Source organism: Gorilla gorilla, chromosome 3, assembly GCF_029281585.2.
Source record: "Gorilla gorilla gorilla isolate KB3781 chromosome 3, NHGRI_mGorGor1-v2.1_pri, whole genome shotgun sequence".
Lineage (NCBI taxonomy): Eukaryota > Metazoa > Chordata > Mammalia > Primates > Hominidae > Gorilla > Gorilla gorilla.
The window spans coordinates 150579918-150652006 of NC_073227.2; the positions used below are offsets into that span (position 1 = coordinate 150579918).

At 34.2% G+C, this 72089-nt stretch overlaps 1 long non-coding RNA gene across 1 annotated transcript; it reads left to right on the forward strand.

Annotated features, from left to right (window-relative positions):
- The first annotated feature begins 28778 nt into the window (after positions 1 to 28778).
- On the forward strand, positions 28779 to 40477 carry LOC134758265 (uncharacterized). Its single transcript, XR_010133255.1, has 3 exons — positions 28779 to 28977; positions 38478 to 38748; positions 40371 to 40477. It is a non-coding gene; the product is annotated as an uncharacterized lncRNA (long non-coding RNA).
- The last annotated feature ends 31612 nt before the right edge of the window (positions 40478 to 72089 follow it).

Consider the following 72089-nt stretch of genomic DNA (forward strand, 5'->3'; position numbering starts at 1 on the left):
CTATTTTTAAGAGGGTGGTGGTTTCTGAGGAAGTAGTGATTCTACTGAATCCTGAAATGTTATCAATACCAAAAAAACAGTGTATATTTAGGTATGTATTGCCTTCCTTATTTTGTTCCCAAAAAACTGTAAAAGAAATAGGTTTCACTGTCTTCTTCTCTTCATAGAATTTCTCCAGAAACAATGGAAGCATAATAATAATAATAACAATTGTTCCTATTAAGACTTAGCAGAAAGCAGTGGAAACGAGTTGTAAACAATTTGTTAGGCAATGCTTTAGAAATTAACATTTACTAAAAATCAATGTTTTTATTCTCTTTCAAATCTCTGTTTTTTTTTGTTAGCACATAAAACCCATAATTTATTCATTTAGTCATTTTGTACATATTTATGGTATATGCATTATGATCCTGACAGTGTTGATTATCAAACAAAAATGGCAATATTACAGTAGTATTATGCACTTAATATGTTTTATTTCAATTTACTAAATACCTAGATGATCTATATAAAACATGAACCTTAAATTTAATTTCAATGAAAATAGATGTAATGAAGGATTGGTCTACTCCTAAAATCTTTTAAGCTTTTATAGATTTTCCTTAAACATGAAAGGTATGTTTCTTATTACTGTACAAAAACAGTTTAACTGCTTACAACCTTTTATAATTTTTTAAGTTAGATTTCTGGTCATTTCTAAGTATAACTAGGCAAAATAAATCATGAAAAACTACACAAGTTGAACCCATGGAGACTTATAGCTGTGTTAGAATGGTGTTGCATATTAAGACATTAATCTGACTTCCAAATTGACATCTGTTTTCAATTTAACTTTTTAAATGATTTTTTAACTTTGAAAAAAATTATATAAGAACATTTTGAAAAAAAATCTGTGAAAGAGAAATCCATCAATAATGTCTAACGGTTACAGGATCTTAGGGGTGTCACTTTTCCGGCTGGAAACATCTGTGGCTGGTGTTGCCTTTTCCTGAGTTTTTCTCCAGCCCACCAGGCTAGTTCTCCCCACTTGGCTTGACAGGCTGTGCTAAACTTGCGCTACCAGCCTGGATCCCATGTCTCCAATGATAAGCCAAGCGCATGAACAAGTGAGTGTGGGGTCTGGCCACTGTGCACAGCCAGGCACACTGGCTGTGGCAGGGTGGGTAGCTCCAGGCACCAACACAGGCACTACCTCCCTGCAAGGCTACAGCTGGACTAGGTGTATGTCAAGCAGCTTCCACAGCTGGCACTGGGGAATGCGGCAGCACCTGGAAGCTTGGAAATGCCAGGAACCAGAGAGCCCCAAAGAGGGTGTCACAGTACTGGCTCAGGGAGCTCCTAGGTATGGACTTCCCAAAGGGTCGAAGCTCTTCTCTCCCTCTCTCTTCAATCTTTCTCATTGCCCAGTAACCTGGTGAGCAAGGGGCATGGTCCAGCCTGTTTGTGTTATAGCTTTTTCAGACCTGCCATTCAGTGCATCCCAAGGCCTTGTCCCGTGTCCAGGAAGAATGAGGTATGTGGACAAGTGGAGGGTGAGCAATGCAAAGAGGTGCTTTATTGAGCCACAGTATGGCTCAGATGATACCCACACTGGGTAGCTCCTCTCCTCAGGCAAGGTGTCCTGATGAGTGTTCAGCTGTCAGCAGAAAGGAGACCCATAGTAGGTAGTTCCTCTTTGCAGGCAGGGTGTCCCATCATCTCCCGGATTCTGGCTGAGTCCAGAGTTTTTATCGGCTTCAGATGGGAGGAAGTGTGAGCTGATTGGTCCATGGCTGGCCATGGGTGGCCATGGGTGGCCTCAGAAAAAGCACCATAAATTCTTACTCCAGGCCATGGAACTGGCAACCCAGCCCCCAGGCTATTTTTGGCCTCAAGATGGTGTTTCACTGGGAACCCACCCCTTTCTTTCCAGCAGCCTGTCTGTCCCCTGCCATCTGCTGCCTATGGTACCCACAGTACACAGGCTGTTCATGCCCAGGGGCACCTGCAGGCTTGCACTGAGCTGCCCTAAGCCACTCCCCGGCCTACCCTCCACTGCTCATCAGTGCCCAAAGTCCAGAAAAGGCCAAGGCAACATGGGGCTGGTGTGTCAGTGCTGCCCCAAGTGTGGGCACACCCATCCAGTTTGCAACAGTGCCTAGGCTCGGTCTCAACTTTGCTCAGAAATTGGAGGGGGCACCAGGAGCGGGGAGAGGCCAGGCAGTAGGAGCAAGCACTTCTGAGCCTGTGCTTCTCTAGGGCAGAGAGGCTTCCTGGCTCCCGAGAGTGTAGAGATCCCTGGGTCTACACAGGGATGTCCAGTTCCACAGCCATGGCTGGGAGGCTGTGGCTTTGCCTGTGGAGCCTGAGGCTCCCGCCGTATAAACTCAGAAGGGGCGGGGCTCCTGCTGGCTCCGTGGAGTGCACAGCCCTGTCTGCGTCTCCAGACTGCAGCCAGCATCTTTGCAGTGGCCGGCAAGACTGGCCACCACTGCCATCTTAACTACATATTATACGACTCTCTCCCATCTGCAGTTTTATTAATAAAGGATCTAGTTTGGGATCTTTTTCTTTCCTTCCTTCCTTCCTTCCTTCCTTCCTTCCTTCCTTCCTTCCTTCTTCCTTCCTTCCCTCCCTCCCTCCTTCCTTTTTCCTTCCTCCCTTGCTTTCTTCCCTCCTATCTTCCTTCTTTTTCTCTTTTCTTTCTTTTTGACACTGCCTTGAGTTTATCAGGCCATTTGAACCTAAGGACTAGTGTCTTTCTTTATGAACATCCTCTGTCCTCTTTCCTCTGTTTTCTCCTTCTGACACTCAGAATAAACATATGCTAGACATTCTCTATTCTTCCATGTCTTTTAAGTTCCGTTTCATATTACCCATTTTTTCCTTTTGTATGTTCATGTTGGCCAGGCTATGCCTATCAAAGTCACTTTTAGAAAACATGAGCTCATCAAAGAAAAAAAAAAAGAAAGAAAAAAAGTGAGGTCATGGTGAAAACACCAGCATCAGTAATTATCTTCCCTATTACTTTTCCTGTGAGAGAACGGGATTCTTCTGGCCACTGGGTCTGCTTCTTACTAAATCTGAAACAAAAACGTATCAAGTTACATCAAAATCCTGGTCAATCTAGAGTTTGTTAATGAATTCGTTCCATCCAAGAAATGGGGTCTTCAAAATGCCAAAGGAGAGTTTCCAGGGAAGTCACAGCATGTAACAGGTATTGGCATTCTGGATTTAAATTGTAGGGGCAGTTGGATGACTGGCAGGACTCTAGTCCAACCCCTACTTTTCTCCGTGAGAACCTGCTGGTTGGAGATGAGATACAGGAACTGGAAACATACCGTTATCTAATGTCTGGCCTCTCAATTATTTCATATCCCCATGTGGTTTTTCTCTCTGTTTCCTCTCTCATAGGAAAAGTAAGACAATTTAAGTTTGTGCAGTAAGCCTTTACTGGAAACTCTGTTGCACTGTCTCAATTCAGGAGTGTCTACTTCTTCAAAGTGCTCTTCGTAACCCTCTTAGATTGTTACCTGGAAAAATTCTCTTCTAGATGGACAATTTCTTACAAATGGTTATCAGTCTATCATATGAACCCTCTGTTAGTCAGAGTAACTAACATAAGTAGGCACAGTAAACAAGTCATGAAACCTCTTCAGCTTAATGCATTTATACATTCAAAAAGTCAGATGTGGTCCTTCATCAGGTGCATCAGCTGGAATACCCGGCTTCTGAATTTCTGTGGAACTGTAAGAATGAGATGGAGTTTGCCCACCAGCTCTTAATTTCTTTTGGCCGGGAATAAAATACATGACTTATGTTTTGGGCAGCCAGAACCCATCTCACATGAGTCCTACATAACTGCAAAGGCAACTAGGAAAGTAAGGCGTCACAGGCCAGATTTGTTGAACTCTAAATATCCCTGCCCCAAATCTTATCATCCTACACCCTGCCACATGTTTGTTGTTGCAGTTGTTATTTTGTACATCAATCAAGTTTTCTATAAAAACAACACCAGAAGACACTTCTTATACTTTGGGATCAATGGGTAATTCTCAGTGACAGATACTGTAGAGTCTTTTAAACAATCACATGCCTCAGACTCTGTGGACTTCCAACTTTATAACTTTTTTTTCTTTTTTTTTTTGAGACAGTGTCTCCCTCTGTTACTCAGGCTAGGGGTGCAGTGGCACAATCTCAGCTCACTACAACCTCCACCTCCTGGGTTCCAGCAATTCTCCTGCCTCAGCCTCCCAAGTAGCTGTGAGTACAGGTGTATACAAACACACCCGGCTAATTTTTTTGTATCTTTCATAGAGACAGGTTTTCACCATGTTGGCCAGTCTGGTCTCAAACTCCTGACCTCAGGTGATCTGCCTGTCTCAGCCTTCCAAAGTGCTGGGATTACAGGCATGAGCCATCGCGCCTGGCCCAACATTTTTATAGCTCAATTTTTCTGTGGTCTTCCCTATTTTCAGAAAAGAAACGTCTTCATAGTTTCAAATATTTCTTCACAATGTATTGAACAATAGAAATACAGTATCTTAGAGACCTAGTTTGAATTTTTGGATCAAAGAAGAAGCTCAGAAATTCAAACATACACATCATCAAACTTCTTTAACTTCTAAACAAGACTATAGATTCATCCCAGAATATCATTTCCTGAAATTATAGTTTTCTAGAGTTTCTTAATTTAGTGAACTCACATAATTAAAAGCTTAAATTCCTGTTTGACATCTACTTCTATACTATACTTTTCTCACCTGTTAAAATTTTGATTTGAATGCCCCTTTGATTTTAATGTGGTATTATTTGAACTCTGATGAATAATGCTTTGAAATTCATGGTGATTAGAAAAAATGTCTAGCTAGGTAACTTTGTCACAGTATAGTCGGATATTGTCACTGGAATCACTGTCATAGCCTGGTGTTTGCTCATCACTGGAGTGGCCACTGTGCACATCCACAGTTTTACTAATGGGGATAAAGAGAAAAGGGTTGCCCATTTTTCCTGTCTATAATATTGCTACATAATAGCCGTATGTCCATGAGTGCTTTCTAAAGCTGGTTGCTCATCAGTTTCCTCATCTGTAAAATGAGGGGGACAGTAGTCTCTACATTATAGGGCTATTTAAAAGATTAAGTGAGTTAAAATATGTTGAGCTATTTAGTACTATCGGGTGGTGTTTGATGGGGAGACTCAGCTTGATCTTTATGTTTAATCATTATTGTATATTGAAGGGTTTGGAGAGGATTGACTAAGGAAGCATTTTACTCATTTACGAAAAAAGAAAAAAAACTTAGTTGTGCTCACCTAGCCTGCTAGAAGATTATGCAGTGTCTTAATAGCATGTGGTATATTATGTAGTGCTTAATTAATGAAATAAAAGTAAAGGTTTTAAAAATCTAGATATTCATCACAAATGTGGAGAAAAAATGTTTAAAACCAACATCTCTTTCATTTCAAATGCTAGGGAAATAAGACTTCCACATATCTGTTTAATGATTATTCATGTTCTTGATTATTAATATAAAATGTTATAAATTAGTAATTAAAAACAAACATAAAAAGCAAAAATAGGCCAGGTGTGGTGGCTCATGCCTATAATATAGAGTTTTGGGAGGCCAAGGCAGGAGGATCACTTGAGGCCAGGAGTTTGAGACCAGCCTGGGCAACATAGCAAGTCCCCATCTCTACAAAAATTAAAAAAATTAGGCAAGCATAGTGACACGTATCTGTAGTTCTAGCTATTTGGGAGACTGAGTTGGGAAGAGAGCAAGAACTTGGGTCTCCTTAAAAATAAAAACAACAGCAACAACAAAAATCCCCATACAAAAAGGTTTCAATGCCATATTCTGCATTCAGAATGCCTGGGATGTTAACTATCTTTGAACAACAATGCATTATATACTTCAAAATAAATAGAAGAGAGAACTTGAAAGGTTCCTAACGCATAGCAATGATAAATACTCAAGGTGACGCATACCCTAAATACTCTGACATAATCATTACACATTCTATTCATGTAAAAGAATATCACATGCATCTCATATATACGTAGGAAAATTACGTTATCAGTAAAAATTTTTTAGAAGAATGCCTGGGATGTAAACCTTGGTGCTGCTCTTAATAGCCATATGTCCCTGAGTAGTGCTTTCTTTAAGTTTTTGTTCCTCAGTTTTCTCATCTGTAAAATGAAAGTGGTAATAATATCTACCTTATAGGGTTGTTTAAAAGATTAATTGAGTCAAAATATGTTAAGATATTTAGTACTATGTCTGGCATATTATAAGTAAAAGTATCTATTTATTATAATTCAGACAAAATCTGAAGTATCAATTTTTATTAAGCATTTATTTTCCCAATTAAGTTTTTTAAAATTACTTTTACCGTACATTAATTATTGTTAATAAAATAATAACCATAAAACATCTGTAATTCTAATTTTTACCAAGTCACTTCTTTGCTTAACAGTGAGATTGTTTTTGATGGTACTGTACTGTTAGTCAACCCAGATTATTGTGTTTCTGCATGTATTATATGTGAAGGTAAAATTTTACTCAAAATTTCCTGTTTTTCACAAATTACTTAGGCTCTGCTATATATTTGATTATTCAGTGATAACAATGAGTAAGACTCTTTACTAACCCGTAATACACACATTTCTTATTAAGAAAAAATAAGTGTAGTTTATGAGGAAATCTATCTCTGCATTCACAAAGTAAGGGGAAAGTTTATCTCCACAAAATTAGATGAGGCTATGCATATTTACAAGAATAAGTTTATGTGTCTCTTAGGTTGATGCCTATAGACTATATTCTTAATCATCATTAGATATAAAAAATTTATTATTAGACACTGACCTCAAAATATGTATTACTTGAAAAATGAATGAGCATTGCATCTAAAAAGAATTTTTTAATTTGAAAAAAGTAATGACTTCATACAACAAGGGTAGGCAAACTACCACGTACTAACCTACAAACCTGCCCTGCAGCTTATTTTTGTAAATAATTTTACTGAAACAAAAGTAAGTTCATTCATTTGCAACTTAGTCTTGCTACTTTTATGCTACACTATCAGAATTAAGTAGTTTCAGCAGTGACTACGTAGCACATTCCGCGGAAAATACTTATTCTCTTAGCTTTTACAGAAAATATTTGCTGTACTATATTATGGAAAACATATACACCTTACAAGATGAGATTTAGGCACCTATCTTTAGTACATTTTCAAATGTTTAATGTAAATGCTCATTTGAAATAATAAATAATGTATTATTACTGCCAAAGTGTTGTTCAAGAATAAGAATAATGATTTTTCAAGAATAAGAGTTGTTGCTATTTCAAATAAGACACTGACAGAAAAATTTGCTTTGTATGGATATATGGGTGGTATGCTATGAAATTGTACAAAAACATGTAAATCAAAAGTTAAAAACAGTATTTTTGGACACCCTGATTAATATTAATATAAGGCTTTTTATCTAAATATCAAAGTTTAAGATATGCATATATGCCTGAAATTATAGGTATATGTAGGTATATTACACTCTTCAGGTTTCTTTTGTGTGTATATATGTGTGTGTGTGTGTGTGTGTATATTAGCACCACTTCCTTCTCTATGTGCCATTACACTAATATGAATCAGGTTTCCTTGATTCTTCTTATAAACCATTTTTTATTAAAAAATTATGTAATATTAACAAAAGCAATGAGGAGATATTTTGGGTAGGTTGTTTGTGACAATCTAGTTGTCTTCTTAACATCCCTTTCACCATATTCATCAGCAATATTTGTGGATTCTCACTTTAACCTCAATGAGAGAAACCCCATCCCCTCCCTGTACCCCCTCCCTCTTGCCACAGTGATAAGCTCAGGTAACCTATGCCAACTGCAGCCAACACATGACATATTCCTGGAGAAAATAATACGTTCAAAAATGGGCATTTGAGTCTGTTTGAATCAATAAAACATGATGACAGGTTTTCTGGAAAAGATGGGAAACAAAATGTCTTCCCAAAATGTGGTATGCAACTAATGATGTTACCAAGAGGAAAGCTTGGGCGAAATAGAGTCTTTGCAAAAATAAGTAGATTCCTGCATCAAGCAAAAATTGACCATTTTTCTGCCTCATCTTAAAGTTGTGAGCCAAAAATGATGTGCTTTTGACAGTTTGATTTGTTACTTCTATATCAAAACTCTTAAAATATATAGATTATATTTCAATTCTCCAGCATAACTCAGGATTCATTAGCTCATTCATTGATTTATTTAAAGAGTTATTCATGAACTGTATATCATAGACACAAGCAAATAGATTATTAAAGTTTCAAACATAATTTTTAAACTCTTGTTTTACATTCAGATGTCACAAAATAGTACCAGTTACATGTACAAAGTTGCCATATTATGATGAATAGGAAATATTTTCCAAAACCGTATCATAGTTTCAGTTCATAAATTCTCCAAACTTTGATAATAAACTTAAAATAAATATAGTCCTCAACAGGTACATTGACTGAAATACAATTCTATGAAATGGAAACAAACTGTAAATATACTCATATATAAAGAAGCATTTAGCATTTCTTAATCCTGTATTTTTAGTAAATCAATACATCACTGAATAATTTTTTTTTGAAAATGAAATAAGATTTTATTCATCTATGGACACTACACCAGAACAATTGGTCTGTAGCATGTCTGAGGAGGAGGCCTGTCATTTCTGTCTCAGAGTGTCAGGGAGTTAAATCTGATTGATTTGATTTTACTCCTTCCTGAACCTTGTGGAAATGAGAGAAAAAATCTTCACCTCCATGTAATAAATAAAAGATAGACAAAAGATACATAATTAAATACATCAAATATACAACATATTTAAGCTGTAGAGAAGCAACGTTGAAGATTCCAGGTAGTTGCCCTGGCCTTCTCCTGTTTGTCTTTTCTTCTTCAACAGCTATCAGTGACTTCTGGTTACAGGTCACTGCGCCCTCCTGCTTCTTAAAGTGTTAAAATACTTTTGAGTAAAGGGCTTTCCAATCTTAGACTATTTGCATTTTAATAAGAAACTATTGAAGATTGAAAAACCTTTAGGACTTAAAGGAAAACACTTCTAATATTGCAAGGCAAGGCACTTGCAAGTTAATTCACAGTAAAAACAAAACTCATGATGTGTTTGGATGCGTAATTGAACCTTGTGCAGTGCCATTCCTGTTTGACTAAAAGGAAAATGAGGGACTTGATAATACTTCAAAGTTGCTTTTATTTCATTCTTCTTATAAATGGCCTAGATCAAGTATCGGAAAAATTTTCTTCCTCAAACCAGTTTATTAAAATTTTACTCCAGTCAACTTCTCTGTAATAAATTATATATTTGTAAACACAGGAACTAACAATCATGTATCTACACAGAGCAAATCATGCTCTCATTTTCTCTCTGATGTCTGAGTGCATAGACTGTTTGTTGCCCTGTCAGTAATCTGTCCAAACATCACAGTAAGTAAACTGGCAATATGCACCTTGGTGCAGACTTGACTTTCAAGTAGAGATTACTAATTGTCTGGAAGAAGCAATACCTGCTATTATCTTCCCTGAAAAATATTTCAAGCACTAAATGGTTCAAATATAAATGCCTTGAGTATGTCTTGTCTAGTCTTCAAAAATGATATGCTTTTATAAATTCCATTAAGGTACAGAGAAATGAAACAGATGACATGTAGTAAGGAGGAACTAAAAACATCATAGGAGGAGAAATAGAATTTAATTGTAAATTAGAGAATTAGACTTTTAGAAGACTGAAGATGAATGCCAATAATAAAAGGGATTTAAGCAGATAAAGCAAATTACGTAATGTTTTATAAAGACTAAATGCATAAAAACTAAACAGGAAAATATTTAATAATAGAATGGAACAATTATATTTGTTTAAGATGTAATTTAATCTCATTCTTTAAACAATTAAAAATAACTCTGAATGTGCTTAAATTAGACAGATCCAACTATTTTTTAGGCAGTGGATTTCATGAAGATAATATCCAGGTAAGATCCCAATCTGAGAGTAATTCCTTTGGAAAAACCACTTGATATTTATATGCTCTAAATCCAGGATTGTTGAATACTATAAACAGTATAAGGCTCTGCTTCTTAGAGATACTTAAATGAACAAATTGTTTACATGTAAAGAAAGGCAAATTTTTTCTTAGTAACTAACCAGGACTAACCAGAAAAACACAGTGGAGGAGCTCTGGTAAGATTGGCCTGATCCAAGGTACAAAGATATAAGGTGGCTTCACAAAATATTAGATACTTTACTTTCTATTACCTTATAATGAACTAGGATGAGACATTTTTCATTTTTATTGAAACCTATATAAATTATTGTTGATTTGTCATTTTTACTTAAGACAATAAATAAAACATCATAACATAACTGTACATAATTCTAAGAATTATTATGTAGAGCTAGAAGAGCATAAAACTAAGATCTCTGGTCATTTTCCAAACTTAACCCATGTTACTAATGAATTTGCAGACACTTATTTTCTTTACTACATTGTTTAATTTTATGTCCATCACTTAGATCTAATGTTTTTAAATATGGTTTAGTATTTCTTAGCAATTCTAACAGTGAAAATAAGTTATTTCAATTAACATTAGTGTCAATCAATGTTCTATGAAAAACTGAAAAATATTGTTGTTGTTTTTTTAAGACAAAGTCTCGCGAGTCTTGCTCTGTCGCCCAGGCTGGAGTGCAGTGGTGCAATCTCGGCTCACTGCAACCTCTGCCTCCCAGGTTCAAGTGATTCTCCTGCCTCAGCCTCTCCAGTAGCTGGGACTACAGATTCCCACCACCATGCTTGGCTAATTTTTGTATTTTTAGTAGAGATGGGGTTTCACCATATTCACTAGGATGGTCTTGAACTCCTGACCTTGCGATCCACCCTCCTTAGCCTCCCAAAGTTCTGGGATTACAGGTGTAAGCCACCGCGCCCAGTCTGGAAATATTTTTATTATGTAAAGGAGCTTACAGTCTGATTTGTTTTACTTTAAAATTTGAAGAAAAATTATGAGAAACAGTAAGAAGCCACAATTTTTACTCTGGACATTTACATAAGCAAACTTTTTTTAATCTCTACCTTTAAAATTTTTCTTTTCTTATTAAAGGAATCTGATACCATTTTTTATCTATATTCATTCTAGGTATTTATTTTTTATGAATCTTATATCCAATAACATTTGCCAGCTCTACTAGGGGAATAGTATTGTGTTTTATATGAAATCTATTACCTAAGTGAACTGTGAAAAAAAACTTTACAATATATTTGAATTTAAAATCTTCAGTCAGTTCAATCATATAACTGACTCAATGACAGTGTCCTGAGCGAATCCATTATTTAATTAAGATTCTCTGCTCTCCAGAGCTTCTCTCAGTGTCTTCAGTACCTTTAGGTTCTTGAAAATCAACCAGATTTAGAAAGAAAACTTTTCATTACTTTTAACTATGTTACTAATCCAACTAGATTTTAATTGTTTGTTTTTTTCCCTAAAATTTTTAAAATAAAACTTCTGGTAGGCACTCAATGATTTCATCTTGTTCTCCATTAGATCCATTATATTTCGTATTATTGGACACACAGTAGTTTTCCAGTAAATGCTGGTTAAATAAATGTACCAATTCCACCACCCCCACCTCCCAACACAGTAAAAGATAAAGGAGAAAGGTAATCTTTCTGTGACAACACAGCAGGCATTTTCAACCACATATGTGCTAGATAGGGCAAGGGAAACAGGGAACTGAGGAAATGCTAAGGCAGCAGCAAGTCACAAAACATGACATGAATGGTCACTCTAATGGTATCAGTAAAAATACAAACAAAAAACCAACAAACCAAAAATCTCCACATTTTCGGAGTTAGAACTTAAACATATTCAGTATTGGAGAGGTGCATTTAGGCAGCTTCGACATTGTTGATATTGTTTAATTCTTAATTTGGATGACAGGTTCATGCTTAGTTTCATATATGCTATTTTATTTTTTATGTGCCATATAGTACAGATGATAAACTTTTTAAAGAAAGAAGCCAAAATATTCTAATATTTTGTACTTTAAAGGCGTATAAGTAATATATACCCCAATTTAGGCCTGAAATTTTTCTCATTAAGGAGAAAGTCACTGTCAGAAGGTGGCAGTGTAGTACTTTCCTTCCCAAATGAACGAAAATAGTTTAAAAATTCCCAAAATGTAGCCTTTTCCAGATACAGGCCTCAGGGCCACATTCAGTCCTGCAACTCTCTCCTCATTGCCGGGGATGTCTCATTAGGAGATTAACTGTTTAAAATGCAATTCTAATGTGAAAGTTTTAATTGGGAAATTCTGTGCATGTTAAATTAATCTTTCTTAGGTACTTTTATCTAGAATTCGTGTTTCTTTTCTACAATGTTTAGCCTTTCTGAATGCTGCACATTATTTCTCTGTGGAAAATAAATTGTATACAGAATAATAATGTCCTTTAATATTTTAGATATATATTAAAATGCTGTTCAAGTTTCTTCTGTAATCACTTAATGCATAGCTTTAGCATAAACAAAATCTACATTCTTATCCACTTATTATGAACTAACAATCTTTGAAAAATATAAAAAAGGAGTTGATTACGGGAATATGGAAGAGAATGAAGAAGTCAAATTTGGATATCTGTTAGACAGGGAATGAGAGATACCTGGTTGTAACATTTATTAGAAAAAAAAAGACGTATGCCTTTATCTTAAGAATTAACATCATATTGATATTAATATGAAATAATCAGAAAAAAACATGGTTTTGTAATGAGTGATGTCATAATTATTTAAATGATTAGCTTTGTTGAAAATATATATGGGCACAAATACATGAATAGGATTGTATTTTCTAATTTCTAGTTAAAACGTAATCTTCATAATGTATTTAATTGTCATATATATATATATACACACACATTTGAATAACTCATGATGACTCTTCAACCAACAGACAACTAAGTTTTAAAACTATAAAAGCACATTTTGTTTTAAGATGGTTTTAGCTACTCTGATCTCAAGAATATACAATTTATAATTACATAACTGTAATTTATTGGCATTAAGAATATAAAACATTGCAGGAGATTGAGACCATCGTGTCTAACATGGTGAAACCCCGTCTCTACTAAAAATACAAAAAATTAGCCAGGCATGATGCTGGGCATCTGTAGTCCCAGCTACTCTGAGACTGAGGCAGGAGAGTCCCAGAGACTGAGGCAGGAGAATGACGTGAACCTGGGAAGCGGAACTTGCAGTGAGCCAAGATCACACCACTGCACTCCAACCTGGGCGACATAGTGAGACTCCGTCTCAAAAAACAAACAAACAAATAAATAAAAGAATATAAAACATTGCATGAAATAATTAATCATTCATGTTTGTGTTTGTTAAGAATTGCAGTCACAGGGATTTTTATTTAAATTTTTCTTAAGGTGAATAACAAACATTTTTTAAAATACAAATTTCATAGAGCCTAAAACTTATTCTGCAAATTATTCATACTGGTCAGATTCTGCAAATTCTTGTCTAATAGTTTTATAATAGATGGGAATAAAGGAATACTATTTTTATTTTGTTTTGTGCTATTTTATTTCTTATTATAGTTCTACGAATGGACCATTTTTATGGATGTAGTCAAAGATAACATTGTTTATGCCTTCTGAGAGTGAAGTCATAAGTAAACAGAATAAAACAAGTAATTATGCACTAGTCTTCATGCTACCTATAGGACATATTAGGAGGAATAGGAACAATAGAAAAATAAATCAGAAGAAGCATATATGTGAAGTATGAATCTTCAGTTTCAGCATTAGTAAGGTCCCTCTTACTAATGTAAAATAAATCTCTTATGTAGCTGCAAGCTTCCTTTATACCATTCTGCATTTGATTAGTTTCTTGAACATGCATTAATAGTTTGGTTTGTAGTTATTCCTCTGAAGTCTGAGACCGATAAGAGTAAAGTTAATTCCTAGAGATGATGATAGCACTTGAACTAAAGGAGATCAGCACCTCTGCTTTCAGCTCTGCTCTGCCAATGTCTCTTGTCAACGTAGGGCTCTTCATTTTTTCTATCCTAGCAGGACACATTGCATCAACCACGGCAACATTGACATGCAAGGTATAGCCTAGCATCTAGTGATACACGCCATACAAGACAGCAAAGTTTATCTTCTAAGAGATTTTCTAAATTGGCCCATGAGATTTGCAAGTCTGAGATAGACTTGTCTACTCTAAACCAGAAAGCATGCAAAAAACTTCTAACTTCTCTGTTACACACGCCACCTGCCACCTGCCAGTAATCATTCAAGGGTTTCAAAAGTTATGTTTTTCCACTCATAGAGATTTGTAAAATCATTTTTTCAGAAACACGTGTAACTACATCACAGAATAATTGATAGTTTAAAGGGATATGCAATGTTCATTTTCAGTAGTGATGTGATGTTTCGTTTTTTTTTCTTGAAATTTTGAATATTAGTCTAGAGAAAATGGAGGAGGGAATGTTCTTTTAGAAACGTGAGCAATGCCAGATAAGTATTTTATTCTTTAGCAATAAAAACATTACATTCATGGCTAATGCCATCTGTTCATGGGCTTATTGGCTCAGAACAATCCAAAGGCGATCATATATCTACAAAATGTCCTTGAATGCTAGATTTTGTCAACTGTTTTAGTTGCCAGATTTGAGGAAGCACAGTGTTCTGCACTGCCTCTCTGGTAGCACAGCTGCAGCCACTGAGGAACATGAATTAGTCTAGTTAAGGTCAATATTACCTTATGCTTATTTCAAGCAATAAGTATTATGCCTGAAATATAGTCTACAGCTATACCTTAAGAATTATATTTATAATAAATGTTATGGACTTAATATTTGTGTCCTGCCCATTCCAGATTTATATGTTGATATGTTAACCTCCAATGTGATCATATTAAGAGATGGAGCGTTTGGAAGGTAGTTAGCTCATGAGGATGGAGTGCTCATGAATGGGATTAATGACCTGAAAAAAGAGATCCCAAAGAGGCCTCTTATTTTCTTTCTGCCAAGTGTGGGTACAATGAGAAGTTGGCAGTCACCAACTAGAAGAGAGCCATCACCAGAACCTGACTGTGCTGGCACCCTCACCTTGGACTTCCAGCCTCAAGAATGGTGACAAATACATTTATTTTGTTTAGAAGTCAGCCAGTCTCTGGTACTTTATTATGGCATCCCATCCTAAAACAATAATGTTTCCTCAGATTTTGAGTTTTCCTTTCAATATTATGCATATATATATTGCTGAGAAATCATAATAATTTTTTTAAGAGACAAGGTCTCTTTTTATTTAAGAGACACAGTGAGCTATGCCACCTGGGCTGGAGTGCAGTGGTGTGATCATAGCTCACTGCAACTTCAAACTCCTGAGCTCCAGTGATCCTCCCATATCAGCCCTATATCCCAAAAAGCTGGGACTATAGGTGTGCACCACCACACCTAACTAAGTTTTATTTTTTAAATTTTTTTCTGGAGACGGGGTCTCACTATGTTGATCAGGCTGGTTTCGAACTCCTGGCCTCAAGCAACCTTCCCACTTCAGCCTTCCGAAGTGCTGGGATTATAGGCATGAGTTACCGTGCCTAGCCAGAAAACTTCCTAATAAAATGTTTGTGTTGTAATGTAGTTCACTCTTATGGGATCAGTTATCCTTTTTTTCTTTTCTTCAATGATTTTGAATTGTAAGTAGAGAATTAGGTCACCGTGAACTTTTAAGGGGCATTGTTATACTTTTATTTTGGACATAGGTTTTGGTTTATAATAGCTAGCATAATGATGCTTTTCACTAATTGTGTTATTAGAATGGTTCATGTAAAAAAGCCACGATTTCAAGAGACTATTTATTAATAGTTGTTAAATAAACTCTTTTTGAAAAGAGCACAGTTGACCCTTGAGCAACATGGGTTTGAATTGCGTGGGTCTACTTATATGCGGATTTTTTTCAATAAATATATTAGAATTTTTTTTTAGAAATTTGCAACAATTTGAAAAATCTTACAGATAAACCGTGTAGCATAGAAATATAAAAACATAAAGAAAAATGTATGTCATTAATGCATCCAATACATGTAGATGCTAGTCTTTTTATGTGTTAATCAACTGTTAATGTTATTGGTAAGGTTTCCAGTCAGTAGTAAGCTATTAGTAGTTACGTTTTTGGGGAGTAAAGATGTATACACTGATTTTTCACTGCCGAGGTCAGTGAAACTTTCAGTGCTCTAATCCCTGTATTGTTCAAGGGTCAACCATACATTTTCTTATTATTTACTTCACAGTCATCTGAAGATAAAATTGAATCTTACATAATAAGTAAACTACTATCATGAATAGATACATCTTTACCATTTCTCAAATACTAAGTTTTTTTTATGATTATACATATTCTACCTTCTGGCTTTAAGAGATTAAAAAATGAGTGAGATCTATATCCCTTTTCCACATATTTTAGGTATGTAATGATGTTTGTTTAAATACTATTTAATTCCTATGATTTCAAAAAATTGATTTAATATTAGAAAATGACATCTTTGCACTCTTTGGAAATACATTTAAATTTTCTGAGGATTTCTAAATGCTTAGTTTGATTAAATTATTGCTGAAATCATTTACAATCACAGAGTATTTTAAATGAAGTTTTAAATTTTGGAATGATTTTGGTTTTAGCTGTATTTGCATCAAGTTTCCATCTTTTACAATATCAAGAATATCAAGGAAGGTGAAATTTTTCTGAACTCAAGCAGAGTCATGAGTCCAAACTAAGGCTTAATGATCCCTGTGGGAGGCTGAATAATGGCCTTGCAAAGATGTCCAAGTCCTAACTTTCAGAGTCTGTAATTATGTTGTTTGACATGGCAAAAGGGACTTTACCAATGTGGTTAAATTAAAAACCATGAGAAAGGGAGATTATCTTGGACTATTCAGTTACCCTCAATTTAATTATGAGGTCCCTTGTAAGAAAAGGTAAGACAGTCAGAGTCAGAAAAGGAGATGTGACGAAGGAAACAGTTTCACAGTGATGCTACTAGAAACCAAGGAATGGAGGTGGTCTCTGGAAGTTGGAAATGAATTATTTCCTAGAGCCTCCAGAAGGAACACAGCCTTGCTGATACCTAGATTTTAGCCAGTGAGACTCATCACAGAGTTTAGACCTCTAGAACCAAAAGATAATACCTTTTTCTTGCTTTAAACCATTATTACATTGTGGATTGTTACAGCAGCACTAGGAAACTAATACAATATCTTCAAATTCAACTTACAAGCAATTCATGGATAACATCTAGCCACATATTTCCCTTCCTCTTTTAGGCATATTTTATTCTAGTACCAAGCCCTGAGAATAAATTGTTCTGCAACTGATATGGCTGACAGAGTCCTACATATGGAACCCTTCTAGCAGGCTGCTTGTCCATCAGCAACAAAGTGATCGGGAAATGAAAATGTCAATAGTCACTAACAACCATGTGATTTTACCATTACATTTGCAGATGAATTTCCCTTAGTTGCCCATGTCATATTAAAGATATTGCATGTTAGCAGAGAAGGGGATGTGGCTAAGTATGTTTTTAATCTGTGGAATACACTGAGTCTTCCAAAAGATACTAAAGACATAGACAGCTCACCTAGTACTCTTATATTAATTGTGTCTCTAAAAGGAGAGAAGAAGTTGAAAACTTCTTCAAACATACAAAGTCAAATATTAATCCTATCCAGATACTATTTCTCCATCTTGACTTCCCCTCATCAACTGACTGTTTCTATTGTTTCCTCTCAACAGCAAGGTCCCTTCCTCTTTCTACATGATTACTGCAGAGGTTCAAGAATGTTCCTTTCATAAAGGCAGCGCACCAAAGTAAAATATAAATTATGTAAAATCATAAATGTAATTATATAATTTAAATGGAAAGAACATATAATAACAGAAGATACGCAAGTGAATTGGTAATATTGAGAAGGAGGTAATATCTTTGAAGTAAACAATTTATATGAGTGTCACTTTCAAAGGGATTTCTTACTGTTTTGTGGTTTATTTTGTATGTTTTATTTTTGTTTTTTCTCCCATTTCTAATACAGACACAAACAATGTTTTAGGGACATCACAAGGTAAAATTAATCTAGTTCAGATATTGCCTGTTTTTTGCCCTTTTGGCTATTCCTAGTCTGAACTTTCATACTTATAAATTTGAAACAATATTTTCGGGACTACAGCCTCAGTTATTTTAACAACTTATTCTGGAGCTCTGTCGTCTCTGGGAAATGCCCCCCGACCCCTAGAACAACAAAAGCAAAAAAAACCTAAACTATGTAAGTAAAAAGACAAATCTACTTTTCACCTTTTGTGGTATATTTAAGCTCCAGAATTTATGCATGCTATGTGGACAAATTCCAAATCTATATATACGCCCATAATGTTCTACCTACAGTCTTCCATTCTCACTTGCCTTTGGGATGACAACCTTGTCTCTTTACTTGTGCCCTAGGTAATTCTATTAAGTCCCATAGCTTAAGGTAAATTATTATCCTGATGATACTTACAGTTTATTTCAAGACCTTACTGTTCTGATGAATTCATGTATTCAACTACCTACTTGCCACCTCCATTTGGATTTTTAATAAATATCTCAAAGTAAATATGATAAAACAGAGCATTTGATTTTCCTCTCAGACCTGCGTCCCCCTCAGTCCTCATCTCAGTAAATGTCACCACTATTCACCTGATTACTCAGGCCCAAATCCTAAAATTTATTATTGATTCACCCTTTTACTATAGTTTGCATCCTATATATCACCAAGTTTTCTTCACTGAACCTAGTGATGTGATTATGTTTCATCACCTCCCCACTGTCCCTCTGGTTAAAGCCACTATAGTCTCTCCCCTAGACTATAATAATAACCTCCCCTCCTGTATTCCCTCTTTCACCTTGCTTTCTTAGAATGATTAGTCAATACAACAGTCAGAGCTATACTGTAAAATTTCAATTATGTCATACTACATCACTGTTTGCAACTCTTCAATACATTCCAGTAATTAAAAATCAAATTCAAAATGCCAAACATGTCCTAATGGGCCTATAAGATTTTGTTCCAATGTACTTCTCCAACATCACTCTCTAGCTCACTCATTTTCACTTCCTTCACTTATCTCTGTCTCTTTCTATTCCTCATCTTCTCCTCTGATTCTGCTACTAGGAATCCTCTTCCTCATGATATTTACGTGACATTCCCTCATACTTCTAGCTTGTTGAATAATGGACATCTCATCATTTATCTCAACAGAGAATTTTTTCTCTACAACCCAATCCTATTTATATGGACACACAGACACACACATAAATATGTATATATAAAATGTGTTTATATATTTAATTAAATCATTAAATTGCCAGATTTGTGTGATAATCCTAATATTGAACTATAGTTTAATTTTATTCTAAGTTTCTTTCTGATTCAGAAATGTGTTCTTTGAGTAGAATTATACAATAGAAGTGAATGTCATGAAGAAAACGACTCATTTATTATGATGGAAATATGTCCCATTTTAAATAAATGCATTGATATAAGAATTAATATCTTGAGAACATGAACATTCATAGGTTAACTAATAACATTGAGGGTCTAGAATTGCAAAGTTGATTATTAGACCTAAATTCTCTATTAAAGGGCCAGCCTGAATAGTAAATTGTTTTTCCAACACTAGACATGTGAACTGAGAGAAAATAATGCAGTTGCACAAATGGATGCTATGTATTTCACTTTTCAAAATCGGTAAATCTATATGTCATCATAAGCTTAATGACTATCTTAAATAGCCACAACAAGCTAGTAAGTGTCTGATCATAGAAAAATACCCATTTTTAATCATCAATATCAAAAGATCTAGCAGCTCTGTCTGTAATAGAAAAATTAAAAATTACTTTGAGAAAACAGTTGGCTTAGTTGCACTAAAGCTTGCATTTTTTTGAATCTTTTTTTGGCTTAGTTCTAATTCAATTGAACTTCAAATTATCAACTATTATATTGATATTTTCAGTTACTTAATTAAAATAACAAGTGCAGAAAATTGCAATTAATGTCTCAAATCAATGAATGTTAAATGCCCCCAAAGTAAAAATATTCATAAATTCAAAACCAAGACTTATGAATAATAAATCAACTCTACACAAAGAAGTTGGGCATTAAAGTTTTCATGATCCTTAAAAATACTCTTGGTATATGTATGTTATGAATATCTAAAATTATTATTTATTTCTTAGCCACATTACTATGGCAGGTTAGCAAGATTTAAGGTTTAATCAGACAAACACGTTTTACCATAAATGACGTGTAGGTTATTAGAGCAATTTCCCATTTAGTTTATCCTTTTTGACAGGAATCAGCCTGCAGTTCAGTCCAGAATAGATATCCATTAGATTGCCATGATTTTATTTCATACTACTCATTCTACTGTCTGTCATTCAGGCATATTCTCTTCCTGAAAAATATCCAGTTTCAGAGTCATTTAATGATTTAAAGCAGCTGACCCTTTATGTGATAAGATACATTTTACTGGGCATCAGGATAAAGCACTTGGGGAGTGATGAAGAGGCAAAACAAGATACTCTGTATAAAGAGAGAGAATGGGAGCTGAGAATCTTCAAAATTTGTCACAAATAGATATAGAAACATAACTGATCACAGCACTTGCTTTTAAATAAACCAACATCTTTACCTCTTGCTGCACTCTATGAAAGGCGGTATGTTATATCAACAAAAAGCCCAGGTTGTAAAGCCAGAACACTCAGAGTTCAAATCCTAACTCTACCAAATAATATCGCGGCCTAATGGATCCTTTGTGTTTCAGTTTTCTCATCAATAAAATAAAGAGAATAACCATACCTATCTTGCAAAGTTATTATTTTAATTAAATAAGTTAGCACATAAATTTGCTAGAAAAATGCCTGGTATGTAACATGTATGTGCTTTAAAGTTTTCTGTAAACTGTATACATTTCTTCCAATATATTAGAAAAAACATTTTACCTTAAAAATCATTGTAAAGTTTGATATTAGTATACTTTTTCTTGTCTATATTTTCTCTTTTTATATTCCCAATAATTATCCTGAAACTAGAGCTGCAAGAAAAAAATAACTGATTGTACTGAAATTGTATTGAAAGATCTTGGTTGCTTTCACAAGGAAGGGAACCTAATACCACACATATTTACCACTTAGTAAATACTACAGTATTTACCTGGTAAATTTACTTGGTGATTGAATATGTGACTGCATAAGGTTCTCTCCAAAGACATCCATTTCCCAAAGCCTAAGTGTGTAAAATTCAAGAAACATATATGTAGGCCTGGATCAACATATTGGTTGAAGGAAAATCTAGAGAAGAAGACCCCAATTATATATATAATTATATGCATATATTATATATGTTTAGGTGTGTTTGTGTATGTGTGTGTGTGTGTAATTTTTTTTCAGCAACACGAAGGAAAGTACAATATAGGACTTGGTTAAATTCAGTTAAGTGTAAAATACATAGTCTAAAGATTACAGTCAAAAATCAAGTAGTATATGCTTTAACCCCCTTTGAAAATTTTATATTCTAAGTACAAGTTAGCTTTCTTAACAGTTACTTCTCAAGTTTCAGATTAATTCTTTGTATTAGGTTTTGGATCATTCATTTTTTCCCATTATTTCTTGAATGCATATTTTCTGAAACGTGACTATGTGCTCTGCATTACATCAGAGCTTGGCCTATATCTCAAGGTGGAAATTTAGATGTCCTTTTATATTTTCTCTTTATTTATGTCATCATATTAATGTATAAGCTCTTCTAGTAGTTTTAAATGACTCTGCATTGCTGCATTGTTATTTTGTATTGAGTCAAATTAATCACACTTGAACAACTTTTAAAAACTTTGCCTCAAGAGGTGTCAAACTATTAAATATTTTCTATTATAAGGACTGAGAATTGTTCACTGAAGAGAATAAAGTACCACTTTTGCATATATTACACAAACATTTTATGCTTCATGAAACCACAATAAATTTTCTTGCTGATTACTCATGTAATCTAAGAATCTCCTGCTGTTTTATAGAGAGTCTTATTAATTTCATTCAAGTAGTAAAATTAGCACCTGTAGAGAACTCCTTATGATTTCTTAACTTTTATCGTATTAGTAATAACCTACTTCATTTATCATGGAACCTCTGCTTTTATTTGTCTCCTTATCTATTTAGCTTTGGTGTTCTTTGAAGCTAAAATGTTTTTGAAAAATAAAACAGTATTGGATACAGAAAAATACAGCAAGAAACCTTAGCCTTCAACTCAATCAGATTTAAGTAAATCGAGCTCTGATATTAGCTATGTATTTTAGCCATAAAAGAAGGAATTTTACCTTCACTTTAATGGATAGAAGACTCGGATGCAACTTAATGAAATTATAGAATGATTTACCAAAGTGTATACTATCGGCCTGAACAAATTAATGAAGGCTCTTTTAGCTACGATGTGAAAGAAACCAAGGCAATAAAACACATTATTTAGTGTCTCCTTTAGAAGCATTGCACTTTCAATAAATTTATATTTGTTCAGCTGTGTACATTTTGAAATGAGTCAAAATATTCTTTGAGGCATCTTTTTTTCCTCCTTATTTTGTGCTGCCTTCTAACCAAGGATCAGCAGCAGAGGCAGCAGGATGAATTCAGTGCTGTAACCATGGGTCTATGGGGGGCATTGAAGAAAGGTTCTGGCATCATTGAATTTGAGTAAAGATGGTTTCCAGGGTAGAGAAAAAAACATACTCCTAGTAAATTTCTAATGCAAGACCTTATGCTGGGAAATTTCTGTAAAATTTTTCATTCATCTTTATCCTGAGTATCAGGCAGTTTAGGGAAACATTCCTTTGTTTAGTGTGTCTTTTTCAAAGGCTGGATTTAAACCCAAGTTAGCCTACAGCTTAAGCTCATATTGTTTCTCATACAACAGCATATTGTTTCTAGAGGAGGAAATTTGCCTCAGAGAAACCTAATAGGAAATTTCGTTTTATATAGTCTCCCAAATAAACATTTGGCTTCTTTTCTTTCTTTCATCTTCGCTTCCACCCGTCTATCCCTTCTTGTTATTTTTATTTTTTAAATTTTTATTTGATTTCAGTCAAACTGCCTCATTTCTTTATCCTGGAATGGTAAATGGTATGTAGACAGAATATGTCCAAAAGTTTTGTCAAAAAGAAAAAATATTATTCTGACCCTTGTTAAAATGTTGAGGAAGACTTTATTCAAGACTATTGTGGTAGATGTCAACTATACTATAATAGGGGAGAGAGACCGAGATCAACTCCAAATATAACAAGGATGAGTGGTGATTTACAACCAAGGAGCAGTGTGTGTGTGTGTGTGTGTGTGTGAGAGAGAGAGAGAGAGAGAGAGAGAGAGAGAGAGAGAGAGAGAGGTGAGGTTGGAGGGGTTGGTGAATGGAAAACTATTAAGAAGAGACTTCTGCCTGGCATGGTGGCTCGTGCCTGTGATCCCAGCACTTTGGGAGGCTGAGGCGGGCAGATTACTTGAGGCCAGGAGTTTGAGACCGGCCTGGCCAACATGGCGAAACCCCGTCTCTACTAAAAATACAAAAAATTAGCCGGGCATGATGGCGCATGCTTGTAATCCCAGCTACTCGGAGGCTGAGGAAGGAGAATTGCTTGAACTGGAGAGGTGGAGGTTGCAGTGAACTGAGATCATGCCACTGCACTCTAGCCTGGGTGACAGAGAGAGACTTCGCTAACAACAACAAAGGCCGGGCGTGGTGGCTCACGCCTGTAATCCCAGCGCTTTGGGAGGCTGAGGCGGGTGGATCACCAGGTCAGGAGATTGAGACCATCCTGGCTAACGCAGTGAAACCTCGTCTCTACTAAAAATACAAAAAATTAGCCAGGCGTGGCGGCAGGCACCTGTAGTCCCAGCTACTCGGGAGGCTGAGGCAGAAGAATGGCGTGAACCCTGGAAGCAGAGCTTGCAGTGAGCCGAGACCACGCCACTGCACTCCAGCCTGGGCGACAGAGTGAGACTCCGTCTAAAACAAACAAACAAACAAAAAACAAAACACACACACACATACAAAAACCAGAAGACTTCACGGTTGAGAGGATTTTTGCTAAACCTACTTAACAGGATTCTTGCTGAAGACAGGCCAGAATGAATAGATATCACAAGTGGAAAACAGGAAATTTAATCAGATTTGAAGAGTGATCGGGTATCAAGGGTGAGGAACTCTGTCTAAACTGACTTAACAGGATTCTTGCTCCAATTTGCTAAGAGGTATAGCAACGACAGGAGCCAAATTCAAGACCTAGTTGAAAAGAGGGCTCAGAGGAGCCTGACTAAAGTTTGGTCAAGGAGATAGTCTTCGTCAGTTGCTCCTCTTGTTCAAGAAAAGAAGAGACATTCGTTTGTTTATTTAATTGCCTTTTGTTCATTAAAGACCAGGGGAGCTATCGAATGAGCCTAGATAGAAGGGCAGCCATTTGGGAAGAATTATAGATGTTGGTCTTGAAGAGTCATGAGTCGCCCACACAACAGTAGCTCCAGACAAAAGTTTGCCTGTTACTCAGCTTCAGCTTGCAGGGCTTCTTTAGATCCGCTGGGGAAAGTCAGCTATAGATAACTAGCATTCCAATAAGTATCTGGGCATTCAGGTTTTAGTTCTTGGCCACACCAAGACAGGAAAGTAGGGGAAAATTGGAAATGTTAATTTGGAGAGTTTTAGTGAGATATTGGAGAAAGCTAGAAGAGTTTCAGATTTTGTAAGAAATAATAAAACATGTAAGATATCAGGATCCAGTCCAATTTACAGGTAGATAACAAAACCTCGGAAACAACAAATAGCACTGGAATCTAATAACCAAGATTATGCTATAGTTTTCCATTGAAACATAAATTTTCTCCCTCCAGTCACCCCCCTTATTGATAATATATTTTAAAACATAAGTATGATCTTATTAGAGTTGGCCTGATTATTTACATAAGTGATGCAAAAATGGTAATCGACCACATAAGCCATTGTAAATTTGCTTTGCTTGAATCTTTCGTAACGAATCTTAGCTTGTGCTTGTAAAAGCCTCTTGAGACTAGAAAACCAAGCCAAGATCTTGCCATCAGACTTCACCTGTAATGCTTGCAGATTTGAGTGAATTCTTCTCTTCTTGAGTGCCTCAAAATAGCCTAATTTTCCCGGGCTTGATGGGAAGTAACCATTCTTATTCACATGTAAGGCTAGTAAGTTTGTATGCCAAGTAACAGGCCAGTTTTTCCAAGAGGGCTTTGTAAGCATTGTCTCCATAAAGTTCACCTTAGTTTCACAAAACAGTCTGATTATATCTGATTCTATGCACATCAGTCTCAAATATGACATTCCAATCTAAGCCTTGGTTATATAACTAATGTTTCCAAATATGTACTGTTACTAGCTAGGAAGATTCTTACTAAATTTAGGCAAATAATTATGTTGCCATAAAATAGGAATACTTAATAAGAGTTTCTAAATTTGGGGAGGATCAAATGGGGATAAAAGATAAATCATTTATGTTCACAAAAGTATAATAAATCTTTATAAATTATAGATAACTTAAAAGTAGAAAGAAGCTCCTTAAACATAGAACACAGAACATTAAAGGATCAGCAATACTCCAAACAGAAGTCTTAAAAAATAATCGCTTTTCATAAGTTTATTCACTTCTATGTAATAAATTATTGTGCTGCTTGATTTGGGGTTAGCAGCTTTATGAACCTGTCATCTTCTCCACTATAGTGGAGTATAGTTTCAAAGTTACTTAAGCAATTCCGTCAAAATTCTGTGCCCCAGATACTTGTCATAGTACTTTTCATGGATCTCTGAGACAGTTCCTCATACTGAAGATGAAGCACTCTGGCCTACAGTTAATTGAAAGTGCTTTCAGAGAAAAATTAGAGTAAAACAAAAATTATCTGTGAATGGCAAAAACTTAAAATGGCTGTGGTTAAAGATATGATGAAAGTCATTTGCCAAGAAAATGTAACGTATGTGGTATACAACATTTTATAACTAGAATTGTGACTGATAGCATTAAACCAGGAGATGGTAACACTAAACCATGGACAGCAAGAATATTGTCAAATTTCAAAGTAGTTTATAAAAATTTACACAACACTTATATGAGCAATATTTAACCATATGCATATAAATTATGAAAGATTACAGCATCTCTTATTTGACACTTTCATGCAATTGAACATAACAAACCAACCTAATTACTTTTTAGCATTTCTCTTTTAAAAAAAGTAAAAAAAAAAAAAATCCTTGAAAATTTCCATGTGTGCTATAGAAAGTCTCAAGGTGAGTTCAATATCAATATTTCATTTATCCTTCAATTTTAGGAAGACAAAACTGTCAAAATTGTCAAAAGGTTTGAATATTTAACTAAAGAGGATCCTGAGTTACTGTGAAACAATACTTTGTAACTTTGTACTTACTTAGCCAAAGTGGCAATAAAAAGATTCAAAAGTAGCTATATGAAGTATCATAAATATAAAAAAAAATTAGCTCTTTTGAAAAGTAAAAAGATTCATTTTGCTTGAATAACCAAATTCATAAAGGTTAAGATAAAACATAGGAAATTATTCTGATAAGACACATAACCTTTGTTTGTTTTTAGGCAGGTTACTTAAAAGGTAAAGGAAGCCTTTTACAAGCTCTTAAGAGCAAACCAATAATGCAAGAAAAATTTGTAATTGTAACCAAGAGAAAACCAAACTCTAGTTTTATGTGTGTATTTTTATATTAAAGTTGATTTAATAAATATAAATATATTCATTCAATGCAGGCCATCTTTGGACACACAAGATAAGATACCTTTTCAAAGATACCTTTTTCACAAACCTTTAAAAACTTTTATTTATTTATTTTTCCTTTATTTTCCTCTTTCTTTTCTGGAGAAATCAGTCATTTTACTTTAGGACAAAATTACTCACTTTTTCTTAACAAAACCAAATCCTTATACTTTACATGCAAAATGGTTTACCTTATATCCTTATTACTTTTAGTAGTTTCATTTACATATATTAATGACAATTTTTAATCATTAGTAAACTTTCTTCTATAGAGAAAACTAAGAAGGAGGCAATTGTGAATTGTCTGTTATATATTAGAATTCTACAGCAGGCTAGCTAGGAAATTTAATGAATATAACATCTAACAATTTTGATAGTTACATGTGTTTTCATAGTGCCACTTTTCACTATGGCAAAAAGAACCTATTAATTAATATACTCAAATATATTCAGCCTCTCTGTACTACTTAAAAATACGAACTCAAAAGTATACAAAGTAAAACATATTCTTTGTAATCAGTAGTTCATCTTAGAAATTATTTAAATATTTAATGAATATCTATTATTTAATTTAAGTTAGGATAACTATAAAGTTGTAAGTTACCAAAAATATTTTGGAGACTATTTTCTGACTGATGCATTATAACATTTAACAAAACTAGCCATCATCCCAAGTTATTTCCTGTTAACTATTTTTACAGCACTTTCATGTTCAGCAAGTGTTACAAAAGCAAAACAAACCTAAAAAAGTTGAATTCATGGGTTTTCTGTCATATCACTGAACTTAATTTGTGTAAAGTAATTCATTTTAACTGCATCTTAATTTGCAAATTTGTTCTTAAGTTGACTTTACAATTTTTATAATCTTAAACATCTCATAGATATTTACCCAATTCACATGAACTTAGAAAGCATTTGGGTTAGTTTCCATATTTCTGGAAATTTTCTCAATATTTAATTTATATAAAGACATACTTATCACTAAAGCAATTTGAATAGTGCTTCTGTATAGGATTTTACAAGTTAATTTGGTAATACTATACGGAAGTAGAAAAATTCACCTGTGTATACATAAATATACAAATAGATGAAAACAAGGACCTTATAGCTTCCATTCTAAACTCTTAGCCATGAATCAGGTAAACAAAATAATACAAACGTACTGGTTTATATAAAACAGTTGTCTCTTATCTTTGCTACATTTTATATTTTTATATGAAAAGGGTTTCTGACATGGAACAAGTTTAGGTTACTTGTTCAGTATGAGGACTAATGCTTTTTGCCAATATTTGTGGAGGAGCCTTTTAAGGTTTTCTTTTACCCTGATCTGTAGTTGTTTTTAGAGCCCCTGAGTCCTTTGAGAGTTCCCAGTGGGAGATCAGGGGTCCTAAACTTTCAGTAACTATATGGAGTTGAAAGGTGGGATTGAAAGGGAAAAGTCTGGCAGGGGTGAACAGAGGGATTGAAGACATAGGAGTTTGAAGATCGACTTATCAAAGGATACAAGGAAACCGAAGGGAAAATTGAAGGTGGTAAATGAGGAAGGAGGAGTGAGAGCTATGAGAAGAGAGAAGTTTTAGAAGAGCCTGGGAGCCACTGAAGTTTGAAGTTACTATAGCCTGAATGTATTTGTTCCACTCAAATTTGTACACGGATATTCTAATCACCAGGGTGACGACATTAAGAGACAGAACTTGGGGGAGGTCAATAGATCATGAGTGTGATGCCCCTGAATGGGACAGGTGCTTATAAAAGAGGCATGAGGTAGCTTTTTTGCCACTTCTTTCATATGAGAATACAGCTCAAAAGTACTATCTGTGAGGAATGGTCCCTCGCCAGGCATTGAATCTTCCAGTAACTTGATTTTGGACTTTCCAATCTCCAGAACTGTGAGAAATACATTTCCTTGGTTTACAATATAATCAATGTTTAGTATTTTGTTAAAACAGACTGAACAGGCTAGGATATATTATCCTTAATATAATCATTCCAACAAGAGAAGAAGCCAGCAGAATCGGTAGAGCGTATAGGCAGCGGGGGTTCAGCAACCATATGAATCAAAGTAAGTATACCCTTACTATACTTCAATGGATTATCATTTGGAGCACTGGCTCAGGAGTCAGATCACCAATAAATCCCTTATCAGTCAGTCAGGAGTGAAGACAAAGATTTCGCCAGTGAACATTTGGGATCCAGGCCAAGAGATCCAGAGGTCCAATGATTAATCTGATCCTATTCAAATCATCACTTCATAACTGTTAAAGAAAATTTATTCTGATACTTATTAAAGGAATAAGGAAGACTTCATTATTATTGCTTAACTTTAAAAAACATTCATCATTATATTTCATATTTTGAAAGTTAAACATGCTCACTGCAAAAATATATGTACATGTAAAACATATAAAAGTAGAAATCACCCATTATTCAATTACCATTACATGGTCACCACTGACATTTTGACCTATTTATGTCCTTTTTAAAAATAACATAATATCATAGACATTTTTCATATGTTAAGAACTTAAAGATGACTTATAATAGTCCATCTTGTGGATAATACATGATTCCCACAAACATGTCTTTAATGTTAAACATTTATGTTCTCTCTGGTGAAACACAACAAAATTTGCCAATGTATATGAACTGCTTTAAAGTTATTAGTATGTTCACCTATTTATTTCTTTTAAAAGATCACTTCAGCTTATATTTTAGATTCGGGGGAATATATGTGCAAGTCTGTCAAATGGGAGCACTGCATGATGGTTAGGTTTGGGGTAAGGATGATCCCATCATCCAGGCAATGAGCACAGAACCCAGTAGGCAGCCCCTCACCCCTTTCCTCCCTCCCCCTTCCAGCAGTCCCCAGTGTCTATTGCTCCCATGTTTATGTCTATGTGTACTCAGTGTTTAGCTTCCACTTATAAGTGAGAACATGCTGTATTTGCTTTTCTGTTCCTGTGTTAAGTCACTTAGGCTAACAGTCTCCAGCTGCATTCATGTAACTGTAAAGGACATAAAGTCATTATTTCTTATGGCTGCATAGTATTCCATGGTGTATATGTACCACATTTTCTGTATCCAGTTAGCCATTGATGAGCACCTAGGTTGACTCCATGTCTTTGTTATTGTGAACAGTACTGCAATTAATGTGTGAGTGTGTGTGTCTTTTTGGTAGAATGAGTGGTTTTCTTTTGGACATATAACCAGTAATGGGATTGCTTGATCGAATTGTAGTTCTGTGTTAAGTTCTTTGAGAAATCTCCAAATTACTTTCCACAGTGGCTGAACTAATTTACATTTCCACCAACATTGTATAAGCATCCCCTTTCTCCACAGCTTTGCTGGCATATTATTTTTTGATCATTTATTAATATCCCTTCTGACTGGTAAGAGTTGGTATCTTGTTGTGATTTTGATTTGCATTTCTTTGATGACTGCTGATGATGATGAGTATTTTTTTATATCTGGGTTGGCTACCTTTACATCCTCTTTTGATAAGTGTCTGTCCATGTTTTTTGCCCATTTTTAAAATGGGGTTGTTTATTTTACACTTCTTGATTTAAGTTCCTTATAGATTCTGTACATTAGACCTCTGTCAGATGCATAGTTTATGAATATATTCTCCCATTCTGTAGGTTGTTGATATACTCCGTTGATTGTTTTTGTAGCTGTGCAAAAGCTTTTTAGTTCAATTAGGTCTCACTTGTCAGTTTTTGTTTTTGTTGCAATTGCTTTTGAAGACTTAGCCATAAATTCCTTTCCAAGGCTGATGATGAGAAGGGTATTTCCTAGGTTTTCTTCTAGGATTTTTATATTTTGAGGTCTTACACTTAAACATTTAATCCATCTTGAGTTACTTTTTGTTTATGGTGAAAGGCAGGTGCCTAGTTTCATTCTCTGCATATGGCTAGCCATTTGTCCCAGCACCACTTATTGAACAGGGAGTCATTTCCCCATTTCTTATTTGTGTTGACTTTGGAGATAGTTATAGGTGTGCAGTCTTATTTATGGGCTTTCTATTTGGTTCCATTGGTCTACATGCCTGTTTTTGTACTAGTACCATGCTGTTTTGGTTACTGTAGCCTTATAGTATAGTTTGAAATAGAGGAATGTGATGCCTCTGGCTTGTTCTTTTTGCTTAAGACAGCTTTGGCTATTTGGTTACATATGAATTTTAAATAGTTTTTTCTATTTCTGTGATAAATGACATTAGCAGTTTCATAGGAATAGCATTCAATCTCTACATTGCTGTAGGAGAAATGGTCATTTTAATGATCCACAAGCATGGAATGTTTTTCCATCTCTACAAATTCTTGTAGAGAGTTTTCACCTCCTTGGTTAGATATATTTCTAGGTATTTTTTGTAACTATTTTAAATGTGATTGCATTCATGATTTGCCTGTAAGCTTGAAAGCTACTGGTGTATAGAAATGCTACTGATTTTTGTACCTTGATTTTGTATTCTGAAACTTTACTAAATAGTTTATTAGTTGTAAAAGACTTCTGTCAGAGTCTTTAGAGTTTTCTAAGGTATAGAATCATATCCTTAGTGAAGTGAGATAATCTGACTTCCTCTTTTCCCATGTAATGTCTTTTATTTCTTTCTCTTTTCTGATCACTCTGGCTAAGACTTGCAGTTTTATGTTGAATAGGAGTCTTGAGTGTTGGCATTCTCATCTTCTTCCAGTTCTTAAGAGAAATCCTTCCAGCTTTTTTTTCTGTTTGGTATGATGTTTGCTGTGGGTTTGTCATAGATGGCTTTTATTATTTTGAGGTATGTTACTTCAGGGCATAGTTTGTTGAGGAGGAAGACTATTTAGCACTATTGTGATAGGCATCAAATCTATTGCAATTGGGTAGTGAAATCACCCTCAACTCTGAGTATAGCAAGGACAGTGGAAATATATAGTCAACCAGCAGAATTAGAGGGATCAAGAGAAAAATTACTCAGAGGAAACATCAGGGTGGGGGAATTATTTCTAAGAATACTTAACAGAATTCTTGCTGAAGATAGGCTGGGGGATAAGCTATCAAAGTTAAGTGATGATGAATTTGCTTATATATAAAGAGTGATTAGATATCAAGGGTGGGGAATTTTTGTTAAACTGACTTAGCAGAATTTTTGCTACAACTGGGCCATGCATGCTTAGCAAGGATGGGGGCTAAGGTTAAGGCCAAGTCAGGAGAAGGGCTCAGAGAAACCTGACTAAAGTTTGTTCAAAGAAAGAAGTTGTTGTTGTTTGTTGTTATTGTTGTTGTTTTTTCAGCTTTAAAACTGTGACAACTGCCATAAAGCATGAACTCAAGTCAGTATAGCTGGGAGTATATCTTAGCTTTACTTCTTATTTATCTTCCTGAACTTGGGCACGATATACAACTCTTCACACACCCTTCATCTGAAAGATTGCGATAAAAAGAGTTTCTACTTAATAACACTTTTGCTAGGATAAATGAGTTAATATATTCAAAGTTTTCAGTATAGAGTCCAGCACTTAATAAATGCTATACAATAAATAATATTGCTTAAAACAATTTCTTATTACTTTTTCTACTCCAGAGTAAATAGGCCTTTATCACACCTCTTAGCCTTGTTCAGTTTTTAATAGTACTACAGACATCCTGGGTCAACCTCCTTGCCTAATAATCTCAGGAACTTGACCTCCATACTTATGCTCCTCCATTTCAATTTGTTCCCTCACCAGATATAATATGCATTGTACTTATTCTATTTACATTATTGTTCTGGCACTGCAGTTCATTCTCATTTGGGAAGCTTCTATGTCACACACCATATATATCCTTTTAAATGCTCTTCCGTCTTTTTCTCTATTTTCTAATCCTTTTACTTGTGCTAAAAACTTCTCTTCTGCTTTCATTTGCCTATAAGACATTAAAGTTTACATATTCAGGAGACAATTGATTATGTATTTTTGAAATTTTGAAACCAAATCTTCAACAAAGATACAGTTTTGTGAGATGGAAGTATATAATTGGTAACTGAAGCTATAGTGGAGAAATACGAATGCTAGAGTGAATGAAACTAATCAAAAATATAAAGCCTAAGAAATTGGAGTGATACAAGAAATTCATGGCAGTCTTTTTCAGATATGTGCTTTTTTTCATATGTGTCTTTATTTTCAATTTTTTAAAAATCTTTTTACACACAATTTAGGTGTACAACAATTTGGTATATACACCTATATAGTGTGATGGTTAATATTGAGTGTCAACTTGATTGGATTGAAGGATGCAAAGTATTATTCCTGGATGTGTCTGTGAGGGTGCTGGCAAAGCAGATTAACATTTGAGTCAGTGGACTAGGAGTGGCAGATCCACCCTCAATCTGAGAGGGTACCATCTAATAAGCTGCCAGTGTAGCTAGGATAAAAGCAAGCAGAGGAATGTGGAAGGACTAGATTGGCTAAGTCTTCTTGGCCTCTATCTTTCTCCCATGTTGGATGCTTCCTGCCCTTGAACATCAGACTCTAAGTTCTTCAGCTTTTGGACTCTTGGCCCTACACCAGTGGTTTGCCAGAGGCTCTCGGGCCATTGACCACAGACTGAAAACTGCACTGTTGGCTTCCCTACCTTTGAGGCTTGGGGACTAAGACTGGCTTCACTGCTTCTCAGCTTGCAGACCACCTATTGCGGGACATGATCTTGTGATTGTGTGAGTCAATACTCTGTGGTAAACTCCCTTTTATACATACATTTATCCTATCAGTTCTGTACCTCTAGAGAACACTGAATAACATAGATTTTGGTACCAGGAGTGGAGTGCTTCTGCAAAAATACCCTAAAATGCGGAAGTGACTTTGGAACTGGGTAACAGGCAGAAGTTGGAACAGTTTGGAGGGCTCAGAGGAAGACAGAAAAATGCAGGAAAGTTTCAAACTTCCTAGAGACCCTGAGGGCTCAGAATACAGGAAGACGTGGGAAAGTTTGGAACTTCCTAGAGACTTGTCTAACGGCTTTGACCAAAAGGCAGATAGTGGTATGGACAATAAAGTCCAGGTTGAGGTAGTCTCCAGTGGAGATGAGGAACTTGTTGGGAACTGGAGTAAAGGTCACTCTTGCTACGCAAAGAGACTGGCTGCATTTTTCTCCTGCCCTAGAGATCTGTGGAACTTTGAACTTGACAGAGATGTTTTAGGGTATTTGGGGGAAGAAATTTCTAAGCAGCAAAGCATTCAAAAGGAAGCAGAGCATGAAAGATTGGAAGATTTGCAGGCTGACAATACTATAGAAAAGAAAAATCCATTTTCTGGAGAGAAATTGAAGCCTGCTGCAGAAATTTGCGCAAGTACCAAGAAGCCAAATGTTAATCACCAAGACAATGGGGAAAATGTCTCCAGAGATGTCAGAGATCTTCAGGGCAGCTCCTCCCATCACAGGCCATGAGGCCAAGGATGAAAACACTGTTTTCTTGGCCAGGCCCAGGCCCCCCCTGCCTCATACTGCCTAGGGACTTGGTGCCCTACATCTCAGCTGCTCCAGCCATGGCTAAAAGGGGCCAAGGTATAGCTCAGGCCATGGCTTCAGGGTGCAAGCACCAAGCCTTGACAGCTTTCGTGTATATTGAGCCTGTAGGTACACAGAAGTCAAGTATTGAGGTTTGGGAACCTCCACCTAGATTTCAGAGCATGTATGGAAATGCCTGGAAGTTTAGTCAGAAGTTAGCTGCAGGGGTGGGGCCCTCCTGGAGAACCTCTGCTAGGGCAGTGACAAAGGAAAATGTGGGGTGGGACCCCCTACACAGAGTCCCACTGGTCACTGCCTAATGGAGCTGTGAGAAGAGGGTCACCATCCTCCAGACCCCAGAATGATAGCTCCAGTGACAGCTTGCACGTGTACCTGCAAAAACTGCAGACACTCAACACTAGCCTACAAAAACAGCCAGGAAGGGGGTTGTACCCTGCAAAGTCACAAAAGCATGGCTGGCCAAGACCATGGGAACCCACCTCTGGCACCAGTGTTACCTGGATGTGAGTCATGCAGTCAAAGGAGATCATTTTGGAGCTTTAAGATTTGAGTGCCTTGCTGGATTTCGGACTTGCATGGGGCTTGTAGCCCCTTCATTCTGGCCAATTTCTGCCATTTGGAATGGGTGTTATTTACCCAATATCTGTACTCCCATTGCTTTTGATTTACAAGCTCATAGCCAGAAGGACTTGCCTTGTTTCAGATGGGACTTTGCACTGTGGACTTTTGGGTTAATGCTGGAATCAGTTAAGATTTTGGGGGACTATTGGAAAGGCATGATTGGTTTTGAAATGTGAGGACATGAGATTTGGAAAGGGCCAAGGACGGAATGATATGGTTTGGCTCTGTGCCCCCACTCAAATTACACCTTGAATTGTAATAATCCCTACGTGTTGTGGGAGGGTAATTGTGGTGGGAGGTGACTGAATCATGGGGGCAGGTTTTTCCTGTGCTATTGTCATCAAATGGAATAAGTCTCATGAGACCTGATGGTTTTATAAAGGGGAGTTCCCCTGCACACTCTCTTTGTTGCCTGCCACCATGTAAGATGTCCCTTTGCTCTTTCTTCATCTTCTGCCATGATTGTGAGGCTTCCCCAGCCATGTGGAACTGTGAGTCCATTAAACCTCTTTCGTTTATAAATTACCTAGTCTTGAATATGTTTTTATTAGCAGCCCAGTGGGAGCTAATTGAATGATTGGGCAGGTTTTTCCCATGCCATTCTGGTGATAGTGAATAAGTCTCGGCCAGGTGCAGTGGCTCATGCCTGTAATCCCAGCACTTTGGGAGGCTGAAGCGGGCAGCTCATGAGGTCAGGAGATCGAGACCATCCTGGCTAACATGGTGAAACCCCGTCTGTACTAAAAATACAAAAATAATTAGCCGAGTATGGTGGCGGGCACCTGTAGTCCCAGCTATTCGGGAGGCTGAGGAAGGAGAATGGCGTGAACCCTGGAAGCAGAGCTTGCAGTGAGCCGAGACCACGCCACTGCACTCCAGCCTGGGGACAGAGTGAGACTCCGTCTCAAAAAAAAAAAAAAAAAAAAAAGTTTCACAAGATCTGATGGTTTTATAAAGGAGAGTTCCCCTGCACACCTTCTCTTGCCTGCTGCCATTTAAGATGTCCCTATGCTCTTCCTTCATCTTTTCCGCCATGACTGTGAGGATTCCCAAGCCATGTGGAACTGAGTCCATTTAACCTCCTTCCCTGATAAATTACCCAGTCTCAGGTATATCTTTATTAGCAGCCTGAAAACGAACTAATACATATAGTGAAATGATAACTACATTCAAGCAAATTATTCTATCCATCACCTTTTATAATTACTTACTTCCCCTTAAACAAGAGTGCCTAAAAATCTACTCTCTTAGTAAATTTTCAGTATTCAATACAATATTGTTAACTATAACCCTCATGATCTACATTAGAGCTCTAGACCTATTCATTCTACATAGCTGCAAGTTCATAACCTTTAACCCAATTCACTTCATTCTATTTATTTCCCCTGATTTCCCCAGTAATCACTGTTCTATTCTCTGTTTGCTATGTATAAGTGAAATCATGCAATATTTTTCTTTCTGTGTCTGGCTTATTTCTCTTAGCCTAATGTCCTCTGGGTTACCAACATGAATGTTGTGACAACGTGACTGTTGTCACAAATGGCATTATCTCCTTCATTTTTAAGGCTGACAAGTATATATATATATAAAATTCATATTAATATATTATTTTTAATCCATTTATCTGTCAGTCGACACTTAGGTTGTTTTCATATCTTGAACATTATGAGTAATGCTGCAATGAACATGGGAGTAAAGCTTGTTTTACTAGGTGCTATTTGTATTTCTTTTATTTCTAGCAGAAGTATTGTTGAATCATAAAGTAGTTCTATTTTTAATTGTTGGAGGAACCTCCATGTTTTCCAGAATTGCTGTACCAATTTATATTACCATCAAGAATGTACAAGGGTTCCCTTTACTCCACAGCTTCACCAGCAATGATGATCTCTTGTCTTTTTCATAATTGTCATCTTAACAGGTGTGAGGTAATATCACACTGTGGTTTCGATTTGCATTCCACTGCTAATTAGTGATGTTGAGCACCATCTTATATATCTGCTGGCCATTTGTATGTCTTCTTTGGAAAAATGTCTATTCAGGTTCTTTCCTCATTTCTTAATTAGGTTATTTGTGTTCTTTTTTTCTATGGAGTTGTGTGAATTCATTATGTATTTTGGATGTTAACACCTGATCAAATATATGGTTTGCAATTCTTTTTTTCCCAATCTTTAGATTCTCTCCACTCTTCACTCTGTTGATTTTGTTTTGTTTTTGTTTTGTGTGTGTATGTGTGCAGGAGATTTTTAGTTTTAGGTAGTCCCACTTGTTTATTTTTGCTTTCGTTGCCTGAGCTTTGGGTTTGCAGATACACACTGTCAAATGCTGCTGAGAAGTCAAGCAATATGAAAGTGCAAAAAATTTTTATATTTACTAACAAAATGTCTATAGAAATTTTGACATCTATTATTGCCTGCCTCTATGGTGAAGTTCCTACTGAGAATGTGGAAGGTGTTGAAATTTAAGGTGTAGTTGAAGGAACTGGCCTAAGACAGAAGGAGTGGTATCTCATTTACTAAAACAAACAAACAAAAGTAATAAAAATAGATGAGTCTACACTATAATTGGTTTCATGGCTTCTGTTTACACTGATGAGTGAAAGAGTGTTGAACAAAAAAACATATGAGGAGAGTGGAGAAGGTTTAAACTTCCAGTTGACAAAAGAAGATTATGATTAGGGTAAAATCCAATAGATAGCAGTGATTAACTAACACTTGAGGTTAATAGTAGCAACAAAGGATGAATGGTGAATCTAACCTTGATCATGAGCATTGTCTGACAGTAGTCATCAGTCCAACTGTTGGTCAAGAGAAGGTGAACAATTTCCTCCATTCCAGCATGAATTGGGCTAGGTTTCTATAACAAAGGTTAATAAAAAATATAATTGTGGGCTGGGCGAGGTGGCTCCCGCCTGTAATCCCAGCACTTTGGGAGGCCGAGGCGGGAGGATCACGAGGTCAGGAGATCGAGACCATCCTGACTAACACGGTGAAATCCCGTCTCTACTAAAAATACAAAAAAACAAAAAAATTAGCCAGGCGTGGTGGCAGGCGCCTGTAGTCCCAGCTACTTGGGAGGCTGAGGCAGAAGAATGGTGTGAACCCAGGAGGCGGAGCTTGCAGTGAGCCAAGATCGTGCCACTGCACTCCATCCTGGGAGACAGAGTGAGACTCTGGTCTCAGGAAAAAAAAAAATATATATATATATATATATATATGTATGTATATAATTGTATATTTGAGAAAAGGATCAATTAAAATTCTTAATTTTCCCATTTTTTCTTCTAACTTCTTGCATTAAAACAGTACTGTTCTCTCATATTTTTTATTTATATATAATTTCAATTATATATTGCAATGATTTTTTTTTCAGGATAAACTGTGTTCTAACTACTGTTTTTGTATAATAACCCTAAACTTAATGACATAAAAACATTTAAAACGTACATGAATTCTGTAGGTTAAAAGTTCAACCAGGAACTATAAAAGAAAAAAATGCTCTGGACACTTGTTAAAAATGACAAGGAAACTGTAGTCCCAGCTACTCCAGAGGCTGAAGCAGGAATATCACTTGAGGCCAGAGTTTGAAGCCAGCCTTGGCAACATAACAAGACCCCATTTCTAGAAAAAGAAAAATAAGATAAGGAGACTTCATTCAAGACTCTTGCAATATGGATCAAAACTGTTTCAATAAAAGAGAGCAATCATATTCAACTTCACTGAAAGAAAAGGTGGGAGAATTTTAAAATGTCGGAATAAGCTAATGGAAAAATATTAGCAAAGACATTAGCAGATGACATTAGCAAAGAGATTGGTCAAAGTGACTAGGTCCTCTATCTTTGCTTGAAGTTAGACTCCTAACCTCCCACAGAGATTCAAAATTAGGGACAATATCTCCTTAAATAAATATACATTTCAAAGGGATCGGTCCTAAAACTTTGACGAAGACATTCCTTGTAAAACTGGTGAGAAGTGGGAAGAAGCTTTACATCTCATAGAGGCAGAGAAAAAGTTTATAATTGCAAGTTTTCGTAAGTAAATGCTCTAGAAAAGAAAGGTCATGGATCTGTAGTCAGGAAGAAACCTGTCTAAGATTAGTCAAGTTGAGAGGAATTTTAAGGCCTTCTTGTTCAGTACAGGGATGAGCTTAGTTGTTTTCCACAGGGTATGGGTTTCAGCTAGAAAGACATGAAGGTTAGAGGTGATTCTATGGCTGGGGAAAGGGATGACTTTTCTCATATAAATAAGGGTTGATGCTAAATGTCAGCTGGAACCTCTGCTGGGATGTCAGCTGAAACATCTATTCTCCATGAGGGCTAATTTTAGTTTGCTTGCAACACAGTGACTGTATTCTAAGTGGGAGCATCCTTAGAAACAACATAGATGTGTGTGGCATTAATATAATTCCAGAAGAGTTGTGGAGTCACTTTTACCATGTTTCCAGGTTCAGGGAGATGATTATGTGAGTCGGAAGGCATCGTTGTGGCTATCTACAGAAAGCACACTCTGCCATGGTCAGAAATACTATTGGCCAAGTATAATATTTATTAGGAAAAATTAGATTTATATCTCTAATAAGATGGGATCATTGTATGCTTTGTTATCTTTTATTTAGAATCATAACAGAATGCCTATATAATAAATTAGTGGAGAAAGTTATTTTGAACTTGCATTATTTTCAGTATGAATTTTGGAGTAGAATCCACTTATAATTTAGTTGAATTTAAAGAGGGAATAGCTTTACTCTTATTACTATCTTGTAATTGTCAATTGTAATTGTCAATTACAATTACAGCCTAAACTGTACTGAAATTCTTAGGGAATATTTTTCTAAAAGAGCCATAAGACAAGGGTGTGTTCTGATTCTTAATTGCAAGTAATTAAAAAGGCTCATAATCCTTGTTTAACCAAAATCATTTTGAGCTTTCCCCTAGGGAAAAGGTGGTATTATTTATTTATGGCTATACTATAATTCATATATATGTATTTATATAATCGCCATACCAGACTGAGGAATCAGAATTAGTGTATAGAAAAACTAGGTACCATCCTAGAAACTAATATCTGAAATTCACTTTTTTTCTTGGAATATTTATTGAGTCTCTATTTTGTGTCAGGCATTGGGATAGGCACTGTGCTAATTATTTGATGAGCAAGACATGGTACCTACTTGGAAAGCCCATAGTGTCCATAAGTAAGCATGCAATAATTTTCATATATTAAAAATAAATATTTTACTCTGAGTTGTTTTTGAATAATGCAGAAAAAACACAATGTATTTTCCAAATTAGTTTCATATTTCTTTTGAGAAATAAAAATATGAATAAGTAGAACTTAACTATTTGATTTGCAGAAATAATATGAATACAAATCTTCAGATATTCATTGATACTTGCTTTTGGAAAAGCAGAAGACTAGATGCTATATATATATGAGTAGCCCTTAGTAAGCAGAAACCCCACTTCTCTCAGATGGTATGTATAATCCATATTGTAAAAGAGATCATCTATTAAAATATATATTGTTTTATACTTTATTTCCTTTTCAATTGCACAGGTTTTATATATTATGCTGTTACATGGTAGGAAAATCTAAATTTCTGATCTGAGGAAACCCTAGTTTATGAGAAGCCATAAATTTCAGATAAAATGGGGTTTGCTGCTTTGAAGGTTACATTGGTATACACCCAACAGATATAATAATAATTCACATTTTATATATTTTGATACCTCTTTAAAATATTCTAAATGTAAAAGCAATAACAATTTTTATTTATTTTCAGAAATGTTGGTTCACTTGTTCTTAGAAATTGATGTATGAGTTTAAATTTATACAATTTAATTTAATTTAATTTTTTATTTTTCAAAAATTATTTATTTTATGGATTTAGGGGTACAAGTCCAGTTGCGATACATGAATATATTGCACAGTGGTGAAATTTGGACTTTTAGTGTGCCCTTCACCTGAATAGTGTGCATTGTACCCAATAGGTAGGATGTTATCCCTTGCCTCCCTCCCTCCCTCCACCCTCCCGCATTTTGGAGTCTTCAATGTCTATTACTCCACTCTGTATGTCTGTATGTACCCACTGTTTCGTTCTGACTTCTAGTTGGGAACACACATTTTTAAAACTTTTTGTTTCTCAGTCATTTCACTAAAGACAATGGCTTCCAGTTCCATCTTTGTTGCTGTAAAAGACAAAATTGTATTCTTTTTTATGACTGAGTAATAGTATATTGTATATAAAGTCAGTATCTTGATTAGCTTTTGATTCATGTTAGATTTAGTCACAAATATTCCAATCTCCAATGCAATTATAACATAAAGTGTGAATCACTGCACAGCATGAGTGACCTGAAAGCTTTATTATCGTCTTCCCCAGATTTTGTAGTGTCATGGTGGAATGGATGTTTATAATTGCCTTTGATGAAAGTCAGTGGTTAACCAGTGCACATGTCAGAAGTTGTAATCGGAAGAACAACTAATAGAAACTTAAAGATTTGGTAGATAATTATTATTTTTATTGTTGTTCAATTTGTTGCATTTGAAGTTTTGTTTGGTCTAGACAACTTAACAAGCCACACGTTTTGTTAGTTTTGGCAAAAAGCAGAGTTCAATTATAGTGTCTTAAAAGCTCAAAATAAGAAAACAATAAAAGCTTTACCTATGATTCAAATATACTTGAGTGGGAGCTTTCTCTAGAAAAATCTCAAAGTTGCGGGAAGTCATGAAATAGTGACACATTAGGGAAGAAAATGAATCTTGGTAATATTTTAAGAACACAAATTATATTCCAAGTTATTTTGCAAAGTGTTCAGTTTTATTTCTAGATTGAGTATGCACATTAGGCAATCTGTCTTTATTATTCAGCAGGATGAAAACCTGCATAGGACTCCCACAGTGTCTATAATGTAAAATAATCTCACTGACTTGTTATTTGAATTATTTTGACACTTATCACAAACAAGTTGAAAAGTCAGAATGATCTCAATTCTGAATAAATAATAATAAAAATATCCATATATCAATGTAATTAAACATATGCATTTATATTTTTCTAGATGTGCACCATATATATTACTACAACATTTTATATAGGTCCTGCAAAAATATTTATATCAAGTTCTCTGTCTAGTGACATATAGATATAATACTACATTTGCTTATGACAAGTGAATTAGAGATGAAAGCTATGGAACATTTAAAAATAATATAGTCATATTAAGTTGTGAAAATAGTTTGGAAATAAATTAGCTTAATAATTGACTAGTTTTTCCCTTCCATTGCATATGCATGTAAAAATTGAATCACTAAGACAGAACTTCTGTACATTATCTAAATATTTACTGAACTAAAAACAAACCATAGCTAAGTGAAATAAGCCAGTCACAGAAAGACAAACACTGTAATTTCATTTACATAAGATATTTAGAATAGTCAAAGTCATACGGAAAGAGGCTTAGTATTAGTGATGAATTGATAGCTAAGTTATGTATTTTAAACCATAACAATGCCTTCTTTCTGTTCTTTCTCCTCTTTCTGTTCCCCACTCACCTCCTTTGCCTCTTCATCCTTCCCTTCTAGCTCATCCTTTCTCCTTATTTTTCTACTCATATTCCAAAAGTAAATATTAAAATTACATCCTTATGATAAGAAAAACTAATCATCTTAGCAATGGTCAAATCAGATGCAATTAAAATTTTCAGTTTTGCTTAAACTTGCCTGAGAAATGGTGAATAAATACCACTTTACTTATCTCAGCATTGTATATTCAATATTAAGGAGCATTAAAAGACTTTAAAATGAAATTAATTTTATTTCAAGGTAAAGTAAAGCATGCTTATTCTGATGATTTCTTATCATGAATGGTTTTAAATAAGCTAACCAATAAGCATTCAATTAACACTTTTTTCCCGTCCAGAAATATTTCACTCTTTTCTATCCCCAAACAACAACATTGCATGATAAATTTTCAAATTTTAATCAAAAGTAAAAATATAAAATTCAATATATCCCTACTATACCATGTTGGATTTAATATCACAGTGAGTCAGATAAGAGTTTGAGCTGTTGCCAACTTGTTAATTGGAAGACCAAGAGGAGAGAAAGTTCAGAGAGCTCAATTCAATACATTGCTTATTCAGTATATGAGTAATAAATTAGTAGCTGGAAAGAATGAATACATTTCTCTGGTAGTTTATCATGCAGTAGTAATTTCAGCCTTACATGTAATATGCCTCTAGGTTCCATCCACATATATCACAGGTAGAATTAAAGTCTATTTAGTTTATGAAAGTGTTACCCTCAAAAATAAAAGCAAATCTGTATTCAGCTGAACTATCCAGAAAATGGATGCAAGACTTTCTGTTTTTGGATTATGTAGAATCTTGTGCCTTTTCCATATCAGAATATATTTGCAAACATGGTAGTGCTCTCTAATTTCCAGCTGTATTCAAGAATATAAAAACATATTTTCAGAAAACTAAATTATAATTTAAAATATAATGCACATATATGGACAATAAATTATATAAGAAATAATCAGTAATTTTATATTTAAGTCTTTGAATCTGTTTTTCTTTAATTATTTCCACATTAATTATTTTGTGTTACATTATGGGTTTCATGAATTAGGTAATTTATTTTATTTTTTGGGAGAAAGTTTCTGGTTGTCTCTGCTTTTAATACAATTGACCATTTATGCCTCAATGAAAATATGTAAGCATTATTTAGTACATTTATGGACCTGAATCTTTGGAAGTGCAAATGTATTCTTCAAAGTAAATTACCCCTCCACTTTATAGAATTATATGGGTAGAGAGTAAAGTAAGACCTCCATAAAATGTCTTATTTGTGGTGCTGTTTTCTGCTATAAGATCTTCCATTTTGTCAAAGGAGAGACTGAGGTCATCACCCTTTACACACTGGCTAACACCCTGGTAATGAACAATCATTCAAGACATCATTTTAGAGGTTGAGTTGAGTCTTCTGTAAGGAAAATGGTAACCTGTTTGGATAATGTTATTATGACTTAATTAAAATAAGAACACTGCACAGGTCTTCTCTTATGGTATATGTTTCTCAAGTTTTACTAATTAATCCTTCCCAGTGGGAAAAATGCTATTAACACAGAGTTGGGATGTTATGCTGAATGAATGTAAATGTTATAAATAATATTTGCTTGTTGAATTAAACACAAACCACAACATTAAAAAATGAATATATTAACATTTTCTTTTATATTTCTAGATATTCACATAAATAAAATATTTAATTTCTTTGCAAACATTAGAGCAGAAGTCAGAATTACCAATATATCCTTTAAGATATCACCCTCTCCTAATAAACTCATTAATGAATTTTTCTTAGCTTTCTTTTAAAATGGTGAAAAATGCATATTATTCCATAAAAATGTAATTCATTCATCATAACACTATTTTATTTAAAGCTGTAATACACTGATATGTTGAAATAAAGTTTATTTTTAAAATTAGTATTTAACACGTATGTAAGAATATTAATTGCATCACACTTTTGGAATCATTGAAAATATATAAATTTGGATACATAAAATAATATGATAAAATTAAAAAATCCTCTGATACCTATCAATGCCCTAATTTATTATCCTGTTAACAATGATGTAAAACAGGGGTGTCTAATCTTTTGGCCTCCCTGGTCACAGTTGAAGAAGAATTGTCTTGGGTCACACATAAAATACATTAACACTAATGATAGCTGATGAGCTAAAAAAAAAATAATAAAAATAAAATAAACTGCAAAAAAATTTCATAATGTTTTAAGAAATTTTATAAATTTGTGTTGGACGACATTCAAAGCCGTCCTGGGCCACACTGGGTCACAGGTTGTAGAAGCTTGGTGTAAAAGAAAGAAATTTCATTAATTTAAAATACTTGCCCTTTGGATCTGACCTAGTGCCTAGACTTCTCTAGCACTAAGTGTATTTTCAGTCACATTGAGGAAGATTTCTTCAACCCAGAACTATTGTTCACATTCTCCCATATAGTAGCGGTTGCCTATTTTATGTTTGACTAAAAAGTGTTGGTAGGCCAGCCCTCCCCAATGTGTCTCCAATTTGCTTAGATGCTAATTTGGAAAGTTCCATTTTTTCTTTGAAAAAAAGGGAACAAAATAAATACATTATTTGCTGAGTTACTTGAGAACTAAAAAGTCACTCTTGTAAATGCTCTAGATAAATTATAGAGTCCAGACAAGTGGGATTAATATTTCAGCCAAAGTTAGAAATCACAGTTGGGTTTTGATTTTTAATGGCATGTAGCACAGAGACACCCACAACTTCTCTGAAAAATACACATTCCTTATAGGGCTCTTGAAGAACATATAGGCAAGAAAGATAAAACTAATGGGAAACAAAGTACTGCTTTATTATTTTTGAGAAGCCATTATTTTTGTTGGAAGAATTGTGGGACTTTATAAAGCTGAGTTTGGCATGAGCCTTAAGCCAAAAGCTTAAGTGGGGTCTTAACCACAAAAGCCACAGTCCACATTTAAAGTCAGCAGTAAAGACATCTTTTTAAATTTATTTCTCCTGCCCAGCTTTACTTTCTCCCTTTCTTGGTGTTTCAGGTTAATTGTACTAATGTCCCTAATTTTCCACTACTCCCTCTATCTATGCCCTTTGCATTATAAGTTTGCAGTGCCTCCATTAAGAGGCAAAGTCTATTTCTTCATCCTTGAATCTGGGATGGCCTGGCCTGGTCAGTAGAATGCAGTAGATATGACAAGTAATTTCCGAACCTAGACCTGAGAGGCTTCTGTTTTTTCCACTCTCTGCTTTGAAGCCCTTCATCTGCAGTGAGAACAAGTCTACATTCTTCTGCTGCAGAATGAGATAGAATGTGGCGCACAGCCAAGTCATAACAGCCAAGGCCATCTTATGTGATCCAGGTCCACTCAACCCACAACAGATAACTGCAGACATAAGAACAAGCACCGTTAAAATAGGTTGAATCCAACTATCAGTGGAATCACCCAGATGACTATAGACTTAACACAAATAATAAATGTTCATTGTTTTACACCAACTAGTTTTAGAATCTTTCATTATGCAGAAATAGCTAAATAATACAATCCAATGTTTGACTCCTCATTCCTTTGTACTTCTATCTCATGTGATATGCCTGTTTCTCTGCATGATCTTTAGTGAAATGGTGAAATAAAATATGGGCACGGTCAACCAGCCTAGTCCAAACTCCAATCTGTTTCAGAATTTGACCAAAACTGGGTTAACATTTTACCAGAGACTTGTTACCACGGTTTTCATTTTTTTATTTTATTTTTTTAGACAGTCTCACTCTGTCGCTCAGGCTGGAGTGCAGTGGCATGATCTCAGCTCACTGAAACCTCAGCCTCCTGGGTTCAAATGATTCTTGTGCCTCAGCCGTCCAAGCACTACAGTTTTTAGAAAAGTATGTATCGCTTTGATGAGCTGATAAACTAAGCTGAGAATGACAATATAAGAACCCTCAGAACATCATTGGGAGTTTAGTCTTTCTCTACCTGAAACCAGCATTTTTAGTTATATGTCAATACATTATTTTTTCAAAAAAATTAACTGAAGCAAGTACAATTAGGGTTTCCGTTAAAACCAAACATTTCTAAGTAATACAGGGTTTTATAACTGTCTAGTCACAAGGAAGAAGGAATTTCAGAAGACTACGAGGAGATACTGTGGTCAGCAAGTTGCTCAATATCAAGTAACAGAGAACATCAAAGAAAGAACAAAGAAAATGAACATGCATCTTTTAATACATAGTACCTCATTTCCAAATAAACATGCCCCAAAGCATTGTTTTGAATATATATTATTCTATGGTAAATCCATTTTCCTTTGAGCAGGAGGTGGGATGATTAGTAGAATAAAAATAAATTCTATTAAAACAAATTTAGGCCAGCCATGGTGGCTCAGGCCTGTAACACCAGCACTTTGGGAGGCTGAGGTAGGTGGATCACTTGAGGCCAGGAGTTTGAGACCAGCCTGGCCAACATGGTGAAACCTTTCTCTACTAGAAAATACAAAACACTAGCTAGGTCTGGTGACACACGCCTGTAATCTCAGCTATTTGAGAGGCTGAGGCACGAGAATCCCTTGAACCCGGGAGGCGGGGCTGCAGTGAGCCGAGATTGCATGTTCATTACACTTCAGCCTGGGTGACAGAGTGAGGTAAGACACTGTCTCAAAAAAAAAAAAAAGAAAAGAAAAAAAATTTTAAAAAGACTACAGATATTACTTCCTACTACCTGCCTTAATACCTCCCAGCCCTATTACTAGGCACTGAAGTTGAAAAAATTAAATTATATAAATCTTTCATTGGCAAACACTGTAACCACTAAAAAATGAGCAATTCTCTCTTCAAAGCTGAAATCAAAGTATATCTCAGAATTTCATTTCAACTATGGTACATTCTGGAATGGAATGAGAAGAAACATCAGACTGATAACTTTCTACATTGCTTACAATTATAAATATACTGTTCTGTTTTTCCGTGTGCCTTTGTTTGAGTGTGTATGCATTCAGCAATAGCATCTTATATTTAAAACTGCTAGATGAATCAAGCAACCTTGTCAATGGTCCCGTAACAGACTCATAATAAATACCTCGATTTAAATATTATTTGACAAAACTTGCCTATGTAAAGTAGTTTTAAAAATATGATGCTTGGGAGGCTGAGGCAGGAGAATGGCATGAACCCTGGAGGCGGAGCTTGCAGTGAGCTGAGATCGCACCACTGCACTCCAACCTGGGTGACAGGGTGAGACTCCATCTCAAAAAAAAAAAAAAATATATATATATATATATATACATATATATTTTTATATACATATATATAGATGATGCTCAACTTATGAACTCACAAGTAGAATACACTGTGCTTTATTTGAATTTGTGGGCAAAAAGATTGCATTAAAAGAAGTCAGGAAACAGGAAACACAGGGAAATGTTAACTTTCAAAGTGTTCTTGGTTATAATAGCTATTACAAACTCATGATTGTGACAGATGAGAAGTTTAGCATGAATAACAATATTAGAAAAACATGTTTTGGCCATGATATATCCGGTATATTCAGAAAGGAAACACACAAACTATTAAACTTAGTCATGGAGAAATAGGACATAAAGTTGCCTCACCACTAGCAGTGATTGCTTTAGTGTAAGTCTGGAATCCCAGCAATTCAGTCAATATGAACAAATGCTAGAAAGTAAGCTGTTTGTCCAAAAATATTTTTTATTAACAAAGAGCAAAATACTGCATGCTCTGGAATTCATCCATGCTGAACATATTCTTTAAATAAATAAATCGTGTTGAGGATAGTTGGCCTCTAAACTTGTGTTGAAAATGTAGGAGTCTGAATCTGTCTTTATTTAGTACGCATTGCCTCTGCATGTCATGTACACAAAAAAAGTAGAAACCAGGAGTAGGGTAGAATTAATCAATGACTGTCATGAGATAAATTCAGTTTGGTCAACACTAACTGAAATATTCTTAAATAGGGGTTAATTTTACTTTATCTACTTCCCTTTAATGCCCTCAATATTTAGCACCCATACATTCTTAGGAACAATTGTAAGGAATAAAATACACGAAAATGGATTAATGAAGATGTATTAATTTTATACTTGTTAGTTTTTCATTTGATCCTCTTCATTGTAAGTTTTTTCCCAGAACTTTTACTTTAGTTTGTAATGTCTACTTAAACAATATCATTAAGAAGGTAAAGAAGCTTGCCTTTCTTTTATATTAAGCAATGGCTGTTAGATTTAATTTGATAATGTTTTATTTCCCTTTAATTTATACTTTGTGTTACCTCCTGTTTCATAATGAATGAAAATGGCTGTCAATTTAAATTAATAACATAAAAGTTTTCTTCTTTTTTAACTTTTATTTTAAGTTCGGGGTACACGTGTAAGTTTGTTACATAGGTAAACTTGTGTCACGGGGATTCGTTGTACAGATTATTTTATCACCCAATGATTAACTGTAGCACCCATTTGTTATTTTCCCTGACCCTCTCCCTTCTCCCATCCTCCACCCTCTAATAGGCCCCAGTGTCTTGTTGTTTCCCTCTATGTGTCCTTGAGTTCTCGTCATTTAGCTCTCACTTATAAGTGAGAAGATATGGTATTTGGTTTTCTGTTCCTATATTAGTTTGCTAAGGATAATGGCCTCCATCTCCATCCATGTTTCTGCTGAGGACATGATATTGTTCTTTTTTATGACTACATAGTATTATTCCATGGTGTGTATGTGCCACATTTTCTTTGTCCAGTCTACAATTGATGGGCATTTAGGTTGACTCTATGTCTTCACTCTTGTGAATGGCGCTACAGTGAACATACACGTTTATGTGTCCTTATGATAGAACAATTTATATTTATAATTATGTTTCTTTGGGTATATCACAGTAATGGGATTGCAGGTTCATATGGTAGTTCTGACTTTAAGTCTCTAAGGAATCGCCACATTGTTTTCCAAAATGGTTGAACTAATTTACACTCCCACCAACAGTATGTAAGTATTCACTTTTCTCCACAATCTCACCAGCACCTGTTATTTTTTGACTTTTTAATAATGGCCATTCTGACTGGTGTGAGATGGTATCTCATTGTGGCTTTGATTTGCATTTATCTAATGATCAGTGATCAGTGATGTTGAGCTTTTCTTCTTATGGCTGTTGGCTGCGTGTATGTTTTCTTTTGAAAAGTGTTCATGTCATTTGTCTACTTTCTAATGTGGTTGTATGTTTTTTTTTTCTTGTAAATTTGTTTAAGTTCCTAATACATGCTGGATATTAGACCTTCGTCAGATACATAGCTTGCAAAAAAATTTCTTCCATTCTGTAGGTTGTCTGTTGATCATATCTTTTGCTGTGTGGAAGCTCTGTAGTTGAATTAGATCCCATTTGTCAATATTTTCTTTTGTAGCAATTGCTTTTGGCATCTTCATCATGAAATATTTACCTATTTCTATGGTCCAGAATAGTATTGCCTAGGTTCTCTTCCAGTGTTTTTACAGTTTTGGGTTTTACGTTTAGGTCTTTAATCCATCTTGAGTTGATTTTTGTATATGGTGTAAGAACAGTGTCAAGTTTTAATCTTCTGCATATGGCTAGCCAGTTACCCTAGCACCGTTTATTGAACAGGGACTGTGTTCTCCATTGCTTGTTTGTGTTAGCTTTGTTAAATATCAGATAGTTGTAGGTGTGCAGCCTTATTTCTGGGCTCTCTGTTTTGCTCCATATGTCTACATTTCTGTGTCTGTTTTTGTACAAGTACCATGCTGTTTTGGTTACTACAGCCCTGCAGTTGGCTAGCATGGTGCCTCCAGTTTTGTACTTTTTGCTTAGGGTTACCTTGCTCTTTTTTGATTCCATATGAACTTTAAATTTTTTTCTATTTCTGTGAAGATTCTCATTGACAGTTTGATAGGAATAACATTGAATCCATAAATTGCTTTGGGCAGTTTTGTCATTTTAACAATATTGATTCTTCCTATCCATAGGCATATTTTTCCATTTGTTTGTGTCATCTCTGATTTCTTTGAGCAGTGTTTTATAGGTCTCCTAGTAGAAATCTTTCATTTTCTTGGTTAGCTGTATTCTTAGGTATTTTATTTATTTTTTTTTGTGGCAATTGTGAATGGAATTGCATTTTTGATTTGGCTCTCTACCTGACTGTTGTTGGTGTATAGGAATGCTGGTAATTTTTGTACGTTGATTTTGTATCCCGAGACTTTGCTGAGTTGTCTGTCTATCAGCTTTAGGAGCTTTTGAGACGAGACTATGGGGTTTACTAAATATAGGATCATGTCTGCAAACAGGTATAGTTTGACTTCCTTTCTTGATATTTGGATGCCCTTTATTTATTTATGTTGGCTGATTGCTCTGGCCGGGACTTCCAATGCTATGTTGAATAGGAGTGGTGAGAGGGGGCATCCTGTCCTGTGCCAATTTTCAAGGGGAATGTTTGGAGATGTTGCCCATGTCCCATATCTTCCCTCTATCCACTCTGAATACCTTCCCTCTGAAGATTTGTTAGGAGTGCACCATTAGTCCCAGCCCCTTAGTGGCAGCTTTTCACCTGGATGCACCTAGTCAGGCCATCTTCTCAACACCTCTCAGAAACTTGTCTTTCTTAAAGTCAAATGGGGAGGGATTATTTTAAAATAAAAATTAAACTGGTATTTAGCATATTTCCACTTCCTTTTCAGCGTTATTTATTGATACATATACTTGTCAGAGGTCAAAAGTGAACAATAGGGTACAATATAGTATTGAAATTAAAACTGACAGAAAAAATAGCATGAAAATACAACCTCAACAGAAAGAAATAAAGAAAGAAAGAGAAAGGGAGGGAGAGAGGAAAGATGTGGTGGTAATCCAGGCAGATACTCTTCTTTAGTTATGTGAGTATTTGTTTCTCTGAAAATAAGTAATGGGATGGATTATTTTCTGGATTAAAATTATACTGCAGTGAATTTAGGATTTTCTTCAATATGTATTTTTTTCCATTGTTTTGATCTGGTGTGTCTCATGGTTTGTTAAATGTGGAAATGTTGGATTATAATAGGATAACATTGCTTAACTTTTAAAAATACTTTAATATTTCCAACATATCTGTTTTTAGTTTATTTTGTTTTACTATACCATAACAATTTTCTGTAATATGAATTTTCAATAGGCTTTACAGAAGCAAAATGATGGTTTTGAGAAATCTAATGACAGAAGTAGAAAGCTTTCTTTTTCCTTCATTAGTGCAGAATTTGTTATATCTCATGACATTCCTAGCAGTTGTCCAGCTAATATTCTCACAGAACTTCATAGAATTTTAAAAAATTTGGACCAATGAATGTTCAAAGCAAGATATTTAAATTATTAAAATATTAGTTTAAAGGTTTGGAGTCAAAAGCAATTGACTGTAATCTTTGCTAGTTTATGAATTCTATCCAAAATTATCAGAGAATTTTGGGTAAAAAGTACACAGAATAGTGTTGGGTTACAATCACCTCAGTCTTGATAAAGCTTGTATAAATTTAGTGATAAGTAATAGAATCCATATATGGACAGTGGTTTCCATCTGTTATATAAAATACAGCCTGTGCATGTGCTTGCACTGATGTGTGCATGTCTGGAGACATGTAGTAAATCACAATTATTCCTGTCAATGAATTAAATTGTACCTAAACATGTATTTGTTTCATACATTCTTATCATATTAAGATATTGATTATCGATTATATACTAAAATACCTATAAGAATCAAACCAAGATATGAAAAAGTTAAACCAGAAAAATATTCTTTTTAATAATGATTTAAATACCATTTATTAAAAGTTGAAATTGTTAGCACAACGGTTTTAAATTTCAATCATTATAATTAATTTCTGATATAAATTATTTTATAAAATTAATATACTGATTACAACAGTTAAGTGTAATTATTCTATCTATTCAAGATTTGTTATTACTACTTTTTAACATCAAGGTAAACTCAATGGAGGATAATGATCATAATAATAATTCAGCACACATTTTCCAGTCTGTTTGGTAATACAGTATGTTCTCCACAGAGTCCTCACCTGTACATTAATCAGTCACTCATGAACCTACCTCCCTGTCCAGTGAGCCCTTCTAGAAGTAATTTAAAGAATAATATATATATATATATATATATATTTTTTTTTTTTTGCAAAAGGAATTGGCAGAGGAGAGGTCCTTGTGCTGATTTCTCTTTGGGTTTTAATAAAGATGTTGCATAAATTAAGAAAAATAAAGAAGCAAGAGAAAAAGTTTAACATATAATCCTGGATACCAAACATTTACACACAAAATAAAAATCAAATATTTATATTAGACAAGACTCAGAAATCATGTATCTTCCTGAGCAGTAAGCCTCAAGGCAAAGCTAGATACCTTTATTACACACCTTTTCCCACAAACTTCAATGCACCACTAAGACCATCACATTTAATTAACACTGCACTGAGCACCCTGTTATCACATTCAGTGATCCTTTAAATGAGAAATAGGAAAGCACAACATTATTATGCTGGCCTTTTTGCTACAGGTGATATCTACTCAAAGTTACATCGGAGTTTGTAGACAGTCTAGCACATTACTTCAAAATCACTCTTCTATGTCTTATACTTCTAGCCCAATTGCATATCTTTTCTTTACTTTTTGTTTTGTTTTGTTTTTTGTTTTTTGTTTTTTGAGGCAGAGTCTTGCTCTGTCGCCAGGCTGGAGTGCAATGGTGCGACTCAGCTCACTGCAACCTCCACCTCCCAGGTTCAAGCAATTCTCCTGCCTCAGCCTCCCGAGTAACTGGGACTACAGGTGCGTGCCACCACATCCAGCTAATTTTTGTATTCTTAGTAGAGGCGGGGTTTCACCATGTTGCGCAGAATGGTCTCAATCTCTTGACCTCGTGATCTGCCCACCTCAGCTTACCAAAGTGCTGGGATTGCAGGCATGAGTCACTACTCCCAGCCTCAATTGTATTTCTAATAAAGAAAATCAGATTGTACCAGCTTTGTTTTAGAGGCAGTGTAAGTTAATATGTACTCACATTAAACAAATGGAATTCTAGATAGGATTGTTTTTTACCTCAGGAGGATATAACTATCCAAAAATTTGGTGGATAAAATGAGTATTAGTCCCATGAAAATGTTACTGTTTAAATATTTGTTTGCTTCTTCTCGATTTTCCTTTTTTAAATTTACTATTAATATTATTTTTGATTGACAAGTCATAATTGTATGCTTTCATAGGACACAATGTAATAGTAGGTTATTTGTATACAATGTGGTGTGATTAAATCAAGCTAATTAACATATCCATCAGCTTACTTACCTATAATTTTTTATGGTGAGACATTTGAAATCTATTCTTATAGTTATTTAAAAATATACAATACATTATTATTGACTATATTCACCCTGCTGTGCACTAGATCTGAAAACCTGTTTCTTCCGTCTATGGGAAACCTCATACCTTCCGATCAACAACTCTCTATTCATTTTCTCCCTATGTCCCCAGTCTCTGGTAACAATCATTCTACTCTCTACTTCTGTCAGTTCAACTTTATTAGATGCCACTTATTAGTGAGATTTTGTAACATTTGTCTTTCTGTGTCTGGTTTATTTCATTTAGCATAATGTCCTGAAGATTTTATTCATGTTGTCACAAATGACAGGATTTCCCTCTTTTTTAAAGGCTGAATAGTATTCCATTGTGTATGTATACCACATCTCCTTTATCCATTCTCCTTTATCCATCTCTTGACAGACATTTATGTTGTTTCCAACTCTTGGCTATGGTGAGTAGTGCAGCAATAAACAAAGGAATGCAGATATGATTTCCATATATTGATTGCAGTTTCTTTGGAAACATACACAGGAGTGGGATTACTAAATGGTATGGTAGTTCTATTTTTAATTTTTGAGGAAATGCCATATTGTTTTTCCTAATGGCTGTACTAAGTTACATGGCTACCAACAATATATAAAGGAGTTTCCTTTTCTCCTCATCCTCTCCAACACATGTTATTTTTGATCTTTTAGATAAAAACCATTCTTATAGGTGTGAAGTGATATATATCCCTTTGTAATTTTAATTTTATTTTCCTGTCGATTACTGATTCTAAGCATTTTTCATGTATCTTTTGGGTATATGTATGTCTCCTTTTGAGAAATAAATGTTCAGGTCCCTGGCCAATTTTAAAATCAAGTTATTTGCTGTATTTTTTTTTGCTGTTGAATTACATTTTTTGTATATTTTGGATAATAACCTATTTTCAAATAAATGGTTTGCAAATATTTTCTCTCATTTTGTGGGTTATCTCTTCACTTTGTTTTCTTTGTGTGCCAAAGCATTTTAGCTTAATGTGATCCTATTTGTTTTTGCTTTTGTTGCTGTGCTTTTGGGGTCATATCCAAAATATCATTATTCAAACCAATATTGTAGAGCATTTCCCCTGTTTTCTTCTAGTATTTTACAGCATCAGGTCTTCAGTTTAAGTATTCAATATTTTTTAAGTTGGTTTTTGTATATGTATAAGATAAAGTTCCATTTTCATTCTTTTTTATGTGGATACCCAGTTTTTACAGCACTGTTTATTGAAAATATTATCCTTTTCCCAGTGTGTGTTCTCAGCGTCTTTGTCAATAATCAATTGACTACAAATCTGTGGGTTTATTTCTTCCTTTTCTATCTTGTTCCATTGCTCAGTCTGTCTTTTTTTTTTTTTTTAATACCAGTATCATGCTGTTTGGAATACAATTGCTTTGGAATAAATTCTGAAATCAGGGAGGTGCATCCAGCTATGTTCTTTTTGCTCAACTTTGTCCATTCAGGGTCTTTTGTGATTCTATAAGAATGTAAAGATTTTTTTTTTAATTTCTGTAAGAAATGAATTTGAAATTTTGGTAGAAATTATATTGAAGCTATAGATTGCTTTGGGTGGTATGGGCATTTTAACAATATTAACTCTTTCAATCCATTAACATGGGATATCTTTCCATTTATTTTACTTTCTCCAATTATTTTAATCAGTATTTTACAGTTTTCAATATGCATGCATTTTATATCCTTGGTTAAATTTACAGCTAAGTATTTAACTTTTTTGATGCTATTGTAAATGAGATTGTTTTCTTGATTTTCTTTTTAGATAGTTAACTATGGCCACATAGAAATTTTTGTACGTTGTTTTTGTATACAGCAACTTTACTGAATTTGTTGATCAGTTCTGTTTTTATTCATGGAGACTTTTGGGGTTTTTATGTATAAAATCATGTTTTCTACATATAGGAACTATTTTATTTCTTATTTTCTCATTGAGGTGCATTTTATTTTCTTCTCTTGCCTAACTGCTGTGGCTAGGACTTTCAGGACCATGTTGAAAAGAAGGAGTGAGAGTGGGTATTCTTACCTTGTCCCTGATCTTAGAGGAAAAGCTTTCTTTTATAACATAGGAGTTTATCGCTATAAATTTCCTTCTTAGGGTTGCTTTTGCTGCATCCTATATGTTTTGGTAAGTTGTGTTTCCATTTACATTTGTTTCAAGGTTTTTTTTTTTTTCCTCTTTTTTCTGTGATTCTTTCTCTCAAATGATGGCAAATACTTTTTACTTTCATCATAATAGAAATAATAACTCTAACTATTTTGTGTTTATTTATTAGTCAGTTTCTTTGTGATTTATTAGGTTTTGTTCCTCTTTGTCTTGATTTCAAAACTCAGTTCACGTATTTTACCCTTTTTGTATTACTACAGTTGTTGAAACGTGATTTTTTTTCTGAACTTGAGTCACAACTGAACATTTACATATTATTTTTATTAGGCTTACTTGTTATTCTCTACAACCTCAGAAATGGAAAATAGTGACAACTAGAAGAACTACCTAGGAATCAGGAAGGAGACTACGTGTTGAGAAAAACAGCTTTTCCGCTTTCTTTCATTGCTTAATTCTAGAATGCTACGTAAGAGAAAAATAGATATCTTTGGTTTAAGCTTCTGTACTTACAGGTCCCTTCGTTACCCAAGGTCATGCAAGTCTTGCTATATTAGTTTGTCTATTCAAATGTCTGTCTCTAGTCTCAGTATATCAAAGCACTGAGATATAAAGCTGATTTAATATTCATTCTTTATCTTTTAACATAACATATTATATAAAAAGTTATCATAGATAATTTATTTTGGCTGAACATATATTCATATTATTTTGTAGAGATGAAATAAATCTATGAGTGCATGCGTAGTTAATTAGTCTTTAGGTATGGACATAGATATTTATATATACAGAGGTATAGAAATACAGATTTCATATTAAAATACAAAGTAGATATTTTGAGGGCTGGTTGAATTATTTTTGAAAATAGAAAAACAAACTGTTATCAGCAGTAATATTAAAAATAATTATTTCAGTAAACTATAGTATTATAAAATTAAAACAAATGCAGTTTAACAAATATAATTGAAAGCTGATACACTCAACACAACCAATAAATGTACAATTAAAGTTAAATAGAAATTTACATTGTAAGGATAAATAAATTACTATACCACATAGAAATAATTGATATTTTTGTAAATCACGAATTAGTAATTCTAGTAACAATTGAGATGACTTTTAAAATTAGAATACATGGCTGGGTGTGGCGGCTCATGGCTATAATTCCAGAACTTTGGGAGGCCACGGGGTGGGGATGGATACTTGAAGTCAGGATTTCAAGACCTGGCCAACATAGTGAAACCCTGTCTCTACTAAAAATACAAAAATTAGCTGGGCATGGTGACAGGTGCCTGTAATCCCAGCTACTTGGGAGTCTGAAGCATGAGAATTGCTTGAACCCAGGGGGCAGAGGCTGCAGTGAGCCGAGTAGCACTCCAGCCAGTGAGACTCCATTCAATCATTATATATATATATATATGTGTGTGTGTGTGTGTGTGTGTGTGTGTGTGTGTGTGTGTGTGTGTGTGTATGTATGTATATGTATATATACCTTTGTCAAAATTTTTGAGTGGCTCTGTGTATTTGGGGGTATATTGTCCTCTGCGTCACCATAGTAAGACATCTCTGTAATTTGATTAGTAAAATAAACAAAAATAGGATTAAATTATAGTAGTTTACATTCTGAAGGTGTGCACTAACTTTGTTTTCCTGCTAGTCAACAGAAGTATATGCTAATCATAATGCACGAATCATTTTACCTCCAAAAAATGAAGCTGTGAAAATATTTGAAATTACATCAAAAAAAGTTTCATTTGCACTGGATTTTTATCGAGGAATGTGATAGTAGTATGTCTTCTAGGCAATCAATCATGGTTGTCTACTATGGTATTAATCACTTCATGGGCCAGGTTGTTTGTCTCCTCATCATCTTTGAGGCTTAGATATTTTTAAATGTTCTGCCAAAATTCTCTTCATGTAAATGAGCCATATGTTAGGTGTTTACAATGTTGCCAAGGTGTTGTTAAGACTTGTTCAAATAGAAAGTTTTGCTCATTATGCTTATATTTACTACTGAGGAAAAACTCAGTGTAAATAAATTCTTTACAGGTCAGTCCAAAGGTTAAAAGTTTGAAAAGTGAAAACGCCATTCATATTTTGTCACTGCAGCTTATTTCTTATATTTGATTTGTCAGAGCACAGATAAACCGAAGAATAATTTTATGGGGATTTTTTTTCTAGTTATCAGATTAATGCATACTGTCTTAATTGAATTTTATTTCTGGGAAAATCTAATACCTACTCAGTATTTGTCATTAGTCAACTTATTATTTTTATTATTAACAAGTGATTGTTTTCATTCACAACCTGTTTTTAAATGTTTTATTATTCATTTTACTTTAAATACTGTTATTTTCTTAGAAAATGATTTGTTATCATTATTCAGCTTTGGTAATATTAAACAATATGGATATTAACATATCTCAAAAAGCAAACTGACTGAAAATCAGCAGTTACTCATGTATTCATCATATTTAGAATTGTGGAAATGTAAATGCAAGACTGATAACATAAAAAGTCTGGTTCAGTTCATGGTAAATGAAATTAGTACAATTAGACCTGAATTATAAATAATTGTGAAACAAAATGAACTCATTAAATATGACTTCTAAAAAAGTATTACATGGGAGCCTGTTTTCGGTACCTTTAAGGAAACGAAATTCTTACGAAGAATTTTATACCTGGCCAAACTAAGTTCCATAAGTGAAGGAGAAATAAAATAATTTCCAGATAAGCAATCATTAAAGGAATTTGTTAGCAATTATACAGCATCTTTACAAAATATCCTTAAGTGAGTTCCAAATATAGAAACAAAAGAACAATACCTGTTACTACAAAGACAATCTTAAGTACATAGTCCATTGACCCTATAAAGCAACCACACAATAGAAACTACAAAGCAACCAGGTAACAACTTGATAACAGGATCAAAACACCACATATCAATATTAATCTGAAATGTCAGTGGTCTAAATGCTTCACTTAAAAGGCACTGATGGGCAAGTTGGATTTAAAAAAAAAAGACCATTTTTTTTTGCTGTTACCAAAACACCCATCTGACGTGTAATGACACCCATAGGCTCAAAGTAAAGGGTTGGAGAAAGACCTATCACACACAAACAAAACAAAAACAAAAACCAAGGAAACTCTTCTTATAATAGATAAAATAGACTTTAAATCAAAACAGTAAAAAAGGACAATGAAGAGCACTACATAAAGTATTCCACTCCACAAGAAGATTTAACTATCCTAAATAAACATGCACCCAGCAATAGAGTATCCAGATTAATAACACAAGTACTTCTGGACCCACAAAATGACTTAGACAGCCACACAGTAATAGTGAGAAACTTCAATACCCCACTGACAGAGTTAGACAGATAAATGAAGAAGAAAATTAACAAAGAAATAATGGACTTAAATTTGACACCTGACCAATTGGACCTAATAAACATATACAGAGTACTCCACCCATCACTATAGATTATATGTCCTTCTCATCTACCCATAGAACACATACTCTAAGATCAACCACATGCTTAGCCATAAAGCAACTCTCGATAAATTAAAAAAAATCGAAATCATACCAAGCATACTCTCAGACCACAGTGGAATAAAAAGAAATCAACACCAAGAAGATTTCTCATCTTCTCACAATTAAATGGAAATTAAACACCTTGCTCTTGAATGGCTTTTGAGTAAGCAAGGAAATTAAGAAATAAATAAAAAAATTACTTTAAATAAATGAAAATAAGCACAACATATAAAAATCTCTGAGATAAGACAAAAGCAGCATTAAGAGGAAACATTATAGTGCTAAATATCTACATCAAGAAGTTAAAAAGATTCTCAAATTAATGATTTAAAATTATACCAAGAAGAATTAGAAAAATAGGAACAAAATAACCCCAAAGGAGATGAGGAAAATAAATAAATTAGATCAGAACAGAACTGAATAAATTTGAAACCCAAAAATCCATGCAAAGGATCAACAAAACAAAAAGCTGGTTCTATGAAATAATAAATAAGATCAATAGACCACTAACTAAATTAAGCAAGAAAAAAAGAGAGAAGATTCAAATAAGCACAATCATAAATGGCAAAGGTGGCATTACAACCAATCCCACAGAAATACAAAGATTTTCAGAGACTATTATGAACTCCTCTATATACACAAACTAGAAAATCTAGAGGACATAGATAAATTCCTGGAAACATAGAACCTTCCAAGATTGAATGAAGAAGAAATTAAAACCTTGAACAGAACAATGTCAAGTTCTGAAATTGAATCATTAATTAAAAAAAAAACATACAAAACAATAAAAGTTTCGGACCAGATGAATTCACAGTCAAATTCTACCATATGTACAAAGAAGAGCTGGTACCAATTCAACCGGAACTATCCCAAAATTCGAGGAGTGAGGACTTGTTTCTAACTCATTCTATGAAGCCAGCATCACCTTGATACCAAAATCTGGCAAAGACAAAAAAAGAAAAAAAAACTACAGGGCAATATCCTTGATGAACACGGGCACAAAAATCCTCAGCAAAATACTAGTAAACCAAATCTAACATCATATCAAAATGTTAATTCATCACAATGAAGCAGGCTTTATTCCTGGGATTTGAAGTTGGTTTAACATACACAAAACAACAAATATTGAACTGACACTAATTATTGTAGGAAAAAAGAACCAATAAATACGATTTACCTCAGCAACAGAATTAAAAACAGAAACAATATGATTACCTTAATAGATACAGGAAAAGCTTCCGATAAAATCCAACATCACTTCATGATAAAAACTCTCAATAAACTATGCATCAAAAGAACATTCTTCAAAATAAGTTTCATTTATGCCCAAACCACAGCCAGTAACACACTAAACGGGCAGAAGCTAGAAGCTTCCCCTTAATAACAGGAACAGACAAGGATGCTCACTCCCACCACTGCTATTCAACATTATACTAGAAGTCCTAGCCAGATGAATCAGGCAAGAGAAAAAAAAAGGTATCCACATAGAAAAAGAGGAAGTCAAATTATCTTTCTTCACCAAGGATATGATTCTATACCTAGAAATCCCTAGAGACTCTTCCAAAAGTCTTTTACAACTAATAAACAATTTAGCAAAGTTTCAGGATAAAAAAATCAATGTATGAAAATTGTAGCATTTCTATAAACTAGAAGTATTCAGTCTGAGAGCCAAATCAAGAATGCAATCCCATTTACAATAGCCACAAAGAAATAAAATACCTAGGAATACATCTAACCAATGTGGTGAAAGATCTCTACAAGGAGAACTACAAAGTAGTGCAGAAAGAAATCATAGATGACATAAACAAATGAAAAAAATTTCTTTCTCATGGATCAAAAGAATCGGTATCATTAAAATGGCCTTGCTGCCCAAACTCATCTACAGATCCAATACTATTCCTATTAAGCTACCAATATCATTTTTCACCCAATTAGAAAGAACTATTCTGAAGTTCATATGGAACCAAAATAGAGCGCAAATTGCCAAGGCAATCCTAAGCAAAAATAATGAAGCCAGAGATGTCACACTACTCTATTCCAAACCACGCTATAAGGCTCCAATAATAAAAACAGCATGGTACTGGTACTAAAACAAAAACATAGACCAATGGAACAGAATAGAGAGCTCAGAAATAAAGCTACACACTTACAATCATAGGATCTTAGACAAAGTTGACAAAAATAAACAATGGGGAAAGAACTCCGTATTCAATAAATGTTGCTAGTCATATCCAATATGGCTAGTCATATGCAGAGGAATGAAACTGGACCCCTTCCTTACACCATATAAAATTAACTCAAGATGGATTAAATATTTAAATCTAAGAATTTTTAAACTATAAAAATTCTAAAAGAAAATCTAGAAAATGCCATTCTAGACATTGGCCTTGGCAAATAATTTATGACTAAGTCCTCAAAAGCAATGATAACAAAAATAAAAATTGGCAAGTGAGACTGAATTAAACTAAAGAATTCCTGCATAGCAAAAGTAACAGTCAACACAGTGAACAGATAACCTACAGAATGGAAGAAAATATTTACAAACTAAGAGGCCTAATACCCAGAATCTATAAGAAACTTAAGCAATTCAACAAGCAAAAGACAAATGACCCTATTAAAAAGTAGGCAAAGGATATTAATAGGCACTTCTCAAAAGGGGAACATACAAGCAGCCACCAAACATACATTATAAAAAGGTTAGCATCACTAATCATCAGAGGAAAGCAACTCAAAACCATTTCACACCGGCAAGAATGGCTACTATTAAAAAGTTAAAAAATAATAGATGCTGGTGCGGCTGTGGAGAAAAGGGCATGTTTGTACACTGTTGGGAATGTAAATTAATTCAGTCACTGTGAAAAGCAGTTTGGAGATTTCTCAAAGAACTTAATACAGAGCTACAATTTGACTCACCAATCCCATTACTAGATATATACCCAAAGCAAAATACATAGTTCTATAATAAAGACACATGCCCTTGTATGTTCATTCCAGCACTATTCCCAGGAACAAAGTCATGAAATCAACCTAGGTGCCCATCAATGGTGGATTGGATAAAGCAAAGTGGTAAATAGACACCATGGAACGCTATGCAGCCATAAAAAAGAACAAAATCATGTCCTTTGCAGCAGCACGGATGTAGTTAGTGGTCATTATCCTAAGTAAATTAATACAGGAACAGAAAACCACTTTTTTCACTTATAATTGGGATCTACACATTGGGTACACATAGACATAAAGATGGGAACAATAGACACCAGGGACTGATAGAGTGGGCAGAGACACAGAGGGTAAGGGCTGAAAAACTGCCTATTGGTTAATATGCTCACTACCTGGGTGATGGCGATCATTGGTACCCCAAACCTCAGCATCATGAAATTTGCTCATGTAACTAACCGCACGTGCACCCTTTGAATCTAAAATAAAAACTGAAATTATATTTTTAAAAATCACAAAGTGAAAATCTTTTTAATGTAATAAAGTATTTTATATAAAAGCACAGGTTTATTTCAAATTTTAAAATCATGATCTTTTAACAGAGAATAAAGAGACAGGTAGGTAGATGATAGACAGGCAAATCTATCTATAGATATAGGAAAATAATATTATTCTATTTGTCTGTGTTCATGAAGTATATTGTTCTATAAGTGTTTTCCTTTGTAATGTCCTTGTATGATTTCAGAATCAAGGTAATGATGATTTTACAGAATAAGTTGAGAAGTATCTGTCTCCATTCTTAGTTCTGAAAGAGTTTATTTTATGTAGGCTTGAAATAATTTTCATCCTTGAATTTTTTATGAAACTAATCAATAAGCACATGTGGGACTGAATTTCTTTTTTTTTGGAAATTTTGTAATTACAAATATTTTTCTAATAAATATGATGAAATTCAATTTCTATTCATTCTTTTGTAACTTTTTATAATTTGTGTCTACTAAGCAATTTAAATTTTTCATATGTATTTATGGGCGTAGCATTGTTCAACATATCTCCATATTAACTTTTTAACATCTGTGGAATCAGCAGTTATAGATCCTTTTTCATTTCTAATTTTGGTAATTGCTGATTTTTCTCTTTTATCTTTATTATTCTATCTAGATGTTTATTAATTTTAGATCTTATTTAAAAACTTTATTTTACTGATCTTCTGTAATATTAATCTGTTTTCTCTAGAAAAAATATTTTTTATTATTTCCATCATCTTATCTGGGAGATGAAATCATATCAAATTTGGTAAGTTTTGACTGTGACTTATCCAAATATTTTATGCTCCTCTCTCTTGGACTTGCTTTAAGACTCGCTGTTTGAAGAATGGATTAACAGATTCTTTTAAAAGCTAATAGTTTTCTATCACTCATAATATAGATAGAATGAGTTAGGCTGCTCTAAGAGTAATTTCAAAGGTAAATAAATAGTTCCTGATAATAAAGGAATGTTAGTGGAATTACAGCATTGTGATGAGTTATAGAATATGATAATGGCGATGTCTTTTTTCTTATGCAATTGTGTAGCTTTTGGTGTTATTATGTGATTTATATTATTTTTTAAGATAAACTGTGAATTTTGTAACTGTATTTTCTTAGTAAACTTCTCAGAAAGTAAAAAGTGTACATTTTAGAACCTAAAAACTATTTAAAGATGGTGGTGAAATGGATGAAAGGATTTCTGAACAGTCTGGGCCGGGTTGGTTGATGAACTTTCATCAAAATTTTTATCTTATTTTCCATTTCACTCACATTAGTTTCTCTTAAAGTTTGCTATATATCAGTCTGGAGTCACTCTAATAGCTATGTAACATTTTCTAAGAATGAATAATATTTTGAGCATATGATGTTTGCATTGCCAATCTATAAAACATAATTTATGGAGATATAAGTGTAAAATATATTTTATTACTTACATACAGTGAAGAAGAAACAGGTAATTCAAACCTAAAAAAATACACATAAAAATTATCTACTCTGCTTGTTTTTGTTGGTTTTATTCTGGGTCTTTGTTATATTCTATTTTATCTCCACCTCTTTCTGTTTCCCTTATATGCTCAAATATAATTTTTAGTTGAATAGATTTGTCAAGAATTTGTTTGTTTCCAGTGAGTTTATTGCTCAGAGAAAAGCTGAGATTTTGAAAGAAAAAAAAAGTAAAGTTTTTCAACCTAGTTTAATAGGTCTATTGTATTTTACATTTAGAAGAAATGATTCATAAGGTTTCTCCCATTCTCAGAACTAGAATACCTGTTTATCCGAATCATCTAAACAGCTACAGGGCATCAATTTGGTACTTGAATTTTTGTCTGTACAAATAGCAGAATTTTTGTATAGTAAAATTTTAAGTTATCAAAATAATAGGTACAACCTGCTACTATTTCTACTGCTATTGTCAGATAATAATAAAACAATTAACATGCATTGAGAGCTTATTACGTACTAAGCAAGGTTGTAACCATTTTTCATGTATTAACTCTTGTAATTACCACATAAACAATATGAAGAACATAACATACACATATCTATTTTATAAAGGATGAAAGTCAGGTGCGTCAGATGTATCTTGCCAAAGGTTCTACAGTAAGTGGCAGTGTTCAGGTTTCAACTCGATTGCTTGAACTCTAAAGTTCACTCAGTACGAAATATTATGGTCAGTTTTATTCTTCAATGAATAAGTACCATCATTAAAGGCTTAGTGGCTGCCTGAATTAATTGTGGCAGCGTTTCTATGGATAGCATTTGCTCTTTCAGATTACCTCTATATATCATGTATAAATTTTCAAGCCTATAAAATGGAAATATTCATTAATATCAGTGACAGTACTCAAAATTTCAGTCCATATTTCTGATTAATCTAAATGAAGTGAATTATTAACATTCACAAGGAGTATTTGAACCAGCGATGTCTGATTTCTGATCTAGCTTCAACTGACTTCATGTGTAAAGTTTTATATAACTTTGTGCATGACTTCTTACATAACTTCTTGTACAATTTGTGTAAATTGTGTAACTGACTTGTATAACTGCAAATTAATTGGTTTATTTGTGGTTTAGTTTGTGGAGGATATAGATTTTCTAAGGAAGCATTTTCTCATGTTTGGTGGTTACATAACTGATATCTTATAGTTTATTAGTAAATAATTAACACTAAACACAATCTAATTGCTTTATCCCTTAAGTGGTTGCAATAAGCAAGACATTATTTTATATCACTTTATTGTATTAAATTTTGAAACCTAGGATAAAGAGCAGTAACTCACTCACCTTATATTGCGAGGGGCATAAAATAAAGTACTCACCTTGTTTTAAAAAGTTATTTTGGCACACTTTTACATATATTTAGGAGAAAAATATTTCTGAGAAGTACAATATTTTATATTAAAACATTGATTGTTTCCAACATGAATATTGTTAAATAGTGATTTATTCCAGGAAACCATGAAAAGGTGTCAACAAAATAGTAAAAAAATTGTATCCTGCAAGCTCAATTTTTAGTGAGGCTAAGAGATAGACATTATTTACAAACACGAAAATAAATGTGTCTTTTATGTCCCTGCTGACAGACAATGCCATTTCTGAAATATTCTATGCTTTCTTTGCATCACAGAGGTTGGAAGTCTGTAAACTATTTTTCCTAGAATCCCCTGTTATTTTTGTTTCAGTGGAAACTCTTCGAGTGAGAGGCCTGCTTGTGAGATATGGAAGGCAGAGCAGAACTTTTCCAGACAGAAAAAGGAAGATATGAATGCCAACCTCAGCATGGGACCTTTTCATCTCTTCTGCAAACTCCCCTAGAAATTTCTTAAGTCACTCCTAAAGGCAGCTGTGACCATTGGCCAAAACTTTCCTGCAATACTGAAACTAATGGCAAAAACTAAAAAAGAGTTTCAATATTCTCTGACCATCTCTCTTTTAACACTTTGAGTATTGCATAAACATCTAATTTCCTGTGTTTAATATTTTCTAGATTGAAATGTAGAGTGGTTTCTTAATACTAGATAAAATCCTGGCTAATACTGTTATTTTAGAAGTGGTTCCAGGAAAAACATCTGCACAAACATAAACCTAGTATTTGCTATCAACTTAGTTAATTTTGAAGACAACGATGATTACATCATCAGACAAAAATTGGTTATAAGTTTCTATCATTTAGTTAAAATCGGGTATGTGAATTATAATGTCTATTTCACTGGAATAAAGTGTCTATATAAAGAAAGTAAATGAGTGATCATGTGGCTGCTGAAATGGAGTATTACAATAGGAGTCATGATTCTTAGGGTTTGTGGAGGACTGTCTGTTTTGTATTACACACAAAAGTCTTACACAGAAAATGGAATGTTCAGGGCTTTACATCTGGACCTCAAAGCAAGCCTGGAAAAATAAAGATTTGTTGATTGCTGTAAATTTTTTAAAAATCATTTCTAGCCCAGGGATTGAAATATCTTACTAAGACACAAATTAGATTTTACAGATTGCAGAATGACAACTCAATTTAGATTTATAGCCTTGCCAAGTCTTCTATATGGATGTTATTGTATCAATAGGGAAAGAATGGCACCTGGAAAATTTTTTGAAAGCTACACTTTAGTAGAATCAGAAAAAATCAAGGTTCTTAAATTGCCAAGTTCTACAAAGTGTATCTTCTCAGCATCAATAACCATTTTCCTCTATATGAGGAAGCTAGAATCCCTTTAAGAGCCTCTTTAAGAACCTTAATTTGGACATCAACCTTTTTTATATGCTGATTCTAAGCAAGATCTAATCATATCACCATTTTTGTATCTAGACTAAGGAAGGCTAGGGTAGATCTTGTCATATTCCAGGATAATGAGTCCCACATCTGAATAAGCAGGAGATGGTTTATATACACAGAAACCTGAAGGAAATGAATGAAAATGGCTTCAAGATTAAGTAGGAAAAAAATGGCAAGCCAAATGTACTTACCAAACATGCTAGGTTTAATACTTTAATTCACAAATCTGAGATTAACTCTAACAGTTTGCATAGCTGGTAATTTATCCTTGACTCAACAGTGGCCTACATTAAATAAAGCCTGAATGCCAGAACTTTCTTGGTAAAATATAGAAATAGAAATTTGAAAAGTTAGAAAGATAGAAATTTTGGAACAGATTTTTCTCTATTTAAGTTTTGTATTAATACATAATATTTATACATATTTATGGTACAAATGTGATACTTTGATATACACATAAAATGTGTAATGATCAAATCAGGCTATTTAGGATATTCATCATCTTGAACAGTTGTCATTTCTTTATATGAGGAACATTTCAAATCTTTTCAGCTATTTTGAAATATGTAACAACACTGTTGTTAACTATATTCACCCTACTGTGAGATTGAACCATGGAACTTATTTTCTCTATTTAATCATGTTTGTAGCCATTAACCAACCTCTTTTCTCATCCTTCTGCCAACACACCACACCCTTCCCAAAGTCTGATAACCATATATCTACTCTCTACCTCTATGAAATCAACTCTTTTATGTCCCACTTATGAGTGAGAATATGTAATGTTTGTCTTTCTGTACCTCTCTTATTTTGCTTAACCTAATGACCTCCAGTTCCATCTATGTTGCTGCAAATAACAGAATTTTAAGCCTCTGTATGGCTGGATAGTATTTCATTGTATTTTACTACATTTTCTTTATCTTTTCATCCATTGTTGACACTCAGCTTGATTTCATATCTTGGTTATTGTGAATTCTTGTCTGACTCGCTTAGTCTCCTCCCTATTATAAATCTTTGTCTCCAAGAATTCGTTGGGTGATACCATCTTCATCAAGAAATGAAAAAGTTCATTGGTAAGATTGATGATAACATGCTTAGAGAACTCTACAGCACAAGTCTTTTATAGCTTGGAAGAAGCCATCATTAAAATGAGTCTCTCTAATTTCAAGAGGATGATAAGATCTCAGAGGAGTCAAGTGACTCTCCCTAAACACCTGGGACATAGTTAATGTGGCAACCAAAAGGTCAACAGAGCCTAAATAATAATAAGAATACCTAACCAGTAGAGATCATGATGTTCCAAGGACCAAAATATACTAGCAGTTTGCTAAGATCTTAATGGATATTTATAATTTAAAAGAAACAAAACAGAATAAAAACAGGCCAAACACTATAGGTCTGTTGTACTGTCTACTTTCTCTACGATAGAAGGTCACCATTTCCCAGTGATGTCCCAGACCTAGTTCACAGCCTTAGAGTCCCTTGAACTCTGAAACTCAGATAAAAATATTTACTGTCATTTTTCCTACTCTTCTTTTCAAAAGGTACTTTCAGCTTATGATCATTGTGAATAAATACTATGAAAAGGGAAATATCCTGTTTTAAGGAATTACTGGATACTATCTCTTAGGTGACATTAATTTTGGGGGCTCCAATTATCACTATGTTTTGCAAACAAAAATACTCAAATCAATAAATGCAGGCTTGAAGACCTGTTAGTGCCCTCACCTCAGACTGTGATCTTTATTGGAAAGCTAATTCACATCAAGATCTACCTACATCATCCTTCATATTGTAAAGGGTTGTGTGGGTAAATATTTTGGGGGAAGAAAAGACATATAAGTTTATCCAATCAATTTTTTTAAAAACTTATGTTCAGATAAACAAAATATGAAAAGATAGGAGGGGAAAAGAAGGAGCAAAGACTAAAACAATTGGAATATTAAAATAAATCAGTCAAAACAAATGAATTTGAAAATAGAAAAACTGAAAAATTTTCTGGAAAAAAAGTAATATAACAAAATAGACCACAGAGGAAATGGCCTTTTGAGAATTGTTTTCAAAAATGAAGAAAGAAAGTTGGAAAAAGAGTCCCCCAAAATAATAAATAAAACAGATGAAGCATAAACCATTTTCTAGGATTCTCCTATAAAAGAAGAGCTCATTTAAATGCTATTTGAACTGTTCTAAGAAGCGGAAGTAAAGTAACTCAATTTTTAATGTGAGTTCTGTTCTAAGAAGAGGAAGTACCTGTTCTAATAAGAGTAAGTAAAATAACTCACTTTTTAAAGGCAAGTATATTTTCAAAATCAAAACCTGACAAACATTACCCAAACAAACATAATTACAGACAAGCTTGATTGTGAATACTATAGTGACCTCCCAAAAAATATTTGTACCAGAAAATGTGAGTGTGACCTTATTTGGACAAACAGCTTTGCAGATGTAATATAAGTCAAGGATTTTCAGATGAGATCCCTTGGATTATCCAGGTGGCCTTTAAATTCTTATAAGAATGAGAAGGTGAGAAAGAAAAAAGACATTTGAGACAGAGGAGAAGACTCTGTGAAGAGAGAGGCAGAGATAAGAGTTAAGCAGCTACCTGCTAGGGAACATCTGGGACCAACAGAACCTGGAAGAAGCAAGGAACAGAATCCCTCCTAGATTCATTCTCCAGATGGAGTGTGGCCAAGCCAACACCTTGATTTCAGATTTCTGGCCTCCAAAACTGTGAAAAAATATATTTCTGCTGCTGTAAGCCACTCACTTTGTGGTAGTTTAGTATGGCCACCTAAGGCAAGTAATAAAAATATTGATGAACATATTTTAAGTAAAATATTAACAGCAGAATTCATCAGTGGTTGAAACGATAATTCATCATAACTAAGCAGTGATTGTTATACTGATACTGGGGATTTTTTTATCTTTAAGGGAAAGATATAGAAAGAACAATAAGAAACATGCATGTAATATTTTCTGTGTACCTCTCTCTGTTCAAAGCAGTTTACAGTTAATCATCATAATAACCTTATGAAATAGGTCCATGCCATTTCTATTTTACAAAAGAAGACTAGAACAACCTAAAGTAAAGGAAGGTTAAGTTGCTTTTTAAAGATAGTGTAGCATAGTGAAACTGGATTGTGAATACAGGTGTCTAGGTCCAAATTTCATGTATTTTAACACTGTGATATGATCATCTCCATGGATGCTAAAATGGGGATTCATAGAAGGCAATAATCAATCTTGCTTAAAACTCTTAATTTATTAAGATTAGATATATAGTTATTTATCATTAGAAAATGTACAAATTTTAAACTCCAAATCAGAATAATGCTTAAAATAGAAATACCAGATTCATTTCCATTACAGTCAGAAGTAAACAAGGACACCCACTATTCCTAACATTAACATATTATCATTACACTGCATGTGCTAAAAAAAAAATAAGGCAGGATAAAGGTTAAAAATGTGAACTATAAAACTGTTCATATATATGTAATGTTTTCATATATTTAAAATAGGAATATTTTACAAGAGGAGATGTTTCTGCCTAATTCTTGTTTTTATCCTCGCCCTTACCAGATAATGTTGCAAGAATATAACACATTGCAGAGTGTTTGCACTGTTCTGATTGCAAGAGTGAGATGAGACATGAACACAGTTTTAGAGCTTAAGTGTGACTAAATAGCTCATATAATATAAATGAGATTATGCTTTTCAGGCCCTTGTCCTTGTTGCCAAGGAAATGGAACCCCCTCATCATGTTAGTAAAATTATAGTTAAAATAGCCACATGATAATGAGTAAAGAACAATCAGGGTTAGAAACAATAGATGGTTTAATTCCAACTTAGGGAACAAGAACTGGGGAAGCATGAGGTATTTATGTAGCAGAATAAAAGATTAAATTAAAAGAAAATGATACATTTTGGACAAATGAATTAAATAAAAGAAGAAAAGGAAGTCATTTAATTTCTATGTTAAATAAAGGGACTTTATTGAGCCAGAATGCTCTGGCATTTTGTGGGGTTTGTAAACCTATCATAGAACCCTATCTACTTTTATTCTGGTAAGTAGACAAAAGCGAGTGCACGTTGATGCATGTTGCCTCACCTACCCCAGGTGGTAACATTACTGTATGAATAAAATCTCTAAAGCAAACAAAGGGGATGAGAAGAATGTGTTACCAGCTCACAGCTTGACTGAGTCATCCATGTAAGTGCAGACCTCTTCTCATTAGTTGCTTACCTACTGATCATCAGGAAGTAAAGGAGCACAGGTCACCAACACCAATTCTCAGCCTGAAAGTTAGTTCAGACCTTAGTTTAGACCATACTTGTAAGACATGGTCCCTTGTAAAGCTTACTGCAGAGAGGTAATTTTGCGAGGTTCCTAGATTGTGTTATTTGTTTCCAGTTCCTCATAATTAAGTGCAGCTAGTCATCACTAGATATGTGCTTTCCAAGATAAGGACTTAATTTTTTTTATAATAGCCCAGATCATTTTATTTCTTCATAGCTAAAATGCAATGGTTTAAAAAAATCATGTTATCTATCTATCTATCTATCTATATCATAAATATATGAGTTCATGGTTAATATTCATGAATTGACAAGCATAAGTGCTATAGTCCGAATATTTGAGTCCCACCGAAATTTACATGTTAAAACCTAATCACCTGTGATGATATTTGGAGATGGAGCCTTTAGAAGGTGATTAGTTTACGAAAGTGGAGCTTTCATGAATGGCATTA